The sequence below is a fragment of the Strongylocentrotus purpuratus genome, unplaced genomic scaffold (assembly GCF_000002235.5).
Source record: "Strongylocentrotus purpuratus isolate Spur 01 unplaced genomic scaffold, Spur_5.0 spur5_scaffold_18, whole genome shotgun sequence".
Lineage (NCBI taxonomy): Eukaryota > Metazoa > Echinodermata > Echinoidea > Camarodonta > Strongylocentrotidae > Strongylocentrotus > Strongylocentrotus purpuratus.
This window is the reverse complement of record NW_022145603.1, coordinates 21,522,847-21,594,935: the sequence shown is the minus strand read 5'-3', so window position 1 is coordinate 21,594,935 and position 72,089 is coordinate 21,522,847. Positions and strand designations below refer to the sequence as shown.

The window sequence follows — 72,089 nt, the reverse complement described above, 5'->3', positions numbered from 1 at the left end:
ATAGGACACATCGCACTGAATCGCTCTGGAGCAAAGGCTGGGCCCTGTTCCTTAAAACTCATTCAATGGATGAAAGTCTTATGTCATATAAGACACATCACACCAAATCGCCCTGAAACAAGGCTAGGCCCTGTTCCTTCAAACTCATTCAATGGATAAAAGTCTTATGTCATATAGGACACATCGCACTGAATCGCCCTGGAGCAAAGGCTGGGCCCTGTTCCACAAAACTTACTATTGTAGCTATTGAATAAGTTGTACTAATCCATAATACAAGTAAGCTAATGAAATCATTACCTTCAAATGTAACTGTAATCCTGACTGTTACGTCTTTTTTGTTTTTGTCACGAACTCAAGAAGCAGTCGATGTTCTGAATATCTTAAACTAGGTTTTGTATTTCATGAATTTTAAGTTTTGTATTTTATTAATTCAATTTGGTGCATGTTCAGAAATATTTATTGGATTTTGAAAGCATATAAGGTCTTTGTTTGGGGTCTTAATTTTAACATATTTTGTTTTGTTTAAATGCCTTTGACATTAATTTTTTGAGCCTTTCGCCATACATAAAGATTTTAAATTTGTTTTATCGGTTTCGCCTTGTTTCATATTTTTGTTTCCAATACAAATTGTTGTTATTTATTTTATTTATGTGTTATATGAATGTTTGACCTTTAGGTGACCTTAATAGAATGAGGGAGAAAGAGAGAGAGAGAGAGAGAGAGAGCGTGTATGTATAATGCAGAGGAGAAATCGCACCATATACTTTTTGTTCTTCTTTAGGTCACTATCATAGAGTGTGGCAAAGGAAGAAAAGAATACAAATATATTTCAGTCTTTACATTTGTCTGTTCTTTAAGGTGATTATCATAGAGAGAGTGTTAGGCAGAGGAAAGGAAAAGAAGGGAACAAATAAATTTCACTCTCTATATATTTCTTTTCTTCCTTTAGGTGAATTGTATGGACAAAATGTTAGGGAAAGGAAAGGAAGAAAAAAAAAAGAGATAACCAGTCTTTACATGCTTTTGTTCTTTTAGGTGACTATCACAAATAGAGTGTAAGGCAAAGGAAAGGAAGAAAAGAGAACAAATATATTCCAGTCTTTACATATTTCTGTTCTTCTTTTAGGTGACTATCATAGAGAGCATAAGCAAAGGAAAGGAAAAAATAGAAGAGATCATCAGTCTCTACGTGTTTTTGTTCTTCTTGTAGATGACTATCATAGACAAATTGTTAGGTAAATGAAAGGAAAAGAAGAGAACAAGGATAAATTTCATTCTTTACGTACTACTGTTCTTCTTTTTAGGAAAAAAAGTAGAGAACAAATAAATTTCACTTTGTACTTGTTTTGTTCTTCTTTTAGGTGACTATCATAGAGAAAGCATAAGGCAAAGGAAAGGGAAGGAAGATGGAGAGAAAGTAGAAGTGAAGCCATCCAAGGCATTGCTTAGGTTTACTAGTGGACCTTTAGCAGAGACGTTATGTGAACAGGCAGGAGAGAGGGGATACATGCAACTACAGGTAAGATAGGCTCTTTTACTCTCATTCTCTCTCCCCCCCCCCTCTCTCTCCTTATCTTTCTTTTTCGCTCTCTTTCTCTTCCTCTCTCTCTTGCTTTCTCTCTCTTTCTTGTTCTCTCTCTCTCTTTCGGTCTTCCGTTCTCTTTCTGTTTTTGTCTCACTTTCTATCACTCTGTCTCTGATTCTATCTTGCTTTCTTCCTCTCTCCATTTCTATTTTTCTCTTCCTCGCCATCTCCCTCTCTCACTTACTCTCTCTCTCTCTCTCTCTCTCTCTCTCTTGCTTACTCCCTCTCTCTTGTTCAGTCTCCCTTTCTCTTTTTTGTTTGCCCTTTCTGTTTCTGCCACACTTTCTCTGTTTCTGTCTTGCTTTCTTCCTCTATCTCTCTCTTTTCTGTCCTATTATGTCTCTCTCTTTCTCTCTCTCTCTTTCTCTCTCTCACTGTTTCTATCTTGCTTTTGCCCTTTCCCTCATTGTTGTTCTTATTGTTTAGATTATTATTTTAAGTACTTACTTGTAGTAGTAGTAGAAGTATCATTATAGCTATTATTCATACCATGATATCATCATCAGTATCATCATTGTTGTTATTAAGAATCGTCAATCATAACGCACAATCTAATCATTCCATTCGTATATTTACAGTTGAGTAATGTAGACCTCAATTTTGTCAAATCGTCTCTAACCAACCTGAGTTCACTCGTCCAGGATGAGATGGACTCTCTGCCCATGCTGCTAGACATTACAGTATTCAATACAGTAGTAGTAGTAGTAGTAGTAGTAGTAGAAGGATGCACAATCTACCGTAATAATTCTGTTTTTATATATTTACAGTTGAATGATGTAGACCTAAACTTTGTCAAGTCGTCTTTGACCAACCTGAGTTCACTCGTTCAGGATGAGATGGACTCTCTGCCCATGCCGCTAGACATCACAGTATTCAACACAGCAGTTACGTTACAGGTTAGTTTTACACCTACATATTTTTTTATAGAAAGTATGAGTATAATGATAATAATACAGTGAAACCTTGTCTATAAAGACCACCTAATGGAGATCAAAAAAAGTGGTCTTTAAAGGCAGGTTGTCTCTATGTACAGGTTCCTTTAGTGCATTTTCAAGGGTAACAAAAAATGTGATCTTTGTAGACAGATGGTCTTTTTATACAGGTGGTCACCAAAGCAGTTTTGACTGTAATAATGACTAACTGGTGCCTGGGAAACGTGGGTGCCTAAAATCTAAGTATGGACCCACAAAATGTCAATATTTTAAACATAGGGCTCGTGCATACTGACTTAGGTTAATTCAAAATATTTAGCCTGCAGCCCTGTCTACAAGAAAAATGCAGTTATAACAGACTGCCGCTCCCCCTTTTTGAAGAAGATAGTTACACATGGAGCTTTTTTGTGGGTCTTTTGAATTCTTTTGTATTTTGAATAAACAAAATACTTTAATAGTCTGGAGCACTGCCTTCAAGAAAAATGCAGTAATAATTGCCCCCTCCCTCTTTTTGAAGAAGAAAATTGCACATAGAGCTATTTTATTTTGTTTGTCTTCTGAATTCTTTTCCCTTTCACTTTGTTACAGGACGATGCTCCTCTGGTCTACCCTGATACGGTCGCAAGCCCTCCCCTTCAGCTGAGGATACCATCGGTTAGAGTACATCGATCACCCGATGGTGCTTTCCATGTCAAAGGTAATGGCTAACTGGCTAATGATTCCAGGGCACTTTGTCTGGCAACGTTACTCTGGGTTTTATTTAGTTCAAGATTACAAGTAAGGGAAGGGTTGCAATTGCAGGGTTATAGGTGTAGGGTTGGGGATATTATTGGGTTCCAAGTTTGAAGTTTGGGAACTGGTTAGTGGTAGGGTCGAAAGTTATAGGTTTAGATTTTGGTGTAGGGTTAGCTGTAGGGTATGCATGTACATGTTTATTGGGTCCAGAGTTGAAGTTTGGAAGTGGTTAGGGTTAGAAATGGATCTCTGAGTAATTGTCACCAAATTGCATGTGTCAGAGAATACATTGGGTTTTATTTGTGTGCTTTATTTTGTCAAAGCTAATGGGGCACGGGAACTGAATTGGTTTAGGGTTGTAGTGTTACCTATGTACTGGTATATTCTTATAAGGCCATATCAATGTTATCTAGCCATGTGATTTTTTCGTTTATTTAGAAGTATTGTAGGGTTACAATCATAAATTCACATCAGGCCATTTCACTTCATATTTTGGTCCAATCTAAGCTCTAACAGGGCTATTAATTTATAACAATGATCAGATATAGTTAAATCTTACTTATTCTTGGTTATGTAGGAGACATTATAGCTTGCACATGACCTTAAATTAAGTACTTCACCCTTAAGGCAACTGGTAAAACAGTTTGAATTCATTTCTCGTTACCAGGCATCCATCCCCAGGGCATCAGCTTAAAATCTACCGAACACACCGATCCTCCATCAACCACACACCCCAGCGACCACACCCACACAACCACACCGCCCCAAGATGCGGCCGCCAATGAGACGCTCAGCGATGAGAACGCGAACCTCCGCAGCCGGATGGCTCTGATGAAGGACGCCCTCGCGGTGCTGGAGAGGGAAAGGACCTCGCTGCTCTCGACGCTGGAGCACCTACAGGAGGAGCTCCTGACGGCGGATAGAGAGAGGGATAAACTGAAGGAGCATGTGGTGGAGCTGAGTAGGAGAGTCAACCTAGGAAGATGAGACTCCGTACGGTACTCTTGAGTTCTAGGGGATGTTTCACAAAGATCCTAAGTTAAACTTATCTCTTAGTTGGACTTAGCAGTTATGGAAAGCGGTCTGCATCTTTGAAAATATTTTGTAAAAGTTATTTTAAAAGGTATAAAATGTTGAATCAAATCATTTATATTTTCTATCATCAAGGAGATGTCATGTTCTTGATGTGGAATTTATGAAAAGTCTACAATAATAGAATTTTTGCTTTTGAATATATTTCATTATAAGGCTACAAATGGCTCTCCATAATATTTAAAGTCCAACCTACAGTTAAGTTCGAATTAGAATCTTTGTGAAACACCCCCCTGGTGATGAATCTATGTAGATTTATATGAACTTTTTCAGAACAGGATGTATATTCAGGGCTAAATTGATCACGTATTTTTCCTTACATCATTGTATATCAACTAACTTCTTTGAGGGTTTGATTTTAGCTGGTAATAAATATATGTTGATTTATTTGAATCTTTTCAGGACAGGATTTATATCTAGGCAAAATTAAATTTTTGTTCTGTTATTGCTACATTGTTAAAACAATATGTGATTGTTTTCATGAGAACAATATACATGGGCGTGAATATTGTTGTAAAGTTAGACAAAATGGCCAATTTTTATTGAAAAATAATGATCTTTAATCTCTCAATGTGTTGCTAATTTTCAAGATTTCAAAGCTTATTTTCCTTTTTAAAATCCCTTGCTTTTTTAAATTTTGTGAGAGATTCATTTTTACAGTAGACTAATGATTCAAGATAAGTGACACTAAAATATGGCTATTTGTAGTGAGAGTTTCTGTGATATAAAGAACCATTGTTTACATTTTTCCAAAAATCTCATGTTGCAAAAGTATCTGGTAGTACAGTAGTCAATATTGTAGTCAAGTATTATATTGAGTAAAGCTGGAGACCACCAGCCTTTTCCCCGATATGGACTACTTTCGACTTAGCCAGTTGACCCTCGGTTACTTTATCATCTGTTCCTGTGCTTTTAATCTGAGATATTTCACATTCTATATCAAATTTGTTCAGCAGATATTAGTATTTGTATCCTTTCAACAGTCGATGCCAATCATGTTGTACATGTACTTTGTAAGAATTTCATTTCTGCAATTACTATGTATTATTGAAATAATTTTTTGTTGTGGATAATTTTAAATAGAATCAAACTACCAGGAGTCAAGACTACCTAAATGAACCTTACAGTTAATATCCAAAGCAATAATTACTATGGTAGTAATGAGGAGACAAACGATCTAGTACTTCTAGAAAAAAAAATCAGAGATTATATATGAGAGTAGTGGAATGAAACATGGTTAGATCCACCAAGAGTTGGGTTTAGTTCTAGTTTTAAAGAAGGAGTCAATCGACCGTTGGCAATAATACTGTCAAGACATGTCAAGACAAGACGCAATAAGTCACAGTTTGTAGATAAATTGTAGTAATGAAAAAATAATCATCAAAAATAATTGGAAGGAAATGATGTGAGTCAGTTGGTCTGTTACTCTTGTTAGCAATCAAGTTGTATCCCTAGTCTATAGAAGAATCCATTACATTGTGTTATTTAACATGTAGACTTGGATAGAGAGAGGCAGCACTGACAAAGTGTCCCTATTACCCCATTTGTGGCTGTGTAATAATGATAATAATCCGTTCTTGTGTAGCGCATAACACTTTTATGATATAACGTTCCTATGCGCTTGCAAAGAGCTTTGGGAATTGTTACCCTAGCTTTAGCTCCGACAGCGGTTATCAGTGCACCATGCATTTCAAGGAATAATCCTACCAAGTACCCATTTACCTCTGACATATTTCAGCTTATTGTCCAAAGAGCTTTGGAAATTATTACCCTAGCTTTAGCTCCGGCAGCTTTTATCAGCGCATCATGCATTTCAAGGAATAATCCTACCAAGTACCCATTTACCTGTGTATGACATATTTCAGCTTATTGTCCAAAGAGCTTTGGAAATTATTACCCTAGCTTTAGCTCCGGCAGCGGTTATCAGCGCACCATGCATGTCAAGGAATAATCCTACCAAGTACCCATTTACCTCTGTATGATATATCTCAGCTTATTGTCTAATTATTGATATCCACTCTATACCTACATGTACCGGTACATCGATATCAGCATTATTCACACCTTCTGATATTTATGTTGCAATTTGTGGTTGTTCATTGAGGATCATTTTAGTGCTCGTTTCAATTTCGTAAATATCAACCATTGGTCATTCTTGTGTGGATGTCCGAATGATTTCATTCCCCCAAAGAGTAAGCCATTTATAGTCCCGTGTACAGAGAGGCTACAACAAAGAATTCTAATTTGCCACAGCAGAGGCAATCTGTTCCAAAACTCTCATATAAACATGTTTATTTCCTGGTCTATGTAATCTTTCTCAAGTGGATCTGCATTTCCCTTAATGGTCTCAACTTTATTTCTGTTATGGTTAGGTTTATATATTAGGAAGATGGTGTCCAAAGAAAAGCAGAGAAAAGAAGAGAATGTTTTTATAGAGATTTCACTGTACAAGTATAATATCTTATAGCTTCATGGTACTACATACAGGTGATGAAGGGTCATTGTATGACTAGAAATTACATAACCACTTGGACTATGGACAATGCAATTTCTGTATCAGTCAATAAGCATAGCACATCGGCAATCGTGCACATGGCATGTAAAGAGTTAAAAGTGCAAACAGGTTAAGTGCTGTAAAGTTCATTTTCAAAGCAGATTGTTCTATATGTTGATGTCCATTTTTGTACACCACTTATTTTTGTTGTATTTCTTTGTTGAGCAGTATTATCATTTTGAATCGTTGTTGCTTCTTGTGTGATTATGTTGATCAAAATGCTTGGCCTTATTTTGTTACGTTGCAAACAGCTGCAGCTCAAAAGCAATAACTTTTGATGAAAGCTCTTTCAATTGCCACAAAAATCAGATTTAATAGATTGTACATTAGCAAAATTTACTTTTTTAGAAATATTTCATTTCAATTTTTTTCTTTTGGGTTTTTCGCAATATAAATACAGTATGTACAACATTTTTATAATTTCTTTTAGTCAATTTGTATTCATTACTTTACTTTATTGATCACATTTGGATGGGGAGAGGGGGGTGGGGGGGGGGGAGTCAAATTTACCGCTCTACATGAAACGTACATTCTTAAATGAGCTTAGTTTGATTTAAAATTTGTTATAAAAAGTACAATTGAAATGAACGGGCTTTTCATTTTACATTTAGCTCCAGTGAATTTGTTTTTAATTGATTTGTGTTTTTCTTATCCTCTCTACTTTTTAAGAATGTGCTAAGAATATATTTGTATACCTTTATCTGCTTTATACTGTATACATGTGTTATTTTAAAAAGTACATGGTTGCAAATACATGTATATCTAATTATATGTGTTTCATAAGAAAATAGATGGCAAGGTACATACATATCTATTTAAAAAGTGTTGTTTGTTTTTGATCAGAAAACCGTTTTGTTTATTTCAAACAAATTTGATTTATTTCACTGATCTTGTATGATATAGAAATCACAGAATTATGCAAAAGAAATTATTTGAATGATTTTGCCAAGATGTATTTTGTGGAAATGATTCTATGTTATAAGTCTAATGGCAAAATCTGTGGCAAGTGTCTACATGTACCACTTAATTGCTAAGACTCTGTCACAATACTGCTGTGAAAATTATGAAGCAATTGATAAAAAAGAGATTATAAAAATAATATGGATATATCATGAAATCTATCTTAGTAATCCTTGGTGAACGTGCAATAGGACAGCAACTCCCATCAAAGTCATTTTATGATTTTATATCAGTATTTAATTCTTTATATGCTTATTTTCATATTTTCTCCTTTGTTAATTTGAGGTCTATAAGTAGAAAATTGATTATATTGCTCTGTATAATAGCTACTGCAATTTTGTTTTGTTATGTTTTGTGTGTTTTTAAAATTTGAATATACTTCATGTTTTGTATCGATAGTTATTGTGGAAGAAGTAATACAAGAACGTAGGACATCCAAGGGCATCTATTTCTTCAAAATTGGCAATGCGGACAGCACATATATTCAATCTAGTTCTTACTAATCAAGCTTTTCTTTTTATTTTGTGCCAAAGGTTTTTGAGTCTTCCCTAGTCATTAAGAAACGATTTTGGTTCCAGTTTGAATCCTACATTTCCCCAAAAATAGGTATTTCAGGCTAGATGTTTACAATGATGATATTGATTGAGATATATTTTGGATTTTTATTTTTGCTTATATGCTTAATAGTTTGTTTGCTTTACTCGACTGCTAAGAAAGCATGTGTGTGCATGTAAGTACTGTAAGTAACCAGGGGACTGACAGCTGTAGGTCCTCTCTGAGGGATTTGGTAATGAGGGTTAATGCCTTACCAAAGGGCACTAGCGTTGTGACTTGGTTTTGAACCCGGGAAACCCGACTGCGAGATCCCTGCTCTAGCTACCACTGAGCCATAGCGCATTGAAAAATGGCTTTGTGAAACCGGTCCCTGGTTTTGAATACCAATAGACATGACATTTCTTCAAGTCGGTACAACAAAACTTTCCTTTTCCTTTCTTTTTGTAGCTGAGATCAGTGCATAGGCAGGGGCTGATATGACAACCCCCTCTCTACCATAGGAGCTTCAATTAAATGCAACCTTGTGGTACAGTAATCAAAGGCTGTGGATACCAAATCTTGTGTACGGTAATGAAATATGTGTGTGAAGAAATGTATTAAAGACAGATAAAAGGGTAATTTGGTGATAATAAATTATGAAGTAATCCTTTGTGAAGCTCGTACTTTTATCCTATAGATATTTCATATTCATACTCACAGAATGTGGTGTGAGTATGAGGTACAGTTTCATATATACAGTTACATGGAGGGCCTTAATTCTTTTGGTAGTTTTCATATTAAGAACAACCCTTTTTCGTGGATTCTATTGGCTATTTACACACTTTCCTGTAGTTGAAAAGTCTACCCTGAAATACTTTTGTAATAAGCCGTCCCATGTATCACTGATTTTGTAATAACCTTTTATATTTGATGTTCAAAATAACTATGTTTGGTTCAGGTAATTAGCAATTGGACACACAGTTTTGATGTTAAGTACAATGTATGCATATTGATCTGATGGTTTATTTTTCCTGACTGCTAAGAAGCATGTGTATGCTTGTAAATAAGCGACGAGGGGATCGATAGCTTTAAATTCTCTCTGAGTAACTTGATCATGAGGATAAATGACTTGCAGAGGGGCACTAGCGAATACATTCAGTTTTGAACCCTGGTCCTCTCAGTTTAGAGACCTCTTCTCTACCACTGAGCCATTCCACCTCATATTTCAGTGGTGTTTAATTGAAATGACACTGGTAGATTAATGGGAAACAGCATTTATTATATGTTTATACCTACAGAAACAACAACAGACTCTTTTGAGCCAACACTAATTCATAACAAAGGGAGAAGACAATATTGTGGCTCTTTTTCAACCTTCATGGCTACCAATTTTATGCTCTTATTTTAGTAAGTAAGTTAAACTTTTTATGGGCATTCTTCTTTTTTTAGTTTTAATTTTATATTAAACATAAATGCAGACATACATGTACATGTGGAGCTCAATATGTTTTTTTGTTTTCATTTAAAGCCATATTACTTTACACTACTCTTTAAAGACTTATTTGCGATTGATTGGAAGACTTGCATTGCAATTGATTTGGAGCAACCGCGACTCTTCATAAGACAGAGCATTTATATGTCTAGAAGGGCTTTGGCTCCGTGTTAAAGTATTTGAGTTAACATTCTGGCTACAAACTTAAATGAAGATCGTAATATTCATTTGTCTCCCTTTAAAGCCATGTCCCTTTACATAGAGTCCATCTGGCTCCTAACATTAATTCCTTCTAGGCTACAGAGAGACTTTCTGGCTTTTGAGCAGATGATTTTCATTTGCCATTAGAACGCCATACCTGTAGCTTTATCATATGCCACTTCCGTGTTTAACATGTAGCCAAGGGCTATAAATCATGCTTTAATATTAATACATGTTCACTGTACATGTAGTAAAAAATCTCTGATGTCAGAAAGTGATTCGTATAAAAGTTAATGTTAACTTTAAGGTAGTGGTTAGGATCCCATACTCTATATTTATTCTAATGACATATCAGACTCCTTCATGAAATCGTATTGTATCTCACTATTGGTAATGATACTATTATAATTGTTATTATTCTGCATTATGTTCAGTACTGTGGATGACCATGTGAAAATTGAATGTAAATTAGAAAGATGATGAAAATTATTAAATTTATGTACCAAAAAGTACTGGAATGTGTTTATCTTGTTGTGTTGTTATCACGACTCTCCATTCTTCATTTTCACCATCGTTCTCTGTCTGTTTACATGTATCTCTCGTCTTTTAAAAAAGCTCTATCCTTTCTCTTTATTTGTCTTTCCCTTCTCTATTTATTCACTTTTTAATTGTTTATTGATGAGAAATAACTGGCCGATTCTTTTGCAATCATCAAAACAATTCAATAATCGTTTTATTAAAGCCCCACTGCACTGCTTATAGCTACTTGCGCCCTCTATATAGCAAACATGCATAATCGGTCACTATTGGTCCTCCATGGTCCCCTTTTCTTATCTTAATTGAGAGCTGATTTGATGAGATAACCACCTGTCAGTGACAATGCAGGGAGGTCTAATCCCTCTTGGCCAAACTAGTGCAGAGGGGCTTTAAAAAACAATGCCTCGCAGCCAAAATGCTGAATTGTGCATGTTAACAAATACATGAGCTCCATAATCCGTTGCATGAAATCATATTTTATTTGTTACAATCATTCAACGGCATTGGTAATACTTAACTTACTCATTTAAAATCAATCACTCTTTATTATTTACATTCTAAAACTATATTAAAATTCACAATAGTAATAACAATAATTGATTAAAAACAATACCGGTAAGTCAAAAAGCTAATACTGAAATTATTGCACCTGTGTCCTTAACAATTAATATTCATTGAAAATTGAAAATCAGCAAAATATTGCTCTATGTTGCCAGTTCATCAACAGTAAGTACAAAAATATATATTGATGGTTTTGTACAAACATAAACATTTTCCAGAGTGGGTTGTAAAACCTATAGTTTCTTACGTTAAAACTAAACTATAGTTGGATGCATGTTAAAACGTGAAATAATGATAAAAATATTGGAAATATATATATATATATATTATATAAAAATGCATTCCAATTTTTCATTATTTAAAACAACTATAAGGTATGATAACATCTATAATGTATGGTAATGGACTCTTTCTAAATCTGCTAGTATTGCACTTGTACTGGGTGTACTTTGTTGTTCTCCTCGGGCAGTAGCGACTTTTCTGTCTATTAACTAGCCGATTCGATAAAAAAGGACTTTCTTCCAGATTATGAGCAAATGTAAGACATTATTATGCGTTTTCCTCTTTTTTTCAAGAGTCACTAGACCTAAGTTACATGTTTCCAATGCCACATTGTATGATGTACTACCCAGAATTATTCTACATGCTCTCTTTTGAAAATTTAAAATACGGGAATCTTGGCATGCATCATTCATTAGTATAAAAAATAATAATGGTCCAAGCTTTGTTCCTTGTGGAACCCCTGTATTTATGACATTCTATTTTTATTTTTTCCCATTATATCTGACACACTGCAATAGATTACCCAAAAAGCTCATTATCCAGTTAATAAGGCATGGTCCAACATCAAGCTTTAGGAGTTTGGGACTAAAAAAATGTGTTTTAAATTATGCTTTCAAATAATCTGCAGTCAATATTGTTGATGTAAATTTCACCTTTTCTGCTTTCACCAATATCTGGTGTACTATCAAACCAATGAGGTAATGTGTCGTCGATACGCTTTTACGATTCCAAACTGATTATGATCAAGAGTTTTGGTAATATCTTCTTACAGCCAATTGACAATATTAGCTTGTCAGGGCTATTGGTCTAAGGTACAAAAGGGTCGGTGGGTGGACCTTAGGAACAGGAACTGTTTCTGCTCGTTCCATTGTAATGGAACTTCAGATTGTTGGAATGATACATTAAGAATATCTGTAAGTGGGACTGACAATTCATAGGCAAATTCGCACATGATATAGTGGATACCTTGTCAAAAGATAAAAACAGATATGAAAATATTAATATCACAATAACAGTAGCCACATGCTGAGAAAAAAGCCAGCAATGACATATTTGTAAATTATACAAGAATAACAAAATTTTAAAATAATTCACCCCACTGAGAGAAAGAAAAGTGGAGAGGAGAAAAGAGGGAGAGAGAGAGAGAGAGAGAGCAGTAAAGAGGATGGGAAAAGAAGAGAAAAGGGAAAGATCAAGAGAATGAGATAGAGAGATGGAAAAGAGAAAGAATTAGGGAGAGAAAGATAAAGAAAACAGAACAGAGGCAAGAGAGAGAGAGAGAGAGAGATAAAGAGAAATGGGGAAAAGATTGAAAGAGACATCTAGGGAAATATCAGAACTAGGGATAAGGATACCTCTCTCATAGTGAAACTTTGCGCCCCCCCCCCAACAATCAATCTCTTTATTATCCAACTTTCCCTGTCTAAATGGACCTCTGTTTCATTAAGTACCCATCAACATCCTAGAAAGGCACCTACAAGCATGTCAAGCAGTTAAAAAGTCGAACTTAACTCTAAGTTGGACTTAAAAATTATGGAGAGCCATTTAGCCTTAAAATAGAATAATATTCATAAGTGAAAATTCTTTTTTTAATTTTTTTTATAGACTTTTTACAAATTCCACATCAAGAACACGACATCTACTTGATATATGAATGATTTGAATCAACATTTTATGCCATTTAAAATAACAAAATATTTTCATAGATGCTATTAACGGCTTTACATAACTGTTAAGTCCATCTTAGAGATAACTTCAACTTAGGATCTTTGTGAAACACCCCCTTGTGCTGTTAGACTGACCAGGGGGGTATTTCACAAAGACTAAGATTGACTTGAAGTTGGACTTAACTATGGCAGGCCGTTCATGCCACTGCTCTCACCATATATTTACTGGCATTTGTCTCTCAAATTAAATCATGGTCCAAATCTACAGAATTTAAATTTTTGATAATTCATTATTGAAGGAAAAAATATTATTTAAAGATCATAATTGAGAGACCAATGGTGAAAGCAACTAGTGGCATATGGCCTGCCAAAGTTAAGTCTATTAAACTTAAAGTGGATCTTAGTCTTTGTGAAACACTGCCCAGGTATTAGACTGCACCAGATATGGCATAGCGATCCCAGCCCGGTACCTCCAGAGAAGGCTGATAATGTCCTCAAAGGTGACCTTCTCTTTCAGTGTGATACGTACCTTACAGAGTGTAAGTGGTCATCTTGAGTGCCTTAGACCCATAGCTGCCTCAGGCGATCAACACTTGGTCTTTGGAATCTACAGCAGCATAATGAAACTCGTTTTCACCGGTTGTCTTTAAAAAGGAACCCAGGGCGCTGTTCTTGTCAATGCCAAAGACAGTCACGGTGCTTGGTGTGATGTCACAGGTGGAAACGATGATCACACCACTGCTTGTGATGGCCACCTGTCTAGGCCGGGTGCTGGATATCACCAGCAGTGTGGATGATACGTTCAGAGTTCACTGTATGCCCTACCTGAAGGATGGCGATGTCGTGTTCTTTTTTCCACGTACTGGTAGTCATCTTCTGTGAACCCGAATTCATCACAATCGCATTCTAAATTTTCCACCCAGTCAGCTTCCGTGAACCCACATTCATCATCAGCGCACTCTGGGACTTCCACGATGTCAACTTGGTTGAACCCAAACTCATCATCATCGCATTCTGAACTTTCCACGGAGTCAGCTTCCGTGAACCCCCCATATTCATCACCATTGTAATCTGGATGGAGCTCCACGACGTCACCTTCCTTGAACCCAAACTCATCATCATCATCATCGCATTCTGAATCTTTTACATAATCATTAGCTTCTGTGGACCGACATGTTCACATGAGACCACGACTGCCAGGCGCCATTTTCAACCTTCACCGGGCTAGGAATTTCCTCCGATTGCGCTGCCAACCCCTCCACCAAACGCGACAGCTGAACATCCCTCACAACTTTCATCTTCTTCTTGTGGGTCTTGACCATACCAAGATTCAGCAGCCCGTCTCCAAATGGGTGGAATTTTGCATTCATCACAGCTTCCTTGGAGTGTCTTGTGACATCTGCATCAATTTTGGCAAGGACTTCGTTAAGGAGTTCATCCAAGTCATTGCACACCATGGTGTGACTAGCCAGACTGTCCGCTTCCAAGCTTTCCATATCGTCGACTGTGATCAAAGCCAAGGCACGATTGATATCCTCAACAACCTGCTTATACGGCATTGTGTCGACATCAATGCTGCTGTCATACCTTCTCTGCAATGTATAGATTTCCTCCAGTAAGAAGGTTTCATTTTCCTTCAAAAGCCTCCGTTTCCTGGCATATACACATCTTTGATACAACGCTCCAGATTTACCACTGCAGAGGCCACTTGTGCTTTCGGTGCCTCGGCAGATGCGATCACTCTCTCCATGTCTGCTTTCTTAGCCTGGTTACGTTGCATGAGACGGTCTACCTTTGCCTGGATCTCCCTCTCGAAATCCTCTTTAGTTTTTATCTGGTGGTTTTTTTTTGCGGGGGGGGGGGCCAAGGCACGCTCGCCCCCCCCCCCCCTGGATCCGCGCCTGCACCGGACACGACAAGCGAACGCCGGAGATATCGTAGATCTCCGCTAGACATTCTCGACAGAAGGTATGACCGCAATTCAATATAGTAGCGTCTTCGATGATGTCGATGCATACTGGACACACCAGATGATATTTTTTGCTGCTTGCCATGGCTTATGCTTGTCCGTTGTCTGAATGAAAAAGCAACACTATTGGAGAATGGAGTGATTATACCAGTCTGCATTACACCTTACATTTTTTTAAGCATGAAAATATCATTTACATCGCAAAATGTCTGTAAAAATCAACCTGTACCTGTTAAAATGTTAAAATGTCAAATCGTCATTCGTTGAAAAACAACATTTTGCAATTAAATTAGAAGATATTGCAGAAGTAGAATAGTTAAAGATGACCTGTGGACAAAGAATGATAATCATACTATGAAAAGGGTTATTCAGATTAAATTTTCTTTCCATTTCTGAAGAAGGCGTACGTCCTACTTAATAATGGAATAGCACTATACCTGTTCGTCTCCGCTTCAAACATGCACCGGCCGTGTCAATAATTGCCTCGATTAAAAAACATATATAATAAAATATGCCAACTTTCTAGATGCTCAATACACTCTCGGGTGATCAGATAAATCGACAAGACACTGCTTTGCTTATCCAACAAACGCAACAATACTATTTGGACATACGGATGTGTACGGATGTGTACTATAGCATGAACGAAAGTGTTCTGGGGATTCCCCAGTATATGACGTCATTTTTCCATACTAGTAGTCTAGAAATAAAGACAGTTTAGCCGATATAACGGAGGGGGGGGGGGGGGGGGCGCCAGGCATCATGGTTTACTCAGCTTGGGTTTGGTAGGGGGAGTACATGCCAGGCGCGGATCCACGTGGGGTGGGGGGCCAACAGGCCCCCCCCCCCCCCATTTTTTTGTCAATAATTAAAAAAACAAAAACTGTTGATATACAATTTTATTTTGTAAGTGATCACACAACCCGCCGGATTTTGCATCTGGAATTTTCACTTATGCAAGATTTTGGGCGAGATATTACCCTGAAGAAAATAGTTAGTAACCCATGTTTAAGGCCAAGATCTGAAAGGTATGGGCACTTTTAGGGGTTCAAATCATTTGATTGTGTATATGAACCACTGGTACATTTGAGTGTAGGATGATAACTGCGGAGAGATTTTCGCTGGAGCATGTGTCGTAAAAGATCACCTCTTCTGCCTTCTGTTTGCTCCCTCTCTCTCCCTTGTTCACTCTCTTACTTGCTCTTCTTCCTCACCCCTCTCTCTCTCTCCCTTCATTTCTCTCTCCCCACTCTCTCTCTCATTCTCTCTTTCCCTTTCTCTCTCTCTCTCTCTCTCTGTAACTCATCACTTCAAATGATAATTCCCAAGTATGACAAAGGCATTTAAATCTATATACTGCGCAAAGATATATTTTTTCATAATACTTCTTGTGTGATAAACAATATGAGTATGCAATGAATACAAAATATAACTGCTGTGTAACTATGAGAAATGCAACATAATAACAAGATTAAGACTTGTTCACATATACCACTGTAAACATCAAATGTTTTTGGTGTGTGTGATGTACATGTATGCCACACGGATAAACAAAGCTTCGCGCAAGAAAAGTCCTATGCGAACTCACTCATCTGTGTGATAAGATATAAAAATGTGAACGCAGTATGCATATAAGTACACTGTAGGAAAAAAACCTGCGTGAACCATTGCATGTATGATTAAGCCTTAATAAAAGATAAAATTGTAACTATATGTCATACAACTTTTATACTTGTACATATAGTTCATAAGTAAAATAAAATGAAAACATAATCGCTGTGTGTTACTTAGATATTACACAAAAGTAATACAAGCAAGGATAGTTTTTGACTTTACAATATCGGTATATGCTTACACATTTTTCCATCATCAACCCTCAAGCAAATCATTCAAAAACTGAATTCTGGCTCCAAAATGTGACTTAAGCTGATATAAAATAAAGTTTGAAGTACATATGATATGCAAGGTATAAAATCAAGGTTTAAGGAATAACTTAATGTTTGATTAACCCTAATGCGCCACTAATATCCTATACGCCAATGGTCCTTTGACCCAAGGTACTATGCAATATTGGTTTCAATACACCAATTGACCAATGTACCAATAGCCTGTACCACTGGTATGATGCTTCGATTTTCCTATTACCGGTAATATCACTGGTCCAATGCATATGGTCTTTTGCACCACCAGTCCCATTAATGCACCAATGGTCTTACATGTATATACTGTACCAATGGTACAATGTACCACATGTCAGGTGTACCAATGGTCTTATGCATCAATGGTCCATTGCACCAATGGTCTTACATTATATACTGTACCAATGGTACAATGTACCGAAGGTCAGATGCACCAATGGCCCTATGCATTAATGGTCTTATGCACCAATAGTCCGATGCATTAATGGTCCTATGCACCATTGAATTGGTCCTACTCTAAACATATTCACTTTTTGCATTGATAATGAATTAAAGAGCTAGGGGTTGTTGCTAACCCAAAACGTAATAACCCTGAACCTCATGGTTAAAAAACACTTTTCATACAAGGACCAATATGTACCAATACGATGTCAAAAATGTTTAGCTTTGTTCTAAATTAACATCATTATATTCAAAAGAAATAAAGAGGAGCTTTTGGAGTATGGTGAAAAAGTAGAAAACAAATTTTGTCTGTTGCAAAGTACTGCGTGTTCATTTCATTGTACTGTGACAAAAACAAGGTAATTTTTTTATTCAGTCAAAATGACCCTAAATGGGTTCAGAGCAAAAAGGAATCAAGGTTATATAATTCGGATTTATCTACGATATACATGACAGATATACAGCATAAACATGTTTATATGAACACAAAACAAGTACTGAGTGACATACACTTGCTATTTGCTAAAGTACAAATACAACAGATACTATAAAGAAAATGAATGAATACCGATTCGTACATGTTTTTCGAAACATCTTTGACATTCAGCTAAGATGAGCTAACACAAGGAACACTTCATGCTACTAATTATCATTTCTTTAAATGACGATTTCATGTACATGTACCCCTTCCCTCTCCCATCAATAACGATCTTAACCTAAAAAGCTAATTTTCTAACAAAGAAATATAATCTAAATCGTGTAGTGTCACGTTGTAATGTTTTGAACAAAAATAAAGAGGAAAAATGTAGCCAAAGTCAACAGGTATCATTTTGTTACACTGATGCATCGGTACTTGGAATGCGTCAGTATATGTCTTAATTCAAAGTTGTAGACCGTGACAGTGTGAGCTCCGTGGGACACAGCTGCAGGCGCGGATCCAGGATTTCTTAGGGGAGGGGGCCCAAATTTTTTTTTTTTTGCTCCCGAAAATTTGAAAATCGCGCCGGCCGAAAAGTCGCTCAGTGGGGGGGGGGGGGGGGGGGGGGGGGGGGGGGGGGGGGGGGGGGGGGGGGTAGTGAGCACATTTTTTTTTTTTTTGATCCTCAAAAAAATTTCAATTTGCACCCCCCCCCCCCCCCCCCCCCCCTTGAGCGCCAGGGGGGGGGCCCAACCCCCAAAAATCGTAAAAATCACGTGATTTTACATGATTTTTTTCTCAAGGGGGGGGGGGGCCCGGGCCCCCCCCCCTGGATCCGCCACTGCACAGCTGATTGTCAGTAGGATAGTTTGGCGATGTCCCACACAACCCCAATGTCAGCTTCATTGTACCCACATCTATCATCGCACTTTGAAACTTCCTTATATTTGTGTGAACTGATATTCATCATCATCATCGCATTCTGAATTTTCCTTGTTGTCAGCTTCTGTACGTGAACCCATATTTCTCTCTATCTCATTCATGTTTTCCACGTAGGCAGTTGAGCAGCTAATCCCGAGAACACAAATTCGCCATCTGCATTTTCCACGTTGTCAGCTTCTATACATAAACGCACCTGCATCTCCAACTCAGTCTGCATCTCCAACTCAGTCTGTATCAGTCTTTCCGCGTAGTCAGCATCCGAGTACGATGCAAAATCATCATCATCGCATTCTGAATTTTCCACGTTGGCAGCTTCTGTACATGAACGCACCTGCCTCTCCATCTCATTCTGCATTACGTTTTCTGCGTGGTCCCCTTCCGAGTACTCAAATTGATCATCATCGCATTCTGGAACTTTCCCGTAGTCATCAGCTTCCGTGAATTGACATTTTTCATCCCTTTGATTAACTCTGTCCTCATAAGACCGACAGGCGCCATATTCAACCTTAGCTGTGTCCTCCGACTGTGCTGCCAACCCCTTCACCAACGGCAGAAGCTGATTAACATCAATCATGACTAGCTCCACCTTCTTTTTGGTCTTGACCATACCAAGATTCAGCAGCTCGTCTCCTGATGGGTGGAATTCCGCATTCATCACGGCCTCCTTGGCGCGTGCCATGGCCTCGGCATCAATTTTGCCGGCAAGGACTTTGTTGAGGAGTTCATCCAAGTCGTTGCACACCATGGTGTGACTAGCCAGGCTGTCCGCTTCCAAGCTTTCTGGATCTTCGGCTGTGATCACCGTCAAGGCACGACTGATATCCTGAACAACCTGATAATAATACAGCATTGTGTCCTCATCAATGCTGCTGTCATAGCTACTCTGCAACGAATGGATTTCCTCCAGTAAGGAGGTTTCATTTTCCTTCAAAAGCCTTGATTTCCTGGCAAACGCATTCTTGATACAACGCTTCAAATTGACCACTGCAGAGGCCACTTGTCCTTTCGGTGCCTCGGCAGATGCGATCACTCTCTCCATGTCTGCTTTCTTAGCCTGGCCACGTTGCAGGAGACAGTCTATCTTTTCCTGTATCTCCCTCTTGAAATCCTCTTTGGTTTTCATTGGGTGGTTCAGATGCCCGGTGACCACGCATCTCATACAGATGTGCACTTTGCATTCCTGGCAGAAGAATTCCTTCTCATGCTCTTTGTGGAAGGGACATGCTTTCGCCGAAGTGAGAGACACCTGGTAGTCATTCGCAAGACTGTTGATCATGACATTTCTGGGGAGTCCCTCGACACCCTTCTCGGTTAACGTCGTCTCTGCTCGACACACCGGACACGACAAGCAAGCTCCGGAGAGTTGGTAGATCCCCTCTAGACACTCTCGACAGAAGGTATGACCGCAATTCAATATCGTAGCATTTTCGATGACGTCAATACATACTGGACATTCCAGGTTATCTTTTTTGCATCTTGCCATGGCTAATTATGCTTGTCCGTTGTCTGAATAAAAAAGCAACAATATTGGAGAATTGAGTGATTATACCGGTCTGCATTAAACCTAACATTCTTTTTTAGCATGAACATATCATTTACTTCGCAAAATGTCTGAAAAATCAACCTGTACCTGTTAAAATGTCAAATTGTCATCCGTTGAAAAACAACATTTCGCAATTCAATAAATTAGAAGAACAGTAATTGCAGAAGCAGAATAAAAGATGACTTATGGACAACGAATGATTCTCATAGAAAATGAAAAGGATTTAAATTTTCAGATTAAATTTTCTTTTCATTTCTGAAGAATTAAGAAGGCCTATATATTTCTAAAATAATGGAATTAATAAGTAGCACTATACCTGTCCGTCACCTCTTCAAACATGTACCGGCCATCTCAACTTGCCTCGGTTAAAAACATATATAATAAAAGATGCCGATTAAGACACTGCTTTGCTTATCCAACAAATGCAACAATACTGTTTGGACATATGGCAGTGCAGTGATCAGATGAAGCGTGAAGTACACGTACGCAGGTACCGGGTTATGGGGATTCCCCAATACATGACGTCATTTCTGCATACTAGCAGTCTAGGTATAAAGACAGTTTAGCCGATATAGCGTTTTAGTAGCGGTTCTAGACTAGTCTGCAAGCACAAACCCTGGTCAGTCGTAAAAGAGAGTCTGCACTATAAGACTACCATAGGCCATGTAATATAGCTGCTCCTGACACAACCAGTAGGTAGCTGGGCTAGGCTTCTCTCAAGGCACAATGATTTTTTGATAGAGTGTCAAATTAGGGTCTGTGCTTGCAGACTAGTTCTAGACTGAGGCTGCGAGGGAGGGGGGGGGGGGCATGCATCATTTTTTTCAATTCAGATTTGGTTTGGACGGGGAGTGCATGCATGCTGCTGAAGCGGCTAAACCCATACCCATTTTTAAGGGTCATTTTTGGCAAAAAAAAATAGTGGAACCCATTATTATAAGACTTTGGATGAAAAAGCGAAATGATTTAAAATCATTTTTGCCGGATTTTGCATCTGGAATTTTTATTCATGCAAGATTGTGGGCGAGATATTATCCTGAAGAAAATGGTTAGTAACCCATGTTTAAGGCCAAGATCTGAAAAGTGGGGGTACTTTTAGGGATTAAAATCTTTTTATTGAAAGTCGGGTGTATGAACCAGTCCTGGTATGAACCACTGGTACATTGAGTGTAGGATGATAACTGCGGAGAAATTTTCGCTGGAGCATCTGGCGTGCAAGCTCACCTCTTGTGCCTTCTGTTTGCTCTCTCTCTCTCCGTTGTTCACTCTCTTACTTGCTCTTCTTTCTCATCCCTCTCTCTCTCCGGCCCTTCATTTCTCTCTCCCCACTCTTTCTAATTTCCTACCTCCCTTTCTCTCTCCCCACTCTCTATCTCTCTCATTCTCACCCATCTCTCTCATTCCCTCCCTTCCTCTCTCTCCCTTCATCTCTCTCTCCCTCTCTTTTCAGCTCTCTCTCTCTAATTCCCTCCCTCCCTTTCTCTCTCCCAGCTCTCTCTTTCTCATTCCCTCTTTCCGATTCTCTCTCCCGCCACTCTCTCTCTCTCTCTCACACACACACACACTCTCTCTGTAACTCATCACTTCAAATGATGAATTCCAAGGTCAAGGGTATCTAAATCTATATACTGAGCAAAGATATATATTTCATAATACTTCTTGTGTAATAAACAATATGAGTACGCAATGAATACAAAATATAACTGCTGTGTAACTATGAGAAATGCAACATAATAACAAAATTAAGGCTTGTTTACATATACCACTGTAAACATCATTTTTTGGTGTGTGTGTGTGTGTGTGAACTACATGTTAATGTGTGGCATGTGGGAATGATAAAGGTAGCTTCATGCAAAAAAAAGTCCTATGTGAACTCACTCATCTGTGTGATAAGATGTACAAAATAATGTGAAGCGCAGTACGCATAAGAACGCTTTGAAAAAATCCCAACGGTGAACCATTGCATGTATGAACAAGCCTTAATAAAGTATAAAAGTGTAACTATACTTCATACAACTTTTATACTTGTACATAGTTCATAAGCAAAATGACATGAAAATATAATCTCTGTGTGTTACTTAGCTATTCAACAAAAGTAATAAAGCAAGGATAGTTTTTGACTTCTCAATATATGCTTACATGCAATTTTCCTTCACCAACCCTCAAGCAGAATCATTCAAAGACTGAATTCTTGATCTAAAACTGAAGTTTGAGTACATATGTAAGGTATAAAATCAAGGTTTAATGAATAAATGAATGTTTGATTACACCCTAATTGGTCCAACTCATTACTGATCTCATGCGCCAATGGTTATTTGACCTGAGGCACTAAGCAACAAAGGTCTGTACCACTGCATGGTATTATGCATCAATGGTCCTATTAATATCAATGGTACAATGTATCAATGGTCCATTGCACCAATGGTCTTTCATGTATTTCACCAATGGTGCAATGTACCCAAGGTCAGGTGCGCCATTGGCCCTATGCATTAATGGTCTAATGCACCAAAAGTCTGATGCATTAATGGTACAATGTACCAAAGGTCAGGTGCGCCATTAGCCCTATGCATTAATGGTCCTATGCACTAATAGTCTGATGCATTAATGGTATTATGCACCCAAAGTCTGATGCATTAATGGTCTTACATGTATTTCACCAATGGTACAATGTACCAAAGGTCAGGTGCACCATAGGCCCTATGCATTAAAGGTCCTATGCACCATTTGTCCCGCTCTAACATATTCACTTTTTGCATCGATAATGAGTCAAAGAGCCAGGGGTTATTGCTAACCCTAAAACGTAACCCTTAACCTCATGGTGATACTTAACATTCTAGCATAGGACCAATATGTACCAATACGATGTCAAAAATGTTTAGCTTTGTTCTGAATAAAATTCAGTATATTCAAAAGAAATATAGAGAAGCTTTTGGAATATAATGAAAAAGTAGAAAACATATTTTGTCTGTTGCAAAGTACTGCGAGTTCACTTCATTGTACTGTGACATAAACAAGGTGATTTTTTTTTAATTCAGTCAAAATGACCTGAGATCTACCTTTAATATAAAAAACTAGGACTAAACAGAGCTTTCCAACTTTGAGAACAAGATAACCCTAAATATACAAACAATTGAACCTTTTGCCAATTTGCAAAGATGAACACAGACAGAATACTTGAATATGGGAAGAACAAGTTTCTTTAAAGCACAAAAGTCATAGCAAAATGTAGCAAACCTCATTTAAAATCGCCTATAATTTGCCTTTAACATTAACAAAAAGGAATCATGGTTATATAATTCTAATTTATCTACGATATACACGACAGATTTACAGCATATATGAACACAAAAAAAGTACTGAGTGACATACACTTGCTATTTGCTAAAGTACAAATACAACAGATACTATATAGAAAATGAATGAATACCGATTCGTACATGTATTTCGAAACATCTTTGACATTCAGCTACCACAAAGAACACTTAATGCTACTAATGATCAATTTTTTTGAAAACTATTTCATGTACATGTAATAGGTGTTTCCATGGGTGTGGTCGTATTGGAATACGACTGGAAGACTTTGTGAATTATCGTCAGATGGTGGGAAAGTGGTGACAAAGGCGATCTGGAATACTTCCCGTTCACCACGTAGACACGGGTATTAAATCCTGGACGCAAGTGAGGTTGTATAGAAGATTTGTGCAATAATGGATATACAAGTTGTACACGTTAAGAATTTCAAATGCATGCGATAGCGTAGCTCAAAATACAAGTACATGTATGAAGATACTGAAAATTGCTTAACAAGAACCTGGTGAATAACAAGATAAAGACATTCAAATAATAATTCTGTTGAAAATAAAAATATACTGTATATGTTGTGGTAAATTGTCATTTATAAGAAACATCTTATGCTAATAAAATAGCCATATATGTCTCTATAAAGACCTTTCCTTCAAAAGAGTTGCATTAAGTAGAACTGTTCTTAATGATAAATGCTAAGCAAAGTATAAAATATAAAATTGTAACAAACAAAAGCCCTAAAGTACAGTCTAAAGATATTGATATGGTCCTTAAACATATTACAGTGTACATGTGTTCTATTGAAACATTTTTGTTTACATTTTACGCTAGATCCTATGGAACATAAATCTCTTGATTTGAATACATAAAGCACACTTATATGGCGAATGGAAATCTGACTCAAGCCCACCGAACACTATTAGATCCGACTACGATCCGACTACGATCTGATTTTGGAAGAATTTGCAATAGCATTTCATATAAACATTCAAATGATTCAAATGTGAATGATCGAGGATCTAAATAGTCTTATGATTAATGAAATCTAAATTTAATGGATTTCAAACTTCCTTGAAGATGGAAAACCTAAATTGACTCAGAATCACAATAACATCAGGGACCCGTTTCACAAAGCCTTTTTTTCAATGACAAATGACAAAAATCAGTGACAAATCCGCTGATCACCAATCAGAAGCAAGGATTTCAGTAGCTTATAACAAAAACTGTCATTTGTCACTGATGACAAGTTTTGTGAAATGAGCCCAGATGAGTCGTGTGATTGTCTACGATTTGAAGCTGATTCAACTTTTTATTCTGACTAGAAACCTTACATGCAATCAAATTCAAAGTGTTAGTATTCTTATGATCTAGAACCTAACTTACGAAGATGATGTTTACCGGTATGTATCTAAATACACTGTAGATTTGCCATTTTTTGAAAATCGGATCGCATGAGATTGTACAGTGTGTGGTGGGTTAAAAGTACATATGTACATGTATAGTTGTACATATTTAATTTGGTCCATCAATAATACATCCCCTGCATATGTGTTATACATGTACTTCACAATGATAACGTTTTCATGAGTTTTACAAACTACAGTAAATATTCTTATTATATGTCTCTGACTGTGCAATTCTTTTATGTTTATACTGGTTCTTTATTGAAGATTGACAATAAAGTGATACAAAATCAAAACATTCCTTGACAAACATGGGATGGCACATGTATAGGCCTACAGATACAGTATATGTCATGAATGGCTGACTTTGAAATTAAGTACTCGCAATGGACAATCTGGTTTGCCCTAAGTAATAGTCAGAACCATCATACAGTATTTTTCTCTTGAAGAACCACATATAAAGCACTAATTCCAACCAGATCAAATAGCCGCAATTGATCCAGATCGATTGCAAGTCCTCAAAATTCTTTGCACACTTAAAATAACATATCTCACTACTTACATGAACAGTTGCTTTTTCTTTACCAGGAATATCAAACTCCTTTCAAAGTTGTAATACATCTGAATCGATTGTCAAAGTACTAAATTTGATCTTCATACAATATAATCATTAAAAATAAAATGACAAGGAAATTCATAACATACATGTAAATCTTAAATCCCTCTTCCCAAAGTATGAAATAATAATTTGATATAATATCCCATGCACCAATACTGCTAATCTAATGAATTTTACATGAATATTGTATACCACACCATAAATACATTTATCTATACATACATGTAGGTATTCAATGCAGTGTACTGTTTGCACATGACGCAGTGAATCACTTCACTGAAAAGCCCTTATGGTGAAATAAAACCACTTGGATGCTACTCAATAGCAATGTTGACACATGGTACAAAGAAGTACCGGTAATGATGTAGGCTTAACCATATTTTATTGCAAGCCAAACCTACTAATTTTACACTGCAAACATCTGAAATCTCATGAATCCAAATTTGGAATCGCTCAAAGCAAAATTTTGAATCTCTTATACAGCACATGCTTGTGCTGTGAGAAAGAAGAAGTAAAAAAAAGAGTGATAGGAATCTAGGATTATTACGGTATATTACTTTCAATGGCCAAATAAAAGGAGTTATTATGTAGCCCTCCAGTGCATAGCTTCTACAATGCAGGCCTTAAATTTCAATATTTTTAGGGCAAGGCCACTTTTCTGTAGGGCACATTCCTATATTACAGCACAAATAGGAAGAATTGGAAAGGGCACAACAAATCTCCAAGGCCAATGAGAGGGGCATTGAGGCCAATCAAAAGGGCATCCACGGCCATGGCCTTGGATTAATTTAAGCCCTGCAATGTACATGTATGTGTCCATGACATCAATGGCTTTTGGAAGGTGATTTACTGCCTCATGTGCAAGCAACCCAAATTCATTCAATGCATTTGTCTAATAATCAAATGCATTCATAAAGCATTTTTCTTAAACACTTTGACATAAAACATGGCAAGATTTTACTTCTTCCTCTGAGTTTCGCATCAAGAACTAAAGCCTTGTCACAAAGATATATATTACATACTGAGAAGCAAAAGGGAGTAATAACTCTGTGTTTTAACTCAGAGTAGTTCAGAGATTTCTTAATTCATCAGTTTTTCTCATCAAATTGGCAACACTTATTCTTATTTTACACTCCTACATAGTTTCAGAAGAATTAAAATGTTTATCAAATGAACCAATGTGAATGTAAATTGTAATATTAAACTGCAAAATTGCCAATTTGTACACAAAAATAGTGATTTAATATTTTACAACGTGTTGTCAATATAGTAATTTCAATGATTAGATTAAACCTTTTCTGTGATTTTTGCTTTTTCTGCTCATGTATAATGTGTAAATCCTAGCATTGTACATCAAAAGATAATGCAAAAACCTCTCTAAAAGGAGATACTGCACTGCTATATGTACAGTATGGGTCGATAGGACAATTTATATTCCATCACAAAGTCTTTTGGAGGACAGCAATCCAAGAATAACACCCTTCTGGCTCTCAGCAGTCCCTATGGTCTATAACATATGCAGCTTATTTATACAAAAGTTTAAAAATAATTCTTGAAATTTAATGCATCTGCTTTAAGTTTACATGCTCATTCGCAACATGCATTCCATCTACAAACAGATACCATAAATAAGGCTCATTTCTGTGTGGAATGAACATTCTTTTTTCCTGATTAGATACAAATTAAAGCCGACACCAAAACAGTATGGACCCCCTTATATTGACCTGATTACGGGAGGAAAGGTCCATTCTGATAATAGGGGTGTCATCTTAGCAGTCAGGTAAAATAACCACCACTACTATCTAACCAATAGGCTGGAAGCAACCTGCAACAGGTGGATCAATCCATTCTGATAATAGGGGTGTTATCTAGCCAAATGAGCTGGAAGCATCTTGCAACAGGTGGATCAATCCATTCTAATAATAGGCGTGTCATCTAGCCAGATGAGCTGGAAGCATCCTACAAAAAGGTGGGTTGTTCCATTCTGATAATAGGGGTGCCATCTAACCAAATGAGCTGAGGGCAACCTACGACAGACGGATCAATCCATTCTAATAATGGGGGTGTCATCTAGCCAAATGAGCTGGAAGCATCCTACAAAAGGTGGGTCGTTCCATTCTGATAGCAGGGGTGTTTAAAGCCAGTCTGCACTAGTTTGGCCAGGGGGATTAGACCGCCCTGCAAGGTCACTGACAGGTGGTTATCTCATCAAATCAGCTCTCAATGACCGTAAGAAAAAGAGGATAATGGGGGACCAACAGGCACCGATTAGGCATTGTTTGCTATATAGAGGGCGCAAGTAGCTATAAGTAGTGCAGAGGGGCTTTAAACGAAGACGCCTTCAGGGTTGTCCGAGCTCGGTGCTTGCTTGAAGAGGTCTCTAGGGCTTTTGAGCATCTTACGCGCAGGATTGTTTCCAGGAGCTGAAAAAGAGAAAATACAGGGCAAAAGAAATTGATAAGAATGTGCCTTCGATCTAATGTAGACTGGCCTACATCTGCTCCCATAATGCACTAGTGATGAGGTCATTAGCCTGTATGTCTTAGGGTTCTCTTAAGAACAAGAAATCAAAAAACAGCTTTGAACAAAGTTTTGCATTCATTACAGTTAAACATATGAAAAACATTTGAAAATAATTGGAAGAATTTTTTTTTTTTTTTAAATAGGAGATAAGAATTAAAACTTAATAACAAAGTCAAGAACAATTAAGTCTTGGGAGAGATATTCAGCAATACATTTATATAACATGGCATAAATGAACCATGTATGAATCTTGATAATTAAACTGTCATGACATGACAAGTCATTCAACCCACTGATTGGTACGACGTTTGTGAACTTTTGAAACCCGAATGATGGTGTCATCAAATTTCACCCAAAACTCTTACCCATTATATATTTTGTGGCATACACTTTCAATCACAATGCTTGTTATCACTGTTTATCTTGATAGAGAAACTGTCTCATGGAATCTTAGTTAACAACTCATGAATCTATTTATTGTCCAAACAAAAAAGAGGAGACTCTATATATGGTTTTCACACTTATTTTTTGCTTAGCCCTGTACTTTTCTTAGCCCCAGACTTACTTTTTTGACTTTTCGCACACGCTGTTTTAGTCCCGTACTAAGAGCCTATCCAGGAGTAAGAAAATTCATGTTGTTCCCGGAATTGCGGTGTAAGCCTTGCTGTTTTGCAGGACCAACTAACCCTGTATTTTAGGTGGGGCTAGCCCACCTTGGTAAATTTGTGTCTGAACAGAAAGTGGGCTAAACTTAGCCCAGGACTATAGGAGGGGCTAAGACCCCTCTTTAGCTCCACCTAAAGTTTCGGGCTAAGCAAAATTGTATCAGTGTAAAAAAAGCATTTAAGGGGATTAAACCGACTACAGTATTGGACAGATTAATCTGCCAAGGAATAACAATGGATTATTAACTACAAAAAAAGAAATAAAGAAAGAAAAGATTATCCTCTTTCTTCCTTCACTGATATAGAAGCTTACATGGATTTTTGATGAGTTCTCCAAGTTTCTTCTTCTCTCCATCCTTCTCTCGATCCTCTTTCTCCTTCTGAGCCGCCTCCTTTCTCTTTTCTTCAGCTACCTTGTTCTCCTCTTCCTTCCTCTCATCCTCTGCTCTCTTTTGTTCTTCTTCTGCCTTCTTCATTTCTTCTTTCTTTCGTTCTTCCTCCACTCTCCTTTCTTCTTCCAATTTCCTCCTTTCTTCCTTCGCTCTCTTTTTTCGTTGTTCTTCTGTTCTCTTCCTTTCCTCTTCGACTCTCTCCTTTTCTTCTTCCGCTCTCTTCCTTTCCTCTTCAACAAATTTCCTTTCTTCTTCGGCTCTCTTCCTCTCTTCTTCTTCTCTCTCTCTTTCTTCTTCCTGTCTTTTCCTCTCTTCTTCTTCCTTAATCTCCTTGTCGAGCTTCTTAATCTCCTTTTGCTTCTTCTCTAGCAGCCTCTCCACTTCCTGGATGTCCTCGTTGACTTCTTGGAGACTGTCTGCGTAGCCTTCGAGCTCCTTCTGGAACACTGTCAGTTCAACTTGGACAGCCTGTAAACAAAAACAAAAACAAAAACATAATAATGGATTACAGGTAGCTTAAAGCCCCACTGCACTACTTATAGCTACTTGCGCCCTCTATATAGCAAATAATGCCTAATCGATGACCGTTGGTCCCCCATGGTCCCCTTTTTCTTATGTTAATTGAGAGCTGATTAGATGAAATAGCCACACGTCAGTAACCATGCAGGGAGGTCTAATCTCTCCTGGCCAAGCTGTGCGTCTAAAACATTACAAATATACATTATTATCCCGATCACTGGATTCATGCTTACACATTCTCCACTCCCTAGGGAGCATTCCAACCAGTCACCATTTTACAGACGCTCACAGTACTGACCAAACTGCAATGTACAAAGACTTACACATACATGTACTATTCAATTCAAATGAGGTTTTATTCAAGACTTGTCAAAAAGTCCAAAGACTAAAAATGCAAGTTTACATCAAACATAATAAAACAACTATCAGATACAGCTTCAAAAACTGGGTGGACAGAGCCAAAAGTGAATCAATGTCTTGCCAAACGATGTTAGTGCCAGGCTGGGATTCAAACCATCAACGTTTGGATTGAGAGTGAAGTGAAAGAACAAACTACTATAATACGACACCTCGATAAGAAGCAGTGACATCAGTCAGTTCGAAGCAATGCCTCTAAATTTGGTCAAACCAGAAGTTTTGTGACTTGTAAATGCCATTGCCTTCTACAGGAAGAAACTTGTTGTGATTCAAAAATACAGGTATTTAGTGCTGTATCAGTTGTGACTCAATTATTTGGCAGCATCTTAACCACATAATGCACACAAAGGTTTCAGGTTATTATCAGTCAGTAGCCTGAAATGTATTGTAGCTCTTTCTGGAACACTGTCAGATCACCTTGCAATCTTGCACACGAAAAGCAGAGACATGTATGTCAGTCAGAATCCAACTGATTGAAATCTGTTAGAGCTCCACAAGTTCTACGAAAGCCTGAAAGCACCTCGAAAACCATAGTGATAAGGCCCCAAATCAGGTTAGCCTTAAAGCTTCACTGTCCTACTTGTAGCTACTTGCTCCCTCTATATAGAAAACTTCCCCAATCGGTGCCTGTTGGTCCCCCATGATCCTCCTTTCCTTATGTTAGTTGAGAGCTGAGTTAATGAGATAGCCAGCTGTCAGTGACCTCGCTGTGTGGTCTAATCCCTTCTTGCCCAGTAGTATTGATGGTCTTTAAACCTGGCATCTTTTTACCAGTCATAAAAATCATCTTGGACTATATAATGTACTTTTAAAGCAATAAGCACTCAGTTCGACTTGCATATATTACAAACAAATTGAGTTAGGCAGATGGTTAAATAAATCATAAAAAATCTCTTAGCACCAAGGCTAATATTCATACAATCATTAAACCCAATTCCAGGTTTAAACTCCAACTCGTGTGGCTTGAAGCAGGGCATTTATGCGCATTGCCTTAAAGCACATTTCTGTTACCTTACTGCTTAAAGATTTTAATGTATCTACAAGTATACATGTAAATTATACTATGTTTTTAAAATGACAGCGTTTTCTCTCTTTATCAACTAATACAAAAGCGAGAAATGGATTGTAATGCCCTAGTAGAATTGTATTAAATAAGCAAAGAATTTATAAGTTACAGGCATTTTAATTCCAATGACTTTCTGCTATAAAACGCAGTAGAGCGGATCCAGAACGTTGCAATGCGCTATTAAATGCACTTCTGCCCTCTGCAAGACAAACTACATGTACAACAAGTGGGGAAAGTTCTCCCGCCTATTCATCAAGCATACACTGTGAAGCTCTTCATTACAACAAATTTACAATCATACATGAAACAAACCAAAATGGAAAACAAGTTGTGACAGTTTCCGGTTATACATTTTACAAATCCTCATACCTGTAAATATAAACTGCTTTATAAACGTAGACAGCAACTACATGTACTTGTACAGCACTGCAGGTATCGTAGCACCTTACAACATACCGGTAAAGCAATCCTAAAAGGAATTCCTTTGTCCAGTGTTCACCCAATGACTGGTCAGAACAAAACACCTTGGTCCTACTCTCGAAGAGAACCCTTATTTCCTCTTACCTCTCGCCTTCAAGAATTCAAAAGATCTGATTACAAAGGAACTGTCGCAGTGCAATTCGATTAATTTTCTTTTTTAAACCACCCAAATTTTGTTTAATCCCTAAAGAGTTTAATCCCATAAGAGTCGCTTCAGAGTGAAATCTTATACATTGAGCTGTGAATCAAAAACCGAATAGTGATGTTTTGATTGACATTTCTTGACAACATTGACCTTTATCTTTCTCTTCTCCTCTTATACTTTCTTTCTTTCTTTTTTTCTTTCTTTCTTTCTCTCCATCTCCCTGGGTGTCCTTTTCTAAGCATTCTACAGTATGTATGTCTGTCTTTCTCCCTCTGTCTCTCTCTCTCTCTCTGTACGTCTGTCTGTCTCTCTCTCTCTCTCTCTCTGTCTGTCTATCTGTGTCTCCCCCCCTCTCTCTCTCTCTCTCTCTGTCTTTCCCTCACTCTACTTCTCCATGTTTCTCTATTGGTCTCTGCTTCTCTGTAAGTTTGTTTGTCTCTCTTTCCTCCTGTACTTCTGTGTCTGCCTGTGTCTCTCTAAGTTTATCCATCTCTTCCTTTCTGCCCTTGTGTCTGTGTTTCCATAAAAATTCCTATCTCTTCGTGCATTTTTCTGTGTCTCTTTCATCCTGTCTTTTCTCCTCTATCTCTCTCTGTCTGTCTGTCTATCTGTATCTCTCCATAGATCTACATGTATCCATCTCTTTCTCCCTCCCCTTCTCTCTGTGTCTCCATAAACATGTACGTTTCCGCATCTCTTTCCTCCCATGTTTCTCTCTCTCTCTTTCTCTCTCTCTTTCTCTCTCTCTTACTATCAGAACCTGTTCCTCTTTGTCTTTCTCTCTCTCTCTCAATGTATTCATCTCTCTCATTGTATTCATTCCATGTCTACAACTGAAGATCTTCATACATTTGTTCTCCCCCTCTCACATTTCATTGTAAAAACTTCCTTGCACTTTCGCCCCTACCAACCAATCACAAGTAACCAATAAAAAGCCAAGCCCTTCCTCAGAGTATTAAAATAAAACTATGATTTATCATTCTTGGCTTTGGTTGTCAAAGCATATAAAATAACAAGATTTGAAGAAAAAAAACAGTAATGATAATACATACATGCAGAGTAGAGTTACCTGTAAAGTTATTACCAACAAGGGAAAGAGAAACAAAAATTGAGGGAGTTTTATGATGCAAGTTTTATTGCAGGGATTGCTACATGCATTTGAACGTGTACAGGTCAAGCTTTTAGTTAACCCTCACGGCACCGCTTGCACATGTGTATCCGTGTAACCATGGTTACTTTGTCCCTCAATATACACTGAAATGTACGGTAATGTAAATCTAGTCAATGTATTTCAATGTAAAAAAGAAAGAAAAAAAATCAAGAACAAAAGGAAACAAATCAAACAAAGGGAGACTGCCCCCTTTGTTCTTTCATTGTTTCCCTTTCTGTGTCTCTACCTTGCTCTCAGAGAAAGAGACGGAGAGAGACGGAGAGATAGAAACAGAGACAGAGAGAGAAAAGGGGGAGCAAGAGAGATTGAAGCTTCAAGTCAGATAAGCACAATGCTTGATGATGCTTAAATAAACCATTTAAAATAACAATAACTTAATATACTTTTGAAATTTCACCCTCCAGTGAAATCACACACTTGTGTTTCAGAGCTAAACAGGGTCAAAAGGTCACTTCACCAAAGTTCAGCCGACCTTGAAGGCTTCGGTGCCTGACATATTAATAACAGTTGAATGTCGAATACATGCTATAAAGCTATCAATCTAACAAAACAACACACTTTCATGCACTCTCTTCATCATGTCACCAGGTAATAACAACCTGGGGGCCAGTTTCTCGAAACCGTCATCAGTCTAACTTCTTAGAAATCTCATTGAAAGTTTGAAAAGTGTGTTATAGAATTAAAACGTGTTTCTATGCGATGTCCACGAACTTAGACCTTTGACGGTTTCGAGAAACTGGCCCATGGAACCAATTTGGTTGCTTTGTTCCACTTCAGGGAGTGCAGTGATTTGTATGTAATGTTGAGGCAATAGATAACCTTCAACAAATCAATTAAGTAACTTAAGATACCTAAGTAACTGGTAAGCACTTTGTTTTAATATTAATGAAATTAACAGCTTTCCAGATTACAAGGAGGTGTGAGTCGGTTTTAGCGGTACCTTCAGTGGTACGCTCAGCTTTCTGTCTTCACTTACAAACTAATGTTCCCCAGGGAGTGGAGAATGTGCATAAATTGTGGGCGGGTAAGCCTGAATCCGATGACCAGGTAATAATATATCTTAAGCGTTTAGACACATCGTTGTATCAATGTATTGGGCGCTGTATAAAAGCAGAATATTATTTTTATTATTAACCCAGATTCTACACCAAGTCCCTTTGTTCAGATGGTGATGTTATTGGTTGGTCCCCAGACATTAAAAAACATATCGTTGACACATGTCTGTCAAACTCTAGTTATACCTCATTCACACCGCTGAACCAACTTTAAAGCGACCGTTTCCTGGCCATAAAAGTAATTTTTGTTTGATCTGTTGTCGGTCTGGTATCGGTTTCGTTGGTTTGACTAAGATAATAGAGTACCGAAGCTGTGACGTCATAAAAATCTATTTTTAGAATTTCTCAATTTTTTTCTTCATTTTCTGAAAGAGCATCGAAAATAATGTCCAAATGTTGAAACCAATCGAGTATATTAAGTATTGGCTGAGATATGATCATCTGAATGAATATATCTTTTTATTAAGATGGTCATATCTCAGCCAATACTTAACATATTCAATTGGTTTTCGACATTCGGACATTATTATTTATACTCTTTCGGAAAATGAAGAAAAAAAATTAAAAATTCTAAAAATAAATTTTTGATGACGTCACACATCACCACTCTATACCCACAATACCTTTAAGTGAGAAAAACAGACTGAGAAGAAGGATGAAACTACTTACATGAAGATCTTGTTTTGCTTGCTCGTCTCCCTCTCTTTCGATCCTCTCTTCCTCCTTCTGTATCCTTTCATCTATCTCCTCTATCTCCGCTTGTTTGACCTCCGTCTGTTTCTGACATTCGTGTACCTTCGCCTTCAATGTTTTCACCTGCAATAAATAATAACATTAAAACAATCATAGAATAGACTATAATGTCCTTTGGCAAGACATTAATCTACATTTGCCACACTCTACCCAGGTGATGTAAATGGGTTACCTGGCAGGAATTAATTCCTTGAAATGCTAGAGTGCCGTAATGGCAGCCATGCTACAGCCAGGGTAATAATTGCAGAGCGCCAGGAGTGTCAAGTATGACAGATATGAGCACTACACAAGAACCCAATATTATTTAATAAAATGATGATTATTAACTTCTGGACCTCACTTATTTCTCCTGTTTCTGACATTTTTTACCTTCTCCATTCATGTTTTCACCAGCAACAAACACAATCTGGGCCCCGTTTCATAAAATTTGTTATCAGTTACAAATGCTCAATCTAATCTGTATCATAATATGAAAGAAGATGTCATTAAGGACACTGAAAAAGGACAATGATTTAAAAAAAAAATATGTTTGAAGTCGAATATTGATGACAGGATACAAAATGTAGGTTTCTGCATACAATGGAAAACCCAAATTATGTATTCTTTTATCAATATTTGTCTTCAAACACATATTCGGGGGGATATCTTTGCAGAAGTGTGTCTTTAATAAATGACATCCTCTTTCACATTATGATATAATTTAAGCGAAATTTTGCCATCAAACTTTTGGCGAATTTGGGGCTCCCAACACTTAAGAGGCGCTTTGAGGTTAGATTTCTTCTTACCTCCTTCATGAGTCTCTCGCACAGCTGCTGCTCGATCTCCAGCTCGTTCTCCCAGAATTCCATCTCCTTGAGAGCGCTCCTGTTCTTCTTGACCGCCTGCTCAAACTCGATGATCTTATCCTCGATCTGGTCAAACTCCGGATCAAGCTCAAACATCTGAAGGGACAGACAGGCCTCCTCGATGTTGGTGAGTTGTGATATCTGCGTCTCAATCCGCTCCTGTTGCACGCTAACGATCTGGTTCAGCTCGTTGATCTTCTCCTTCTCCTTCTGTCGCTTCTGAGAAGAAAAAAGTTTTTAAGAAAATCACCCAACATGGTACAGTCAAACCTGCTTTAGTGACCACCTGTCTACAAAGACCACTTGTCTACAACAAGCACATTTTTTGTTTCCCTTGAAAATGGTTTCTCATTGAAACATGTACTCAAGGAACCTGTCTACAAAGACCACTTTTTTGTGTTTCCCTTGGGCGGTCACTACAGAGTCTATAAAGTACCTACCGGGTATTCAATAAATGGGTAAAATATAATAAACTGCTACGTATTTGATATTTGACTTTATCATCCATTTACACAATTGGATAATAGTTTGGTTTGTAATAACCTTTAATTTATGTAATATTTCAAATTTGTTTCTTTATTCTATTTACCCAGTGTCTTGTGTCCCAAGATACCAGGTTTGATTTGCATTCATGCTATTTTCTGGTTCCTTTTAAACTTTTATGTTTTTGTATAAAACTGTTTATACCTATTTTAATGTGTTTATTATTTGATAATAAACCTCAAGTTCAGGTCAGTAAGGTTCAGTTCATGTTGTAGGATCCAAGAATTATGTTTTAAGTGGCCTTACCTGATCTTCGTCTTTTTTCCTGGCGACTTCTTTCTGTCTTCTGGCCTCCAAAATTTTGACCTTCTCCATCTCGATGCGCTCCCTTCTTGCCTTCTCTTTCTTCTGCAGCTCCTCCGCCCTTAGAATCTCCAACTCCTTCTGTCTCTCGATCTCCTTCAGTCGCTCTTCCTCCGTTCTCCTGGCGACCTCCGCTAACCTAGCCTTCTCAAGTTCCAAGGCCTTGAGCCTTTCATTCTCTCTCTTCTTTAATTCTTCTTCAAGTCTCTTTTTCTCCTTTTCTATCTCCTCCTGTTTTTGTAGTTCATTCTCGCGCTCCTCCTTCTGCCTTTGTACCACCGTCTGTCTCTCCTTCTCTGCCATCCTGACTTTCTCCCACTCCGCTTCCTGAAGTCTTAACTTTTCTCTTTTAAGTTCTTCATCTTTATGTCTTTGGAGTGCTTTTTGATGCTCAATCTCTTTTTTCCTTAATACCTCTTCTATTTTCCTCTTTTCTCTTGCTATATCTCTCTGCTTCTGTATTTCTATTTGACGTGCAATCTCGTGCTCCGCTATACGCTCCTCTTCCCTTATCTCAGTTTCTCTCCGAACTCTTTCTATCTCTAGCTTTCGCTCCTCTTCCTTCTGCACTTCTCTTTGCCTATCCTCCTCTCTCTGCTTTTCCAATTCCTTTCTCTTTCCTTCTTCCATCTTCTTCTGTTCTTCAAAAGCTTTTGCTTCTCTTTGTAACCTATTCCTCTCTGCTTCCCATTCCTTCTCTCGCTCCAAGGCTGCTATTCTTTCCGCCTCTTTTTTCTTCTCTGCTTCTTTCCTCTTCTCTTCTTCCTTCTGACGTTCCAACTCTTTCCTCTTCGCCTCTTCTTTCAATTGTGCTATCTCCTCCTCCTTAGCCCTCTGTTCTTCTCTTTGCCTCTCTTGCAATCTCTCAAGTTCATTCTTCTTCTCATCCTCCTTCTGCCTATCCTTTTCTCTCATCATCTCCTCCAAATGTCGAATCTTACGTTCCTTTTCTTCCTGCTCTCTCAGGTACTGTTGTCTCTGTTGTTCAAGTTCTCTTTGTTTCTCTGCATCTTTCAAACGTTCAATTTCCCTTATCTTCACCCCCTCCTCCACCCCTCTCACCTTCGCCTCCTCCTTCCACCTCTCCCTCTTTCTTTGTTGTTCCTTCTCGATGGCTAATGCATGCTGCCGTCCTATCTCTCTATTATGGTCCATAAATCTCTCCCTTTCAATTTCCTTCATCTTCTCAACACCTTGATCTCTCTCCATCTCCCTATTCTTCTCCTCGTCCTGCATCCTCCTTTCTTCTTCCTCCTTCCTCAGCTGGGCGTGCCTTTCTAGCTCTAGTCTTTGGAAGGCACCGTGCTTCCCGCCCCCACTCGTCGACCCCTGATACGCCGCAACTCTCAAATAGTCATCATCACCGTCAACACTGAAATCAGCCAAGGTCATGAAGCGTTCGTCAGGACTTGACAGGTTGAGGCTCGTCACGGAGGACGGCCTACTGCTGTGCGGTGTCTGACTAAACGGTGTTGTTCCTTTCCGTTGGAGGTAGTAGCGGACGTTCTTGGACATGGGACCCCATTTCTCTAAGGCACGATAAGGGCTCTCCTGCGGGTGCAGGATACGCTCAGTCTTTGGAGATTTCTCGAAGAGGTTGAAGCGCCCGACCTGACCCGTCGATTGAGCCAGAGCAACGACTACTTCCTGGCAGGTCGTGAACTCGTTGATCCCGCACACCACTCGCGGGAACCCGTCCACCCAGACCTTTAGCTCCACCATGGCTGGTAGAGGGCGCTGTCTATTTATGAGGCCATTGTGATGTCATCGGGGAAGATCCATAATGGTGAGGAGTGCTTCTTTAGGCAGCAGTGGCACCTGGAAGAAAAGAGAGTACATTATGAGAATAAATAAAATGTTCCAAGTAGTATTCCAAGATCAGAGTACAACCATACAGAATGTAGATGTACATGTACATTTTTAAAAATAATAGAATCTAGCAGTTCTGGTACATGCAACCTTGTTCAAAGTTTATCCAAGTTTATCAGAAAATACATTTGCAATTTACATCTATGCTGTTCCAAAAATTTTAACATACACAGGTTGGCAGATTGTACGAACCAAATAATGTTTATGTACATGTACATACATTGTACATGTACATGTATAGCAACAGTGATAATGATAATTAAGATAACAGTAATAATTAGTAATAATAGCAATGATGATGATGATGATGATGATGACAACAACAATAATATTAATAATAATAACAACATCAACACTCCTGACGACGGATAGTCAACCTGTTCGAAACATCGAGCCACTCATCCTCTCCAAGCGCTATAGTTCTCCTTAGAACTATAAACTAAGAAAGATAACAAACAGTCCTTTTCAGGACTACACACCCCCATAAAGATCACCGAGTCAGAGTCCTTTTCAGGACTCCTAAATCCTCTCTCTCTCTCTCTCTCTCTCTCTCTCTCACATGGTGCACTCGCAAGCCTACTGAACATCAACATACCATCTTCTTTCTCATTTTCTACCAAATTTCCATCTAAAGAGTGTAATGTTTATTTCACCATGTGAATGTAGGTTTTATAATGAAGACAGCACCTTTATATATATATATATATATATACATGTATATATATATATATATATATATGTCAAAACTATGTATCCAGGAATCGTTGTGAGTAATAAAGGGAACACACCGTGTACATGTAAATACTCCAAGAAATGTAGATGTAATACGGTGAATTGTAGACAGCACATTGGCATGTATGTCAAAGGTATGTATCCAGGAATCGTTGTGAGTGAAAAGGGGAACACATCATGTTAAAATACCACAACATCAAGTACAACCACTCATTCACGGACTAGTAAATCCTCTACACATGGACAGTACAGTAACGACCAGACAATCACGTTTTACAGCATGCACGCTAATAGCGATACGCCACGCCCCCGGGCTATTGCGGTGAGAGAATGAGAACAAAACAAAGTTTACTGACAGACATTCCAGTCATTCATTAGCATTCTTAATGGGCGATCCCCTTCAAAGGATCAAAAAGACTACTGTCAACGTAAATACATCTAGCCTAGCTTCAAGCACATATTATCCCCACTTACTGTATTATTTAACATTACTATTGAGTGATTGACTTTTCTTTCAAGAATGAAAATTTAGGAAGGTATTACTCGGTCTGTGCAAGGGCGCTGGTGACTGAAGGGCCATATGCAAGATATACTGTACTACTGTACTATTACGTGTATCTTTCTGTTTTTGTTATTGTTGTTATTATTATAATTACTATCATTATCACTTCTTATCATCATCATCATCATCAATATTAAAATCATTATCATTATTGATACTAGTACTACATGTAATGTTATTATTATTTTTTATTATACTTGTATTATATTTATTACTATTATTATTGTTAATGTCATAATTTGATAATTATTATCATTTTCATTATAATCAATATTAGCATTGTCATCATGAGCATAATCATCACCATTAGCCTATCATCCAATTTCAAGCATGAAATTACTGAACAGTGGACCTACATACATGTACAGTACATGTACATTATTTACGGGAGCCCTTTTTTACTTTGGAGTTTTGAAATAAAAAAGTAAGATCATCCACATTGTAAATGTGGATACTTTTCTATACTGTAAAATCATGAATGATCAGTGCAAGTAACTTCTTGATCAGTGTCTGCATGAAATCGGATTCCAGGAAAAACTACTTACTGAAACATTCCCTCTCCCCCCTCCCCCCCCCCCCCCAAAGTGCCTCCATACATATAGCTTCATCTAACCTGTGTGACATACATGTAACTACACCCTCTGACTACTAAAATACAATTAGAAGAAAACTTCTGCACAAAATGAACGAAGGGGTCATTTCACTTCACTTGATTTCCATACTGTTGGATCAGAATGGCATAAACTCCTTGCAATCTACACAGAGTTAAAGCCCTCCTGTATCCGAATAGACAATATAATATATCAATTGGAGACAATACTCAAGAAGATAGCAAGATTTCAAACTAGATTAAAAACTTACAATAATCTACTTATGAATGGGCCTTGAGGTGAGTCTAGCATGACACTTTAAAGTCCTCTCAAATCTGATTACCTATTCATCTAGTCCTGGCACTGCTGAGATAGTGAGAATGATAATCTTAGACCTGGTCTATTGTTGATCTGATTCTTGCGGTGGGTTTTGAAAGAAGAACTTTCTATTTATAAAGCCCTCCTTGACAGCTCTCAAACAGAGATTGTAAACACTGCTAATAATGCATGCAATCTTTGATCTCAACTAGGGTCATCTGTTAAACTCCAAAGTATTTTGAGTTACAACATCTAATAGATACCGATCCATTAAGTACGTCAGAATGACAGAATGACAGATAAATGTACAGTTTAAATCTTCTCAGAACTTTATTAATCAAAGTAAAGACTCGAAGAAGAAGAAGAAGAAGAAGAAGAAGGAAGAAGGGGAAGGAGAAGGAGGGGAAGAAAGAAGGAGGAGTAGTAGAAGAAGAAGAAGAAGAAGAAGAAGAAGAAGAAGAAAAAGAAGAAGAAAAAGAAGAAGGAGGGTAAGAAAGAGAAGAAGGAGAAGAAGAAGAAGAAGAAGAAGAAGAAGAAGAAGAAGAAGGGGAAAGAAGAAGAAATAAAAAGAAGAAGAAAAAGAAAGAAGAAGAAGAAGAAGAAGAAGAAGAAGAAGAAAAAGAAAGAGAAGAAGAAGAAAAAGAAAGAGAAGAAGAAGAAAAAGAAAAAGAAAGAGAAGAAGAAGACAAAAAGAGAAGAAGAAGCAGAAAGAAGAAGAAGCAGAAAGAAAAAGAAGAAGAAGAAAAAGAAGAAGAGAAAAAAAGAAGGATAAGGAGGATAAGAAGAAGAAGAAGAAGAAGAAGAAGAAGAAGAAGAAGAAGAAGAAGCAGCAGTCATTAATATATGCGAATCTGAAATTGAGAATTTGGTTTAATAGTGCTTGCTAGTTGTGAGTGCTGTAATCAGGGACAACTCTCAAGTTTGTCATGTACACAAATATCAATCATTTCTACTTTCTTTATTATAAGTGCCGTCTCCCTTGGAGCACTACTCAAAATAGAAGGCCCTCCTATATTAAAAGACTGACAGAAGGCCCTCCTATATTGAAAGTTAAAGATGAAGTTGAGTTCTGGTCATGTGATTGCATTGTGAAAGAAACCGTGTGGAACCGACCAGAAAAGGTTGATCATCTAGCATATAAGAATTTGTGTGTATTATTGCAAGGTTCTGGAATCATCAAAATGATAAGAAATTTGGCCAAGTTACAAACACTATACACAGAAAGATGTATATGGGACTACACGAACAAGTGGCGTATAAAGCCTCCCCCCCCCCCCCCGATTTTTACGATGTTACATGCATATTTAGAATATGAAGGCATTTGAAGAGCCATGCTTTTCAGGGAACATGTCTTATCTGATGTTCTTCCACACTTGCATAATAAGAATGAGTAACGCTCACAAATTATTTTTCACCTCTTCCCAGAACTAAACCTTCTCTTTAAATACCGGTACATTTTGAAGAATTGAGATTTTAGTAATTTTGTGTGTTGGAAAATTGTTCCTCCACTACATCACAGTGACATAACCAACTGGGCAATTTGAAATACCCATACAACTTCAAAAACTCATAACTTTACTCCTTTTGTATCATTTTAGTTCAAGTTTTCAACATTCTGTGACTCTGATTTTGTTTCTGCTTTCTTTAGAGTAGTTTGCTACATGCATAAGGGTAGGATTTCCTTTCAAAATTAAAGGGATTGGGTATCTTTGTCTCAGATTCTGAAACAAAATCCTGGAGTTAGCTCATGCTGCAATCCTAATTATAAACCTTTAGGTCAGTCAGGAACCCCATGACGTTTACAAGCCGATCGCCCATCTGATTATCAAGATATTTATGATTGGAATTCGAAATGTCAAAAACAGTTTTCTCAACGGTCGGTGTAACACTGAAGTCTATTGGGGAAATGAGTACGTACTATGGTAAAACTGGTCACTCAAAGAATTTTTACTTTTTTGAGGCACTTCATGATCTTTTTGTAGCGCAATTTTTGAAGCACAATGTTTTTCAATATTATGCCATATCAAAGACGCTGATAACATGTACAATGTACATTGTAGGGCCATGCATCTCGGAGTTGGCATTAAACAATGCCTTTAAAGGACTGCCATGAGAACCGAACTTTTGAATTCCTAACCTAAATTTCACCCCAGGTGGGATTGTGCCGCCCACACAAAGGTAATAAAGAGATTCAACTGTCAATTGTAAAAAATATCTTTCTCTATCTGTCATAACACCTGTGTGTGACCTTAAACCTGAATGATTTTTAGTTCAATTCTGTCTTTTGCTTCAATTTTGAATTCACACAGTATGGCTAGAGAGAGAGAGAGAGAGAGAAAGAAAAAGAGAATGATAAACATGTACTTCTATGTCGGTACTTGACAGAATCAATCAGTCAGGATGTAACATTTGCATACTAAGTTTATGTACACTGTACATTCTATATGAGGCATGTTTACATGTACATGTACATGTACATGTATGTAGCCCTTCCTTACAATACTTTTAGGTTTATGTTTATGTTTTCTCACTGATTTGTTTGCTTGGCGATAAGAATACAAGTGAAGCTTGTTCACACGGATAAGCAATAAATGGACCTCCATGACAGTCTTTCAAGATCAAGACGAGTTTGAGTAATGTACAATAAAAAAGTTAAATACATGGGAAAGAACCTGGATAAAATATATTGTGAAATATTACATCTACATGAACAATATACATGTACAGGTACACAGGGAATAATTTTCCTGGTATCGCATCGCAATTTGCTATGCATTTTTGCATGACTGCTATACAAAATATTGTTTGTGTAGCAGTTTTCTTCCATAGAAATGTACAGAATTTCATTTGAAATATTTATCCATCAGCTGAAATTGCTAATCAAAATATTTGAGGAAAATTATTCCCTGGGTACATGTACACGTATGTCAAGATTTATGTGAATTTTAAGCAACTAAATAGTATTACATGTATGTACTGTAAGTTCCTTCTCTAGAAAGTGTTTGCCGACAGTTATCTCCCGACATGTAAATCTTTTTTGTTCTTCCCTTTAACACCTCAGTTTTACCTAAGAGATACCAGCTTATTCAAATGTAATTCTCTACACACACTTGTTTCAATAAATTATCTGAATAAATTATTTCAGTAAGTTATCTCAATAAATTATTTCATTAAATTATCTCAATAAATTATTTCATTAAATTATCTCAATAAATTATTTTAATAACTAATTTCAATAAATGATTTCAATAACTAATTTCAATAGATAATTTCAATTGATAGTTTCAATAAATTATTTCAATAAATTATTTCAATATTGGTAATTTTGCAAAGTCAATGTGTTGCACAAAGTGATCCTACCATCAATAAGTGGTGCCTACAGTATTGTCTCAAGTGTGCAAAATTGCACATGAGGCAAACGACGGCTGTGCAGAGAGGCGACGAGAGCAACCAAACATTTAATTAAAACTGAATGCTACAGTGTATAACAGACATGTACTTTTATGTAAATCCTCTTTCCTGGTTACCAAATAATTTAAATACCGAGCCTTTGAATATAACTGTTACAGTCTCACAAATATTTGCAAAGCAGCGGGAAAGTCAACACAAATAGGATTATCTGGAGAAAATCTGTGAATTTTGAAGACACGGAAATAGACTGCACCTCACAATACATAAGAGGGAGGAGAATTAATACCATGCTAACTTTATCTGGACTGATAATCTGTTAAGGCTAAATTGACAACATTCTTTTAACAAATACAAATGTACCTGCATCTTTAAAGATAAACTTGAGTTCTGGTAGAAAAAGAAAATGAATTTTCACAGAATAAAATGAAACTTGCACTGAATTTTCGAGATCACAAATAAACGTCATTTGCCAATCAATTTTGATAGAAAATCTATACTGGCTGAGTAATGAGCATAGAAAGATAAGGACATTAAGGTTAGTAGCCCCGACACCATTTGTGTAGTCCCATATACATCTTTCTGTGTACAGTGCTTGTTACTTTACCAAGACTGGGCCAAATTTATTATGATTATGATGACTCCAGAACCTTGCAGTACACACCAATACTTACATGCTACATGATCAACTTTTTTCTGATCCATTCCAGACTCTTTCTTTCACAATGCAATTAATCACATGACCAGAACTAAGCCAATCCAATCTTATCCAGGAATTTGTAGAGTGCCAAAATCTGGTTACCTAAATCAAAGGTGCTGCAGGGAGGTGAGACTTTAACTCACATGCCCTGGGTGCTGATGAGAGTGAAAAACTTCTGAATATGGCGTCCATGATGCATCTGGGAAAGACTAAGGTACATGTAGTGGCTAGTTTTACGCAACACCAACAGCCAAATATGCCCACACAAAACTACTGAAAATAGGATTAGCTGAGAATGTGTTCATGTGACAAATGCTTGCGTGACTTGCTTGGTTTTCTCATTATTCTCTGATTATTCACGGTTCTCAGCATTTGATGAAAACGAATCTCATTGCTTTTATAAGATTGTCCATGACGGCGCTTCAAATTTTCAGTATCATTATTTCGATGTATTGCAATTACATGTAAGTCAAAACATCTTCCCAACCTCTTCAAAACGTAGACAAGAACCAAATATAAGAGACTTTGCAACTGGCAAAGTCAATGAGATAAATGAAAACTCCTGATTTGAGTGCTTTTCCTCAATTCCCTGAGTTTTTCCCCAACATGGAAAAAAAGGACTTGCCAGATTTTCTCCAATTCCATTATAGCTAGAAAACCTGTCATTACTCTGCAATTACGGTAAATACCTTTTCTACTTAATTTGTTTTACACTTTTGTTCTGTTTTGGAGCCACAAAGATATTAACTTTAATACTGAGACTTGATCACTTAATGCTCTAATGTGGCTCCAATTAGATTGGTCTCGCTTAGATTGATTTGCGTGAATTTGTTTGTCTTGGAATCAGAAATAAACTTTAATAAAGATTACATAACAAGTATCTTCTAAAAGAGAAGTTTGAATTCTGGGAAAGGTGTGAAATATTGTGCAAGCTTTTCCATTATTTTTATGGCATTGTGAAATAATATCATAGAAATTAGAAATGTATCTTGATATTATAGGAATGCTCATCAAATTCGAAAGGTGACACAGCTGAAAAGAAGTGTTTGGACCAAACTTCATGCCACATGTTTGTTAAGTCCCATATACACATTTATGTGTACAATGCACGTTTATAGGAAACTGAGTTCCTTTCTTATCATTTTGAAGATTCCAAAACCGCACATTATCACAAATTCTCATATGTCAAATAATCAACCTTTTCCAATAGGCCATTTTTGTGTCATGTAATCAAATTTAATCCTGGCTGCTTAATCCAAGGCTTGTGCATAAATCTTTGTAAAGTGCCATGTTAAAAATCATTTCATTCACCTGTTTTGAATAATTGTATTTCAATTAAATTTCAATAGTCAGAAAGAGAATTGCATACACTACATGTTGTTAAGAAGTACTTGTCAGCCATTATGCTTATCCTACCTAGCAAAAATTAATAAAGATTTGTGCATTAGTTGTTATTTCATTATGAAAATGGTTAATTGCTTTCTTTTACAATTCAACGCACCATGGGAAATCAACTTTCTCTTGGAATTCAGAGCTGACAAGAACTGTAAAATGGGATGACCAATTTGAACATGTGTACGTCATCAGCACAGAATGTCACTGTCAGATCGGTAGAAGGCCAATCGTTTCAGTTCAGGTTGATAAAACTCCTCACGGGAGCAGAAAGAATTTGAGTGGTTGTAACCTCCTGGCCTTGTCTAGACCTACGGGGCACATTCCTAAACAACTCTAGGTCTACTGTTTCAAATACCTTCCAAAGTTCCAAGATGATTGGCCATGTTCAATTCCATTTTGGGTTCAATTTATTCTTTTTCTTTATCCATCATAAAAAGCAACAATGATGATGATATAAAAATTAAGATTGGGTGAGATTAAGGAAAAATGGAAACTCCTGAATAAAGTTTGCCAAAAACAAAAAAACAAAAAACTTGCGAGGCGTAGTTCCCAACGTAGGCCTACTGTATACACAATAAAAAAGAGTCAATACATGACAGAATAAGAAAAGAACAAAACAAAATAAGATCTAAAATGTAACGGTATTGATCTAAATACACATACAATAATGAAATAATTTTTCCTATTAAAAGTTCAAACCCACGTCTGAATGACTTCATGCCTACACATTGTGTGTACATGAGTCAGAATTTCAATGTAGTGTCATATTTAATGTTGTTCCAAAAGTCTACGATGTGATTGTTTCACTCAAATTAAAGCCTAGGGCTCTAAATTGTTGGGACAGGGGAGCCTCAAAAATTTGATGGCTAAATTTCCCATTAATTGTATGATGAGGTGAAAGAAGATGTTATTTAACAAACACTTCTGCAAGGATCTTCAAAACAATTGTGTTATTAGTAGCCTAGTCATTTATAGACAAAAATGGATGAAAGGATACATGTACAGGTACATGTACTGTACATGTACAAACTGAGGTTTTCAGTGTAAACAGAAAACCTAAATATGGTGTTCTTTCATTAATATTTTGCTCAAAAAACATTTGTTTTGAAAATCCTTGCAGTAGTACTAGTGTTTATTAAAATGACATCTCTTTTCACATCATTATAAAATGCACATGTACAGTAGGTGAATTTTTGTCATAATTTTTTGGCAAATTTTGGGTTCCCAACACTACAGAGGGGCTTTAAAGCTGATATTCTAAGCAAATAAATGACCCTTAATTTGGTACCTATGGCAAGCATATGTTATTTATAAGTTTTTCAATTACTTAGTATATCACCGAAAAATTCTTGCTACTCGAAATCCTTGATTGAAATGTCGAAAATTCCGCCTCTCTTTGCATAGAAAATCAGTCACGGCGCTGGTCTACTATATGACATCACGTCCGGGAAAGAGTATATTCAAGTACCCGGATGTTCCATAGAAAGCATGTGCAGAGAGATACGATTTTCTGCTTATTTTTGTTTCAAAGGCTGAAAAGTCTAATAAATCATAGTATCAATATAAATTCCCCTTTTAAAAATTATGACATACTGTATACTGTACATGCCAACGATGTGCTTTTACCGGTAGTCGATATTTTCACTGTGTAATTTTTTGTTTTGGTGTTGAAATCGGCCCAGGCACGGAGTGCACAGTAGCTGTCTGGTAAGTGGGCCCATGCACAGTTCATTACCATACATACAGTGATCTCCCGATGGTTTCTTCTTCCTTTTTCCCATGTCTTTCGCCTTTCTTGGCCCTTCATCTTCTTCCGGCCATGCTGTGCATTGTGCAAGATCTACCAATTCTGACACCGGTAGTCAGGAGCAAGTCTTTGTTAGTTGTTTTTCTTAGCTGCATGGTAATGTCGCTTTTATTCTCTTGCAATTGCCGATAATATATAACTAGCGCACGTACATGTACGTTCCATCACAAACAAGCCGCGCCTAGAGCAGCGGCCTGGTCTTACCTCCCGATTCTGCTCGCTTCACGAACGTTCGTGCAAGAGCTGCATCACTCGCGGATAAATATTGTTCGATCACTAGACATGATCTCGTGATCATGATCTCGTTCAAGTTTGATATTTTACAACATAAAATGTTTAACTGGTACTGTATCCTTTTTTGATGCAGTAACACACATCTATGATAAGTACTATCATGGTTCTAGGCCGATTCGTCATTTTACAAAACTGCTCCTGTACCTTATCTGATGACAAGATAATGCATCCGCCTATTCATACGTGCATGATTTAACCTTGTTTCCCAAGCAGTAAATTTGTCTTAAATCTCTACCAAATAGGTGAATATGAGGATATAAAAAGAAATCAGCGATTGGAAAATGTTGCTTTGTTATTCTTCATTCAAATGAAAACAGAAAATCCATTAAATATACCCATTTACTACAACAAATCTAAGCTCTGACAGGATAGCATTTACGTAGGGATGTCACTGCTATTCACTCTCACTGAGCCCATGAGTCCCGTTCGTGACGCACGGATAGAGGCCCGACTCTACATGCACTTCCGGGTTTAAGACTTAGAAGTTTGGTAGAGTTTACTCGCATAAATTCACCATTCTTATTCTAAAATGCACAAAGTGGGACTTCTCCATGTTAAAAAGAAAATAAGAATCTACATGTACATGCATATATTTGATTGTCATTTATAATTTACACAATGGTCTAAATAAAAGCACAACTACAATTTTGTAACTTGCGATAATTTCTTGGTGTTAATGGCCATTACAGGCATACTACAACTTTGACTTGGGCTTGACCACTCCAGCAAAGCATAGATGCATATTGACCTCTAGCACTGCATACTTGCAGTGAGGAAGGTATTATTAGACCTATACACAAATATACACACCAAACAATATTGCATAGACTGCACTGCACATAATCATGCCGATGCGGCTGTAAGCAAAGTTTGACAGTAGATTTACAATTTGAATTTTTAAATTATTCTTTTTAACACCAGTAAGTTGAAAAAAATGTATTTTACTGCTATTTAGGTGTCATCAATGCAACTGTCACTAAATTACCGATATTGGGTGAAATCAGTTGAGTTTTGTACAGTGGTGTTTGAAATGTTGAGAATCAAAAGCACAGCTTTTACTACACAGCCAGGATAGCTAGGTAGGGATGCTCCTATGATATGTGTGGGCTTGACCTGCACCAAAATTGACACAGTCCCAAATACCGCATCTATCTTCATCTAGTAATAGTAGATCTAGACCATATCTAGACCAGATGTAACTTTAGAAATTATTAAAACATATAGATTTGTTATAAATCCAGAAACAATTGCAACATAATGAACATTTCGCAAATTGTAAACAACACTCGATCTCGACATCCATCCATGTTTAGACTATTTGCAATCACGATCACTGAGCATATTTATATTTATAACAAATTAGTTTGTGTCACTTGTCAGATTGTAGATTGTGTTATTCAATATTTTATGGCATAAAACTTGAGTGATTTCAAGTCAATCAAAAAATTCGCAAACATTTTGCGACTGAAAAAGAGACCCTCTGCACTGCTGCTCTGCTGTGCACCCGAGCGAGCGACTGCGACCCCGAGTGCAGAGGCGCTGTAGGCCATAGCGCTTGGCGAAGCCAAGACTGCTTGCTGTGCCGAGAACTGCTCTAACAAACGCCGTGTCCAGTGCAGTGAGTGCCTATGCTTGGGTATGGCTTCAATTCGACCGCAACAAACAACAGTCCGAAAAAATGCACACACAAACAGGATTCTACTACAGATAAATTATTGACATTTAGAGAGAAAATTGTCACAGGCACCATGAACATTAAGTTTTGCGATATTCTGAACTTACGATTAAGATGATTTCCGTCTGCAAATAGTCAATTTTGGGGTACTTTTGCCACGCCTAACTTCTCGTTCTGAAATCCTTGTTTACGATACAACTTTTCAAGCTTACCTTCAATCAAGGCTTACGGCTTTTTTTTTTTCTCTCTCTCTCTCTCTTATTATTTTGTTATATTTTTGTTTTTGTTATGATGATGAATTCTATGTTGTCACTGTTGCTAAATATTAACGTTTTTATTGGTTTCGACGGAAGTATAATTTAAAGTGAATTTGCCATTTATTTCTGCGGCAGATACTTTTTGTTGTCGTATTCTGAATGATGAATGATGAATGTAATAAAACTACTCAATAATGTTGTTACATAAGTTTGACAAACTAAACTTTATTTTACTTTTGACTTTTCATAATTTTATTTTATTTTTGTTTTATAATTCTGAAAACTCATATGCATATATGCATCTCAAAGAAAATACCAATATAAAGAAAATCATATACCACAATGATGAAGAGTACAACAGTGCATTTCATGTACTATGCCTGAAATTATTCGTTTCCTGTGGGGGGGGGGGGGGGGCAGGCACGTAGCCAGAGTTTGATGATTGGGGGGGGGGGCACACATACATGTAATTGATCGAGGTAAAAAAAAGGGGGTCTAAAAAAGTTCAACCGATCTTGGAAGAAGAAAAAAAATGGGGGGGGGGGCACTGGTCTGACACGGAAAAGTAAATGTGTCTAGCTTAGAGATACAATTGTTGCGGGAGGTATGTCCAGGCGTCTTCTTACCTCGACCCCCCTTCTCTCTCTCTCTCTCTCTCTCTTTTCTGTCTGTCTCTGTCGCTCAAGGGGGGGGGGGGTGCACTTGGGCCAACAACAAAAAATGTGCTCAAACCCCCCCCCCCCCCCCGCCCCATACTGATCGAATTTTCGGCCGGCGCGATTTTCAAATTTTCGGGAGCAAAACAAAAAAAAAGTGCTCATAAAAGATTGGGCTCCGACCCCTATAAGAAATCCTGGATCCGCGCCTGCTGTCTCTGTCTCTCTGTATCTGTCTCTATCTCTATCCCTCTCTATTTGTTAATTTCACTCCCCCCCCCCTTCCGTTTTTATATTTTCACTACTCGAATGTATCTACGCTAATTTATTAACGCAGATCTTAATTTGAAAATCTATAGACCGAGAAAAGTCGGCAAGGGGGTCAGGAGAAAGGGTGAATATTATAAAGGGGGTCGGAGTGATGGCTTCTAGAAGAGGGGAGGGAGGGAGGGACTAAGAGAAAGAGAGAGAGAGAGAGAGAGAGAGAGGTAGGGGGGTGAGGGGGAGAGTAGGGGGGGGTAGTAAAGAAAGATATTATGAAGAGCAGGGGTCGATGCGATGGGTTTGGTCTTGATCTCTTTCTTTGTCCAAAAAATTGTAATGCTTAGTCAACCCGGGCGACACATTGGGGGGGGGGGGGGCTGCTTAGAAACACAGCGGGGAAGGGGTGGAAGCTTCTTCTTCTTCATTTTGTTTAATTCCATTCTCTTTCTCCTTAATAATCCTGATATTGGCACATGGGATTTATTTAAATTTAGTTAGGCCTATTATTGTTGAGAAATTTTATTAGGAGTATTAATTTTTCTTCGAACTCCTACGACACGTGTTGCTATGCTAGTTAAACATCAGATGGAACAATTATTTGGGATCTGTGGAAACTGACACTCAAAGTATAGCCGGGCCCCTAATACAGTCACTGTCTTTAGCGACCGCCCAAGGGAAAGTGGTCTTTGTAAACAGGTTCCTTTAGAACATGTTTCAATGAGAAACAAATTTCAAGGGAAACAAAATGTCTTTTTATAGATAGATATAGGTGGTCACTATAGGTTCGACTGTACTTGTAAGAGAAGCTGCACCATTTTTGTATAATCATATTTACAAAGTGCAAACATTAATATAGTTGCAGTCAGTATGCCGAATTGCAAACATTGCCTGTTGTTGTCACTACGCGGTAGTATTCATGTATTACCTCGTCTCTAATTGATATCAATTTGAAATGGTCTACTTTAAATTACGGTAATGTAAGAGAAGCTCCCCGGCCATAAATATTGTAAAGCCGGCTATAATTATTATGAGCAGAGTTATATCAAAACAATGGTCTCGGTTACAATCATGTAGTAACATTAACTTTTAATTTTTTTTAAAAATTGTAAGTGAGTATACGAACTTTCTGGCAATAATTAAATCATCTAAAGATTATGAAATGACAAATGAGGATTTTTTTAAAGTAAAAGGTTGACAGTGGACGATAACGTACGATATGCGCTCAATCTTATTTGCAACATGATATCAAATACAGTATCAATTTATCAAAATAATATAAAAAAAACATTGAGGCCAAACCAAAAAAAAAAAAAAAATTGATTTCAAGTTTATTGCGAAATCATAATGGAAAGAAACAACAAATTTGGAAAATATTATATCAATGATGACTGATAAAACCCTGTTCATGTTGGTCGAGCGTCATCTCTTGTTGAAAACATTACAGTGAAAAATATATTTTGAATGCTTTTTATTGAGCTCATGTATGTAAAAACATAAATCTAACTACATAACCAGGGGCGTACGCAGGGGGGGGGGGGGGGGGGGGGGGTTTTGGGGGTTCAAACCCCCCTTTGGTATTTTTATGTGTGTAAACCCCCCTAAAAAAAAACCAAACCCCCCCCCCCCCCCCCCCCTTTGGTTTTTTTTTTTTTTTTTTTTTTTTTTTTTTTTTTTTTTTTTTTTTTTTAATTATTAAAAAAAAATAAAAAAAAATTATACCCACGGTTAACCTAAAAAAGGTGACCTTACCCCCTCCCCAACGAAGAAAAATGTCAAATTTTGAAATTTCGAGACCAAAAAAAAAAAAAAAGTTCCCACTGCGAGGGGAAAATTACTTTTTCAATGACAGAAAACATTCAGTGCCAAAATCCAAGCTTTTGAGGACGTCCCTTGGTCTGAAAGTATAAGGATTTGACCCTGATATTAGAAATTAAAAAAACCCCTTCCTAATCTATATAATATGGACGTCAGGAGATCGGGTGAGGGTGCAAAAAGAAAAGAAAAGAAAAGAAAAGAAAAAGAAAAAGAAAAGAAAAGAAAAGAAAAGAAAAGAAAAGAAAAGAAAAGAAAAAGAAAAGAAAAGAAAAGAAAAGAAAAGAAAAAGAAAAGAAAAGAAAAGAAAAGAAAAGAAAAGAAAAGAAAAGAAAAAGAAAAGAAAAGTAAAGAAATGAAGAAGAGAAAAAAGAGAGAGAGAGAGAAAGAAAGGAAAAAATAGGAAATAACCAAAAAAAAAAAGGGGGGGGGGGGAAGGAGAGAAAATTGAAAAGAAAAGAAAAGAAAATGAAGAAAAAAAAAGAAAAGAAGAAGAGAAAAGAGAGAGAGAGAGAGAGAGAGAAAGAAAGGAAAGAATAGGAAATAACCAAAAAAAAAGTGAAAAAAAGGAGAGAAAAATGAAAAGGAAAAGAAAATAAAAAGAAGAAAAAAAAAGGAAAAGAAGAAGAGAAAAGAGAGAGAGAGAGAAAGAAAGAAAGGAAAGAATAGGAAATTAACAAAGAAAAAAAAACGGAGAGAAAAATGGGGGAAAAAATGCAATTCAGAAGAAAAGAATAATGAAAAGAAAAAGAGGAAAGAAATGAAAATAAAAGAAGTGAAGATAAGAGAGCAGAAGAGAAGAGCGAAGAGAAGGGAAGAGCTAGAGAGTGGAAAAAGAAAAGGAAAAGAAAAGGAAAGGAAGGCTCATACCATGCATTTTAATGAATCATGCTTCAGTGAATTTTTCCAGGAGCAAAATGAAATGGAAAATAGTTTACATAAGAACTATTTATAGGTATTGCACAATACACGGAATACAAGAACCAAGCGAGTCGAGTTTAGCCATAGACATTTAATAGTGTCAAGACAATCTACTCTGACTTATTTTCGTAGTACCTCCGTGGAGATTACTATACTATAGCAATAGCGCTAAAGAATCTGTAGCTGTTCATGAATATCCGCCTTAGTTTTCACTTTAGCTTTCAGCGATAAATTAAGGTAAGTGAGAAAACTTTCAAGCTTGTAGCTTATATCAATTTTGAATATATTATTTTCATAAAATGTTAATATTGGCATCATTATACATTATTTCATAAGTTTATTTCTTTAAAAAAGCTGTCATTTACTTGATAAATCCTGTCTAATTGACCAGTGAAAGTCTTGCAAGGCTTCACACACTGACACAGTTATTTATGGCAGGATGTGTGGTCCCATGTATTGCTTTGTGTGTATTAAAATCTACTGTAACTTGCATGAACATGATGAATGTCTTAACTTACTTTGGTTTGGGTTTGACTCAGTCAAGAGTCTAGCACTTTATTCAATCATCATTTTGGAATGACATCGATCGTGTACTTGTAGATCTGGCAAGACCAGTCAGGCGCAGTGCTGGTTGCCAGCGGTCCGATCTTGACTTTTTTGTTATCAAACATTCTTTTAATAATTTTTAGATCTAGACTGCAAATTTTTCAAAAGCTGACAATCATGATGATGATAATCATCCTACAATATTAAAAAAGCAAACCTTAACTACAGAGACGCCAATTTTAAAGATCAGCTATGCATGACATTTTCATGACTTGGCGCACGATGATGCGAGAGGGTGACGTATAGACTAGCGAATAACGTTTTTTCAAAGTCGCGCTCGTCGTGCGTGAGAGCGTTTTCAGAGTTTCAGACCCTCAAAATGTGTGACGTCACGCATAATGCGTGACACTTGGTAGCTCTGTAATTAGAGTAAAGGAGCCCGTTTTCGGCCACTTAAGACAAAATCCTATTTTTAGGACCCTTTACTTCCTATTTATTATCATTTTTTGTTCAAATCATGAAGCAAATATTATTATTTAAACAAAACAAGAATCCCAGAAAAAAATCACGAATTGCCATGACAATATTCATTTCAATTTTCACTGTTTCGGAGTCAGTTTTCGGCATAGCGTACCAGTTTTTGGCCGCATGTACAAAGTCAATAGGAAGCGCGCGCACGCGCCGTGCGTTTCCGCGCTGATCTATAGCACTAGCGGGCGGAGCAGATATCCCACGCCGGAGCTCCCCGGAGCTCGCCAGGCCGAAAACTAGTACTGTGGTGATCGGATATTGGAATCTGAATTAGACAGAGATATCGTGTGTGCGTTGCGGTGTGCGGCTGCATTGATTTAATACATGCGATGAGATACTTTTGAGCTTGCGACTAGCACAAAATCGGGCTCTAAATCTGAAAAATACTTGAAATAAAGCTCATTTTATGGTACCCATATTTCTTACAAACACGCGTAAGATACTCGATTTTTCAGATTCGGGTAGCGAGACCGCCGATTACATTGCTAAAATGTGATATTTTTGGATATATTTAATATTATAATATGGTTCTTCAGTGACACTGGCATGGTATGGTATGTGTGGGATATGTGTTATGCTATTATGCGATGTATTTTAGAGTGATTTTACCTCGCATCCAACCAATCGGCCGAAAACTGGAGCTGGCCGATTACCGGCTCCTTTACTCTATGCATGATGAATATATAAATTTCATTACATGATTATTAACTCCGCGGGAAATGCTCCCATCAACGATTCTCTCTGCCGCATGCAGAAATTCGCATTGCCTTCTTGATTGTAACATCACACTGTCCCATATTTTCTCTCTTTTCTTCCGTCTTGTCTAGTCTTTTCTCTCAATTTTTGTTGTTGATGTGTGTGTACACTTCTTGTTTCTGATACCACCTTTTTCCTAATGTATTCTTAGGTACATGTAGTCACAAATATGTACTCCCATTATGTTTATCTTGTTGCTTATTGATGTACCAACTACCAACCAAAAACCCTAAAACTTACGAGCTCTGCTCTTGCCAGGATCTCCTCGTCTTTCTTTTAGTTCACTTTGTCTTTATCATTACCATAATTTGTTTTTTGCATTGTAAATGTGTAATGATCTAATGTTATGCTCTGTCTATGTGTACAGGTACAGTGTATGTCATTTGAAAGAAAGACAACTAAATATCTTATCTTATAAATAATAATTCATAAATTAAAGACTAGAAGTAGAAATTAGAATGTGGAAGAAACATTATGAATCATTTGAATGTGATGTCATTTCAAAACCACACTCTTGCATAATTTAATATGGGTTCCATGAACAGAGGATGGGCATCAAAGCAAAGCTTTTTTAATAAAGATGGCAAGAAGTTATGCTTTTCAAAACTCAATATATATATATTCTTCACCTCGAATGAATTTATCACAATCTTATGCTTCAAAAATACACTGTGATTTGTTCATCAAGTCTTTTTCTTCATATAAATACTACTGGTATGTTGTTTTGGCCTAGCGCTTTAAAACAAAGGCGCGAATCCTGAGGGGAAGCCCTAGCCCTGCTGACAAATATCTACCAACCCCCCTCCCCCCTCCCTTTCAGAATGGATTTCATCCCCTTTGTGTCTACATGTATGTGAATTGTCATGTTTTCTGTCTTTTTGCTTTGGAGATTTTGTGTGTAGTTTGTTTATTGAACAAAATAACATGCATGTGGGCAATTCCACGGTAACGGAAGGACACTCAGACAAGATTTTTGAACTTCAGGTTCATACTAAAAGAACTGTTTTATTAGTATAAGATGTGAAACAGTACAGATATAATACCTACATGTATGTAAGTGCCTTTAATTCTCCCCCAAAAAATTGTCATTATAGTTAAGTAGTTTAAGAATGTGCATATTAATTATCTCGGTAACGGAAGGACATAAAAATGGACATGGTTTTTCCAGTTAATTAGTGTTTATCCAAACTTTGTGAAGTTGATGAAGCTTTCCACTTGACTGAAACACATTTTGTTCCCCATAGTTTAATACATACTAATAAAACATTTCTTTTAGTATGAACCTGAAGTTCAAAAATCTTGTCTGAGTGTCCTTCCGTTACCGTGGAATTGCCCATGTGCCTTATTCTGGTGATGGTTTGGGAAGAATACTGGGTACTTACAGTAGAGGGTTTTCTCAAATCTATAGTAGACTTAGACTAACTTACATGGAGTCATTGCAGGCTAATAATATTGGCAACATGGGAGGCCCTGTGTAGAGGAGAGTCGCCACCTATACTGTAAACGTTAAGAACCCACTGCACTATTGGTATAAGAGTAGGGGGAAACCCCTAGTGGTCCACCTGCACACCCCAGTATATATACTTTTCTTTGTTCTTTTGTGAGCTGAATACAAAGATGTATTTATGAGACTGTCTCCCACGTGGGAATTTCATTCACATACACGTAGTCTCCAAATTGGGCCATACAACTGTTGGTACATACATGTACATGTACTTTGGGATATCATGAAAAGCATTCTGATTTTTCATTTATGCCATCCAGGACCCGTCTTATAAAGAGTTGTGATTGATACAAATTGATTGCAATTTGCAAGTCCTCTAATCAATCACAAGTTTGCACTCTCCAATCTTTTACATGTACATGTATGTACATACATTGTAGTTGCGATTGATATCAATCGCAAGTGTAGTTGCGATTAATCGTAACTGTGTACATATGTACAAGACAGGGCCCAGAAAAGATGAAACACTCCAATTAGCCATACTGTATTTGCCTATCCGAAAGTACTTTAAAACAAAATTTTTGTTAGTTGATTATTTGTATGATTTAAGTCCAAGCTCAATGACCACTGGAAACTGAAGTGTAATAATTTTGAACCTAACTGTTTAAACTAAATTTTGACCCTTGAGGATTGATTTGATGAGCTTTAAGTGATCAGGGATCAGACCTGTCGAATGGCCCTCTACAAGTCTTTAGACTTAATGTGCGTTATGATATCCAGGTAATATACATGTAGGCTTAGAAATCTCAAAAGTCAATATTTTCAGACAAAGAAACCTCCTGTCCTGTATTGTGATGTACATGTATTCCTTTAGGCTTACTTTGTTCCGTCAGGTCTGTGTGTTGTGTTGTAACACAAACTTTTGTGAAAATATACCTCCAATGTCCATACTCACTAAAGGTTGGGTAAAATTAATGAAAATAATCACAATTTTTCCAAAGGTGGGCCATCAGATACATGTACGTGTACATTTGTGAAAGCATGCCCATCCAATCAGAAAACGATGAGGTGTCAATCGCTGGCCTTTTTAAAAATAAACTCTTGTAATTATTTATCTTAAATTAAAAAGTGTCCAGTTGAGATTAGACTTTTTCGTAGATTTGCTGTATCATAGTGTAAAGTCCCACACAAAACAAAAGTGGTCTCACATGGTTGAGGACTTGAGCTGCACTATAGATTTTATTCCAACCACAAAATGGCTGCCAAGATGGCTGACATGCAGTCCATCAAACAATAATCACCAATCACAAGATTGGACAATAAGTAGGTAACCAATAGAAAAGCTTGTAAAAGATAGAGTGCCATGTGCCATGTGTGCTGGGTTGAATAGCTAAGAGATAAGGAAGAGTGTGTGTGTGTGTGTGGTGCTATAGCAGGTAATGTGCATGAGGATGAATGAATAGGGACAGAACAATAGAAGCCAAGAGCTAGCAGACAGGAGAGAATGAATGTAGGTCAGGAGTGCGCTAAAGCATAACGGAGTGGAAAATAAATGTACAGTGTAAAATAAACAAGTAACCACTTGGATCAGTGAAATTAAAACCTTACAATAGGTTTTCAGAACTTTTTGGGTAAACTAGACCCAATATTTTGGCGATAAGAGGGGCATATTTCTCAAACTATGTTACATCCAATTTGTGGGTAATTAGGGTTCGTGGAACATGAAGACGCGAAGACCTGATTGAACAAAGTAAGCCATTCCTTTCATCATCCTCATTTTACATTGTATGTTGTAATCCACAATTCCACATTTTCCTATTTTCCTATTTCATATGTACCTGTAGAACAACATAGGTGTTTGGCTGATCTTTCTTCTTGAACTTTGACCTTGCTCGCTGATTGTTCATCTAACCTGCCTGGTGTTTTGGATGTGGGCTAAAGCAAGTTATCTTCACAGATCTATCCTACATGTAGATTGCCCTAACTGCATGTCTGACACTGCAAGTTTATTCACTATTTGCCAACTCTGCATGCAAGCCCAGCACTTGTTTTAACTGACCATGGGCGCTAGTAGTAGCGTGCACAAACACAAAAAAGATAAAGGAAGAATCAGCCCAAATACTCCAAAGAGCGGAGATCCTATAGACGGTAGTAACCATAGACAGGAATGTGTGGTAGAGGATATTCCACAAAAACGGAATCAAGATGGCGAAAATCAAGAAGTGACTACCAAGAGCAAATCTACGTCTCCACAGGTTGAAGGCCCTTCGGCACAGGATTCACAGGTTGGGATGGAGAGACAGACGGAGCGTTCATCAAGCATGGAACCCAAGGACCTCATGATCAGTTACAGCCATCAGGACAGGGACAAGATGAGGATGATGATAGGTAAGATTCTATCTGATCATGAATGATACTACTTCTAATAATAAGATTGCTGATGATGCTGCTGAGGATAATGGTTATGATGATGATGATGATGATGATGATGACGCTTGTGATGAGGATGATGACAGGTGAGTTTCTATCATGAATGATGCTACTAATAAGAGTGCTGAGGAGGAGAAGGATGTTGATGGTGGACTTGGTGGTGGTGGTGGTGATGCTGATGATGTTGATGATGAGGAGGATGATTATTATGATGTTGATGATAATGGTTATGATGGTGATGCTGATGATGGTGATGATAATGGTGGTGGTTATGATGCTAATAATGATGACGATGTTGATGATAAGGATGATGATGATGATGATGATCACAGATGATGATGATGATGGTGGTTTTGATGATGGTTATGATGATGCTTGTGATGAGGATTGTGATGATGGTGATGAAAAATCATGATGATAAATGATGATAAGTAATGGTGATAAATATATTCAGTGATACGGATAATGGAATTGTAAGTTTCTAATCGTAAATGATGAATATATATATGTTAATGTATTACTTCATAATCAAAGGGGTTATGCATGATCATTAGTCGAATTCAAAATTTACCCCTATTTGTACTTTGAAAAACATTTCTTTAAAAGATAAGACCCCTGTGTGAGGAAAAATGGGTGCAAATGGTCTCTAGATATGTGCATAACTTTTCTTTTGTTCGTATCAAGTACACATTTCACAAAATTTACCCTACATGTACTTTGCAATAATACATAAAAATGCATTCTGACATAGCGCAATATCTGAACCTTAAAAAGAAAATATATTGTGGTGATAGTGGTGGTTAGTTTACCTGACATTAAAGAAAGCAATAAATGCTTGTTAGTAAGCAACCAGAAGACCAACGGCTTTAGGTCCTCTCCGAGGGACCTGGTAATGAGAATTAATGCCTTACCAAAGGGCAGTAGCGCATCGCCTTGGTTTCATACCCGGGTCAACGGGTTACTAGACCACTGCTCTACCGACTGAGCTATCGCGCCTCTTCTATTGCTGTTTGATAAAACTGCAACCTTTTACTAATATTATCTATATGTGCATTTAGATGCCCTAGAGAAAGCTGGTATCTCTGTATGGGTCGATGAGACGGGTTTGAAGGCTGGCGTCGAGTTCCTGAACAAGATTGGACAAGCTATCATAGATGCCAAGGTATGTCTCTTATTCCCACTACCATGCGTAAACCCAGAGCAATTTATGGTCCCTTTTTAGCGACATTTTATTATTTTTTAATCTTTTTATCTACATGTAGGATGCTCGGAATGACATATTTTACATAATTTGGAGAAAGTGCAAAAAGTCTCTGTGAATTTTGAGTTCATTTCCGTGTCAGTACATTGTGCCATTCATGAATAAGAGCGATTTGATCAAAAATAATCATTGACATCTCTAAATTGGCAGTGCAGAGAGAGAGAGATGTATAATCACTGTTTCTGTTTTTTTTACACAATGGCTGTTTCATGTTGATTTAAAAACAAAAAATTATTCGCACCGATTCAACTGATTACGGTATACATTTTAACTACATGTATGAAAAGAGTGGAAATTACAAATAATTGTTACGCAACTTGACGAGGAAAATCCAATTTATTTTGACCTTTTAAAAAAAAAATTCTGCTAATATGGGTTAAATTACATGTAAACCTAATCAAGTGTTTAATAGCGTAGCATAAGCCCAACGGTCAATGGGAAGTTCACCCTGATATTAAGTCGGTTCTAATGTCAGCAGAAAAATGAGAGAAACAGGTCAGGGAAAGTTTGAGCAAAAAGCAATTCAAAACAAGAAAGTTATGAATTTTGGAAGGTGCAATTAATCAAACACTTTTTTTTTGCTTAACTACTGTGCATGTACATATTGTACATACATGTCTGTACCCTTGTAGCTAAATTGTAGGCCACTGCTCTTTATCCAATGAAGACAAGTGGCATCCGGTCTGGTACATATTTTTCTTATTAAAATTCTGTGATTTCAAGGCCAAAAAAATATAGCAGACTCATGATCAGACGAGGCAAATATTTGGCCTACTTTTGGGTCATTTTTTTGTTACAGTTGAATAGTCATTGTGCTTTACGTGTAAAGTAAAATTTGCTTAGTCAATAGAATGGTGTGTAAACAAATTGAATGGTGTGTAAACAAATGCCTGAAACTCAAAAGAAATTGCAATGTCAATGCATTGAGAGGCAAAGGAAATTCCACACCTAATTTAGCAAGCTACGGTACTCTAAAAGAAAGCAGAAATGGTGTCTAAGAATTTTCTGTAAGGTTTTTTGTAAAAATATTGAAAGAAGCACAGTAAGAATGAAACCACAGTCCATTGGCAAGCTCTGTGTAATGTTAGAACATGGCTTGCCCTGTGTGCAAAAACCTTATAAATGTCAGTACTTCTAAATACGTTTTTCTTTCCAAATGTATCTTCATGTGCATGTGTATTGGTGTGATAGTTTGTTCACTTGACTCTCAATCCAAAGGTCGAGGGTTCAAATCCTGACCTGGCACTAGCATGTGCATCCTTTGGCAAGGCAGTAATTCACATTTGCCACTTTTCACCCAGGTGTTAATTGGATACTGGGTAGGATGCAAAGGTCATTGTAGTTTGTTCAGCACTGTGAGCGTCTGTAAAGTGGCGTAACCATTCAAGTCATTGTATCTGTTCATCTTAGTGCTGCATACACCATTCCACTCTCTCCATTGCTGATTTTTGAACCCCTTTCTCTTCCCTCTCTCTCTTTTTACCTTGTCTCTCGATCTCCACTCTCTTTAAATCTCCCTCTCTCTTCCCCACTTCTCTCTCTGTCTCCCCTGCCCTTTGTCTCCTCTGTCAATCTCTTGTATTTCAATCTCGCTCTCTTCCCTCTCCCTTTCCCCCTCTCCCTTTCCCTCTTCTCACTTTCCTTCTTCTCCCTTCCATCTTCTTTCTTCCCCTTCCCTTTCTGTCCTTCTCTCTCAATCTCTTGCTCCCTCTACTTTGTTCTATCTCGATCTCTCTCTCTTTTGATCTCGCTCTCCCCTGCATAGGTTAAAGGTTCATAGTAGTGGGTTCCAATGGGGAATTTGACACCATTTGGGTGTTTACCCAATAAGGTGTTATCAGTCACCAAGATTGGACTTCACTTTTTTACCCAACAGGTCTTATGTAATGCACGGTACCTTGAACTTATAGTACTGCCATTATGATAATGAATTCTCATCATAATAATACTTCCTTCACTCTCGAGATATGAAGGCAAGCTGGAGTATTTTCTGGTGGGACAACAGGTTTCGCTGCCTAAGAGACCTGTACACACATTAATTGGTAATTCAACTAAATCTGGTGTCAACAAATTATGATGCATACGTCTGGGGGGTGTTTCACAAAGATCCTACGTTGAACTTATCTACATGTATAAGCGTCCTTAAAGGTAAAGACCAGTATTGGAAACGCCCCACTTTCAAAAATGAAATGGAAGCTCTCATTACCAATCATGTGAAAGAATATGTTTTGACTAATACATGATGATAAAAAAAATGCCGGGAAACCGCCTACTAATTCATATATTTGGTAAATTTGTTTCTCTCATGGTCTGTGAGAGATATAGGGTAGTCCCATATACATCTTTCTGTGTATAGTGCTTGTAACTTTACGAAGAATGGGCCAAATTTCTTATCATTTTGATGATTCCAGAACCTTGCAGATGCTAGATGCTAGATGATCAACCTTTTCTGATCGATTCCACAACGTTTCTTTCACAATGCAATCGCATGACCATAACTGGTCTTTACCTTTAAAAATATTTTGTAAAAGTTATTTTAAAAAGCATAAAATGTTGATTCAAATCATTCATATTTTCTATTATCATGGGAGATTTCATGTTCTTTTGATTTGATTTTGATTTTGATTTGATTTATTGGTTTCTGCATCTTTTTTTTTCTTTTTTCATCATACATTTTCATGAACATAATATGGTTTGATACAATATTTTAAGTGTATATAATTTTATACAGATAATGAACGAATTTAAACAAATATATTGAATGCATTTATTAACATACATTAGATGCAGGAGGGCTACAGAAATAAGCAAAGTAGCTTGACGTGCCCGCAGCCCTCAACTTAGATACAACAACAATAACAAATACAAATAGAAAAGACTGACTTGCAGAGAAGAAAAGGAAAGGGGAGAGAAGGAGCGTTGGTAATAACACAATAAATCTCGTACATCTGCTGATTGAATGCAGGTTTATTCATAAAATGGCTAAACGATGCTAGGTCATGGACGAGTACACATCATTATTGAATATACAGTCACTGTACACACGAACATGAATACAGTGCAATTACACACGACATGATCAATACTTAGACAATAACATAGTTTTAACTGCCTTCTTAAATGAATACAATGTCCTAAGGTTTCTTGATGTGGAATTTTATGAAAAGTCTAAAATACATCAATTTTTGCTTTTTGATATATTTCATTATAAGGCTACAAATGGCTCTCCATAATATTTAAGTCAAACTTAGAGTTAAGGGCAACTTTGAATCTTTGTGAAACACCCCCCTGGACACCGACTGCTATGTGGCTTTAATTATCCATTCATGCACTTCATCATCAACTCATATTTGTGACTCATTTGAATGTACCCTCTCTTTCTCTCTCTCCATCTCTCTTTAGCTCTTCCTTTCACTCCTCAGTACCAGGTCTGCTACCTCTAAGTACTGCAAAGACGAGTTAGCCTTGGCCTATGTCTCCAGCAAACCCATCTACCCTTGCATGATACAACCTCATAAGCAAGTCACAGAGGTCATGGATTTTGGCATGTAAGTAGGGCTCGTCCGAACAGCATAGGCCAATAAACAGGAGCCAACCTATTGGGTGTTTAGATGAGAATTTAATGCTTCGATCTACTGACATCAATCACATATTTGGGCTTGTTATAAGGCTCGTCCGAACAGCGTCGGCCAAGAATCAGCAACCAATAGGTTGGGTGTTTAGATTTACATTTAACAAACTTTGCTAATGTCCAAATTTGATACCTGACTGTAGCTCCAATTTTGATCATCATGTTTTCATACAATTGTTCTACATGAATTTATTTCCATTTCTCCATCATACTCTTCTTCTTCTGTTTCCAGACATTTTTTGTATAGTAAGTCTATTTACATAATTTGCTGATTGGTACCACAGATCTACTGCAAGATAAACAAGTCAGAATATGGTTTCCTTGCCAGAAGTCAAGACCTGAGCAAAAGAAGGCTCGTCCAAATAAAGCAGCCGCAACCCCCCCCCCCCCCACAACAACCAAACAAACGCTGCAGTATTTCTAAGTGTAAAAGAATGCCATTTGCACGCTACATGTATTCACTGAGCACTGTGTCATAAGATAAATATTTTGAACCCTTTTACACTGACTTTATAAAAATACATCAATACACCACAGTTTACTGCGTAATGTCTGAACAAGGCTTGTGCTGCAGCAAAAAAGTGTAGGTACCCTGTTTCGATTGACTCTACACCTTTCAAACACTATGATGCAAACAGTCCGTTATTATGCACAGTGCACATGGCATGACCAAACTGTTTATTTGCACAATTATGACTTATTGGTTCTTTTGATACTTGATCTGTACAGATTTATATATGTGGTTGAAGGCTACTGCTTACTGGTGTGGTGAACCGCGAACTTCATCTCATATCGTTTGCAGTTGATTTGTTAATCTTTTGTGGTTTTTCTTCATCATCCGTGTGGTTTCACTTTCATGTCCTGTTTAATGAGAAACCTGTGTGGAGCAAATGGAAAATGGTTGCTTATGCAGTACACTCTGTACATATAGTTAACAACTAAAAGTATTCATACCCTTGCCAAGTTTTTTAGTTTTCTTACCTCTTTTTATTAAATAATTGTGACAATATTGTTTATCCTTGATAGATAAAGCTTTGTGAATATATAAACCTTTAATATCCATCATGAATAAATCATATTGTCAAAATCATTGAATTAAAAGTTTTTTTTAGTTTTCTTACCTCTTTTTATTAAATAATTGTGACAAAATGGTAATATCCTTGATAGATAAAGCTCTGTGAATATATAAACGTTATCGATCGTGAATAAATCATATTGTCAAAATCATTGAATTAAAAGAGGTACGAAAAAGAAATATTCCTACTCCATGGGCAATAGTGTATTTCAGAAATTTGAGCTATATATAAACAGTCCCTTTTGAGGACTACACACACTCAAGAAAGAGAAATTTCGAGAGTCCTTTTCAGGACTTCCAATCCTACCTCTCTCTCACATGGTGCAACTGCAAGCCTACTGTAGATAAATATTAGTTTCCAAAAAGAGATATTGAAAGTTTAAACATACTCTCAGTGAAACGAATCAACTTCATGGGCAAAAGTGTAGCATAGCAACTTTAAAGGGATCCAGTAACTTTGTCTTAGATCCTTTAAAAAAAATCCTTGATTTAGCTCATGCTGCAATGATAATTATAAACCTTTAGGTCAGTTAGGAACCACATGACTTTTCCAAGCTGATCGCCTGTCTGATTATGATTAAAAATCGACATCAAATTTTGCGTTTGCCAAACGGTTTTCATAACACTAAAGTCTATTGGAGAAAACGAGTACTGGTATTGTAAATACCGGTCACTCAAAGGTTTTTACTTTTTTGAGGCACTTCTTGATCATTTTGAAGCGCGATTTGTTGAGGGCTTCAATATTACACCTTATCACAGAGACTGATAACACATAGTATCGTGTATCTCAGATTTAACATTGTTAAACGATGCCTTTTAGCCTCTTTAATATATGCAGCTCAAAATATTTTGTTGATGATCGGTACACTTCAATCTTTTCTGTAATGTACAGGCGTCTCCAGCTGGCTCCAATCAGATGGTTTGATTTCTCCGATGAGGATGATTTTCAGGGATCCTTTGACAAGCTTGCCACCTGCATCAAACAGAAGCTCGCAGAGATCGGAGATGAAGCCAGTAAGTCCATAAATGTACTGTATACCCTAAAAAAACAAAAAACATGGTAATACCATAGTACTACCATGGCTCTGCATGTATATATTTAGTGTACCATATAAATAATGTCACTACCATGGTAGTACCATGGTACATGTACCGTGGCCAAAATACTGTGTACCATCATGGTAATTTTGTATAAGGATAGATAAAGCTGTTTTTTTTGCATGGTTTTATTTCGTGAATTTCGTGATATACTCAAATTTAGCAAGATAAGAGAATATTGCCGCCTTTAAACGTTTTTTGTTCTTCCCCCGCAGTAGGGTTCCGTCTGGAGCCTTAGATATGTACATGTTTAATAATCTTCAGTTCTTGTATAGCACATCATAAATTATGAAATTACATCTCTATGCACTTCCAAAGAGCTCTTGGAAATGATAACCCTAGCTTTATGTATGTGTGCAGTGCATTGGCAGTCATGGAGTACTGTAAAACATGGATGTATCGTGCAAACCCAGTAACATCATTTGACTAAAAATCACAAATGCACAATTAAACAATCTGAACAAGCATGTGAAACAAACTGGGAAAGTGATAAAAAGGAACTATACACCTTTTTTTAAAGCCACACTGTCCTACTTGTAGCTACTTGCTTCCTCTATATAGAAACTTCCCCAATCGGTGCCTGTTTGTCCCCCATGATCCTCTTTTTGTTATGATAATTGAGAGCTGAGTTAATGAGATAGCCACCTGTCAGTGACTCGCTGTGTGGTTTAATCCCTTCTGGCTGAACAAGTACAGCCGGCCTTTAAGAGACCTTTTTTTTAACTTAAAAAATTTGTTCTCATAAAACTCTTCTTTCTTTGTTAGACCGTACTGAAGGAAGTGCTAAGAAGCACAAACAGATCACGAGAAAAGAGACGAGGACGAGACTCAACGTCCATCAGATCTTACCCCCGACAGAGGCCATCATGAAAGACTTCTGGGCTGTCCATTTCAAGAACAAAGAAAACGTGCCTTTAGAAGAGTAAGTATGGCATTTAATCTCTCTATCTGAAGGCTTACAACCCAAGCCCTTTCCTACGTTAACTAGTCTACTCAACAAAACGTTTTCCTGTTGACTGTGAATGTATTAAAATTGCAATATATCTTTGTAATGGTATTATTTGAAGCTCATCTTTTGAAAAAACAGTATAGCCACATTGAACCCCTTACCTCAAGAGCAATACTAATAACACTATGCTCGAAGAATTGTTGGATATACTTTAATTTTTAGCCAACGTTATTTTTCAATCAATCATTGAGTAATTAATGTAAATATGTATTGAAATTATGCAAATAAAGACCTCACTTGAGGAAAAGAGAAAAACAAAATCAAGAGCAATACATTTTTGGGTGATTGTTACACTTTCATATTCTTTGTTTTTGTTTTTTCCTTAGGTTTATGTCTGCCTTCAAGAACGACTGCACAGAAGAATTATCTAAGATTGGCGTAACCTTGGAATGGATCATACCCGTCTTAAAGGAAGAGTTAGATGAGGAGCGTGATGATATCATCACCAAAGAGAGCTATGAATGTAAGTGTAAAGACCAAGACCTACTTGTCTCAGGGCTCCACACTAAATTTTTCAATAGGCGATAATAATAATAATAATAATAATAATAATAATATATTGGGTTCTTGTATAGTACTCATATATGTCAGACTTGACTCTCATGACGCTCCAGGTTTTTACCCTGGCTTTAGCATGGCTACCATTACAGCACTCTAGCATTTCAAGGAATTAATTCCTGCCAGGTACCCATTTACATCACCTGGGTTGAGTGTGGCAAATGTAGATCAATGTTGTGCCAAAGGACATTAGTGCGGCGGCGGGACTCGAATCGCGGACCTTGTGATCCACAGGTCCGTGACGTATCCACTCGATCACAACCTCATGGTATTTCTTGATGGGACCACAGGTTTGCTGTGTACGAGATTTGTACACCCATTAATGGGTATACATTAATTCCACCGAGTCTGGTGTCAGCGGAATGAAAACTGACTACCTTCTTCCTTTCAAACTGACTACCATCTTCCTTTAAATTTTCGGGGGTCCGCCCAAACTAAGATTCTGGCCATCCATTTGTATGAGGTGCCTGCTAATTTTGAGTCCTAGAATTAGATGAAAAGCATGAAGACTGCAGAAATGTTGCTATAGCCTCATCTGTTGCTGTCTTTAAAGTTTAGTTGAAGATGCACTTGTTTTCAGGAGCTTTTCAATAGTTTTTTTTATTATACAGTAGGCTTGCGAGTGCACTATCTGAGAGAGAGAGAGAGGGAGGATTGAGGAGTCCTGAAAAGGACTCTCTGTAATCTTTCTTGAGGGTGTGTAGTCCTGAAAAGGACTGTTGGTGTAGTCTTAAAAAGGATTTCGTTTATCTTTCTTAGCTTATAGTTCTAAGGAGAACTATAGCGCTTGGAGAGGATGAGTTTTTTTTATTGTGTGTCTGTAAAGTAGCACTGTTAGAAGTTTTGTTTTCATCACAGCGCAGTAGAGTATATTTAAATAATACATGCACTATAAAAATTGATCTCATTATTACTATTATTATACTTGTGTTATTATTTTTGGACCATTCTGTTCCTTTAGATTTCTGTACTATTGATGAAGAGCGGCTTGACTTTTGGGATCGAGTAAAGGAGCAGGCGTTGGAACGCTACACTATGCTTGAGGTCTTCAGTATGGACTCGACCGTCAGGATTGATGCCATTCAGAATCTGGGTAAGAAACTCTTACCTTTGGCACTTCTTTAAAGCAGGACTGCACTACTTATAGCTACTTGCACCCTCTACGTAGCGACCAATGCCTAAGCGGTACCTGTTGATCCCCCATGGTTCCCTTTTTCTATGTTAATTGAGAGCTGCTTTGATGAGATAACCACCTGCCAGTGACCATGCAGGGAGGTCTAATCTCTCCTGGCCAAACTAGTACAGATAGGCTTTAAAAGGTCTGTAGATATTTTGGGGTCATTTGTAAGTACTATATGCTAACTCCAAGCTGGTCTATTGCTATTTGTTTGAATGCAGCCAAGTTCCACACCCGGTCTGTCATGGAGGCCATGATGGATCTCTGTGCCGACAAAGACGACAACGTCAGGGCCGTGGCGTCGCTCTCCTTGGCCCGCGTCGCGGACGGCAAGAACCTCCGCGTGATCCGCCGTCTGCTGCGCCTGCTGAAAGACCGGGACCGCCTCGTGAGGCAGAGCTGCTGTCTAGCCCTGGGACACATGAGGGCTAAGCAAGCTATTCCAAGCTTGGTCCAACTATGGTAAGCTACCGGTATATGTGTACCCACCTGATCAAATAGATATATAAGTTCTATACCTGGGCCCATTGCACAAAACTTACCATTGATGGTAACTTTGCCATCAATTGCAACTACCATGGTAACAGGGCTCAACAGCCAATCAAAATCAAGGTTTCCATCATGTAGTTACCATTGATGGCAAAGTTACCATCAATGGTAAGTTTTGTGTAACAGGGCCCAGGTCTGGTCCAACTAGCTATATGTGTACCCACCCCGGCTCAACTAAGATACAACTGAAAGTATCCCATCAGATGAAATAGATGTAATTGTTTGTACCCTTCCTGGTCCAATTATGGATAGCTCTAATGCAATTATCAATTTCATGAATTCATATGACAGACCTGTTCGCTACAACAAATAATTGTTTTGAAGCTTGTGAATTTAGTGATATGCACTTCATTTGGTTAAGTCACAATGAGCCGGGTAATGGACTGGACAAGCCTTGTTCGTTATGGTATTCTAACTTTAACTGTTTGCAGTGCATATTCACTTATGCACTCACAAACATGAATGATTTGTATAATACCTAGATCATCAGACAAATACCCTTGGAAAGATGGCTGAATTTATCAGAGAAAAATTACGATGAATTAACCTGCTTCCTTGTATCTGTGTAGGAGGAACGATGCCATATCTAATGTGCGTGAGGCTGCTCAAATCGCCCTGCATATAACCCAAAATGCATGCACGTTGAATAGTTCCAAAAATGCACGCCCTTGCAATAGTATATCTATTGAATATCATGTGACCAACAATTCTCCAATGACATGACAAGAATCTACTTAAATGTACGTGTTGTATAATACCTATTATTGAACAAATACCTATTGGAAAGACGGCTTGAATTTATTATTTGTTTATTTCTTTGTAGGAGGAACGATGCTATATCTAACGTGCGTGAGGCGGCTCACATCGCTCTAGAGAAGATCGGAGGGGATGAAGCCCAGGAAGCCATTCACATCACCAAGGTGCTCAGTGCAGAGATCAAAGCCCTCGCTCAACAGAAATAAGACAGGGTCTGTATTCCATGGAGTGATAATCTAGAATTTAAAGGCAGTCTGTACTAGTTTGGCCAGGAAGGATTAGACCACCCAGCGTGGTCAATGGAAGGTAGTCATCTCATCAACTCAGCTCTCAATTAACATAACAAAAAGAGGATCATGGGGAACCAATGGTCACCGCTTAGGCATTGTTTTCTACATAGAGGGAGCAAGTAGCTACCAGTAGTGAGGTGGGGCTTTAAATGCTAATTCAAATGATTTATTAAAATCAAATCCTGTTATGATAGGACAAGCATCACAAAATAAACAAGTTTAAGTGCAAGTTTATTTCCACTCTTAAAAAGAAAGCAACAATAAAAAGATATATACCAATAAAATTTATGGACACATACACCTGTACATTTACACATAAATATATAAACTTGTACGTCTACATAAGTGCGAAAAGGGGGAAAAGTTAATTTTAAGTTAGAGTTGACGAGTATACAAACAAAGCAAACCAAAACAAAATAGAAGTATGCTGATTAGAAACTACATCCAAATGATATATGCATACGACAAAGAATCCTGTGATAATTTCATTGAAAATAGGTCTTCCAATATTATTGGTGCCTAAAATTTGAAAGCTAATATACAAATATTACATGTGGAAAGTTTTAAAATTATGTATACTGCATGTACATGTAATTGAAAGTTATAAATAAATTATCTTTCTATGATCGAGGAGCTTCAGGTAAATATATGTAGGTAGTACTTGTAACTTCGGTAATTTGTCAGCATCTGAAAGAAATGAATTGTGGTATGTCCTAAATATTTTACAGATTTTATAGGATGCTATCAATTTTTATACATGTGTATGTACTTTCATTTTGGAATGTTTAAATTTTTGTTCATGTGTAACAATATATAACTTGCAAACTATTTCAATACAACATGTTATGTTATTTTAATTAATTAAAAAACATATAAAACTAGTTACCCGGTAGATAGTTTCAAGTTTCAGAACTCAGACGTCTTTGACTCCCATGCAAAGACAAAAGAACCCCAAACCATCTTGCAAAATGTTAAGAAAAGCAATACACAAAAAGGGCAACAAATTTGTAAAGACTTAATTCTTATAAAGTCTGAGGGATCGATCCTATCAAGTTCTGATTGAACATGTCACCGAAGTTATTAACTTGTGTATTCATGGTTTCTTATATAAGATAAGGTTAGGTTTTCAAAATGAAACCATCAATCTTTTAT

At 37.3% G+C, this 72,089-nt stretch overlaps 4 protein-coding genes across 6 annotated transcripts in view; 2 read left to right on the top strand and 2 right to left on the bottom strand.

Annotated features, from left to right (window-relative positions):
• LOC105439226 (UHRF1-binding protein 1-like) overlaps positions 1 to 4,413 on the top strand; it is a 52,044-nt gene extending 47,631 nt beyond the window's left edge. The window contains exons 18-21 of the mRNA XM_030989449.1: positions 1,362 to 1,519; positions 2,353 to 2,481; positions 3,106 to 3,214; positions 3,920 to 4,413. Of these exons, the coding sequence (XP_030845309.1) occupies positions 1,362 to 1,519; positions 2,353 to 2,481; positions 3,106 to 3,214; positions 3,920 to 4,239 (716 nt within the window). The 3' untranslated portion in view covers positions 4,240 to 4,413. The remainder of the gene's footprint in view (positions 1 to 1,361; positions 1,520 to 2,352; positions 2,482 to 3,105; positions 3,215 to 3,919) is intronic.
• A 14,505-nt stretch (positions 4,414 to 18,918) lies between these two features.
• Positions 18,919 to 20,304, bottom strand: LOC105439228 (tripartite motif-containing protein 59-like). Its single transcript, XM_011667973.2, has one exon. The coding sequence runs from the start codon at positions 20,302 to 20,304 to the stop codon at positions 18,919 to 18,921; it is 1,386 nt and encodes a 461-aa protein (XP_011666275.2).
• Positions 20,305 to 26,982: 6,678 nt separating this feature from the next.
• LOC115925488 (trichohyalin-like) lies at positions 26,983 to 50,152 on the bottom strand. Its single transcript, XM_030989447.1, has 7 exons — positions 50,024 to 50,152; positions 36,510 to 38,384; positions 35,661 to 35,939; positions 34,792 to 34,938; positions 29,507 to 29,737; positions 29,191 to 29,455; positions 26,983 to 28,112 (listed from the first exon to the last, which is right to left on the bottom strand). Exons 2-7 carry the CDS (start codon positions 38,286 to 38,288, stop codon positions 28,015 to 28,017), a joined length of 2,799 nt encoding a protein of 932 aa, XP_030845307.1. The 5' UTR covers positions 38,289 to 38,384; positions 50,024 to 50,152; the 3' UTR covers positions 26,983 to 28,014.
• A 3,732-nt stretch (positions 50,153 to 53,884) lies between these two features.
• Positions 53,885 to 70,990, top strand: LOC115918754. 3 transcript variants are annotated; one of them, XM_030989444.1, is made up of 10 exons: positions 53,885 to 54,063; positions 58,948 to 59,491; positions 60,592 to 60,695; positions 64,197 to 64,342; positions 66,393 to 66,514; positions 67,364 to 67,520; positions 67,934 to 68,070; positions 69,127 to 69,258; positions 69,564 to 69,804; positions 70,461 to 70,632. In XM_030989444.1, the coding sequence occupies exons 2-10, from the start codon at positions 59,164 to 59,166 to the stop codon at positions 70,612 to 70,614; spliced, it is 1,521 nt and encodes a 506-aa protein (XP_030845304.1). In that variant the 5' UTR covers positions 53,885 to 54,063; positions 58,948 to 59,163; the 3' UTR covers positions 70,615 to 70,632. The 3 variants fall into 3 exon arrangements, with proteins under 3 accessions (XP_030845304.1, XP_030845306.1, XP_030845305.1); XM_030989446.1 differs by having other exon boundaries at positions 53,889 to 54,063; positions 59,359 to 59,491; XM_030989445.1 differs by lacking the exon at positions 70,461 to 70,632 and adding an exon at positions 70,715 to 70,990 and having other exon boundaries at positions 53,894 to 54,063.
• Positions 70,991 to 72,089: the final 1,099 nt, after the last annotated feature.

Bases quoted from the DNA above. Each gene is read 5' to 3' on its own strand.
- LOC105439228 (XM_011667973.2), bottom strand. From the start codon at position 20,304: ATGGCAAGATGCAAAAAAGATAACCTGGAATGTCCAGTATGTATTGAC.
- LOC115925488 (XM_030989447.1), bottom strand. From the start codon at position 38,288: ATGGTGGAGCTAAAGGTCTGGGTGGACGGGTTCCCGCGAGTGGTGTGC. The intron at 35,940-36,509 runs GTAAGGCCACTT...TTTTCTTCTCAG, and splicing joins GGAAAAAAGACGAAGATCAG to AAGCGACAGAAGGAGAAGGA. The intron at 28,113-29,190 runs GTAAGCTTCTAT...TCTCTTTTTCAG, and splicing joins AGAACTCATCAAAAATCCAT to CTCCTGGAAACAATCCTGCG.
- LOC115918754 (XM_030989444.1), top strand. From the start codon at position 59,164: ATGGGCGCTAGTAGTAGCGTGCACAAACACAAAAAAGATAAAGGAAGA. The intron at 66,515-67,363 runs GTAAGTCCATAA...TTTCTTTGTTAG, and splicing joins AGAGATCGGAGATGAAGCCA to ACCGTACTGAAGGAAGTGCT. The intron at 69,259-69,563 runs GTAAGAAACTCT...GTTTGAATGCAG, and splicing joins TGATGCCATTCAGAATCTGG to CCAAGTTCCACACCCGGTCT.